The sequence below is a fragment of the Muscardinus avellanarius genome, assembly GCF_963383645.1.
Source record: "Muscardinus avellanarius genome assembly, chromosome: 6".
Classification (NCBI taxonomy): domain Eukaryota; kingdom Metazoa; phylum Chordata; class Mammalia; order Rodentia; family Gliridae; genus Muscardinus; species Muscardinus avellanarius.
In genome coordinates, this window is record NC_137791.1 from 13014880 (window position 1) to 13086714 (window position 71835).

The window sequence follows — 71835 nt, forward strand, 5'->3', positions numbered from 1 at the left end:
AGAATATTGGCTGTACTGTAAGCATACTAAACGTTATCGCTATTGTTTGACCAGAAATATATATATATATTTTTTGGTGGTACTGGGGTTCCTGGAAGCCCTTCTACCTCTGGGCTACACTCCCAGACCTATTTTTACATTTTTATTTGGAAACAGGGTCTCCTAAGCCAGCGCGCGCGGCTGGCTTCGAACCTGCGTGATCCTCCTGTCTCTGCCTCCCAAGCGCGGGGATTACAAGCGTGCGCCACCACGCCCGGCCAACCAGAAATTTAAGAAAGGCAATCTCAGGCTGACCCACCTGGCTGGTTTCTTAGGGTCACATCTGGAAGCCTTCAAACCTTGGAAAATCTTCCTTGGCGTGATCCTCTCCCCACTCTTTAAAGGCGCCAAAGCAGCCAGGTGTGGTGGCACACATTTGTAATCTCAGTACTTGAGAGGCTGAGACGGAGGATCACAGGTTCGCGGCCAGCCTCAGCTACTTAGTGAGGCCCTCCATAATTTAGTGAGACCCTGTTTCAAAATAAAAAAAAATAAAATATAGGGCTGGGGTGTAACTTGGCGGTAGAAGGCCCCTGGGTTCAATCCCAATACAGCAAACAAACAAACAAAAAAACAAAACAAAAACCAAAAACATATATATGTAAAATAAAAAATAAAAGTAAGCCGGGCGTGGTGACACACGCTTGTAATCCCCGTGCTTGGGAGGCTGAGACAGGAGGATCTGTGCACAGGTTCAAAGCCAGCCTTAGTGAGGCTCTCAGCAACTCAGTGAGACCCTGTTTCCAAATAAAGTATAAAATAGTGCTGGGGGTGTAGCCCGGAGGTAGAATGCCTTGGGTTCCATCCCCAGTACTACATAAATAAATAAATAAATAAATAAATAAATAAATAAATAAATAAAAAAAAAAGGTTCTAAAGCTAGACAGTTTTTCAGCACACTCTGAATAGCCCACCTTTGGGACAGACTTATTAACCAAGCTTGTAACAGAAAGACAGACATCTGGAGCCAGCACCCCGGGAACTGGCAGAGGGCAAATCACTTGGATGGAGGAGCTGGGCTGGCATGATCCAGTACTTTCTCCCTGAGGGCAGAGCGATGACCCAAGAACTCTTGGTGAGCGGGGAATCAGCACAGAGGACTTTCACCTCTATCAAGGTAATGTTTAGTTGTATCTGATATATCTAATTCTTAAAGCAATCAGTTGTCAGTGGGGCCCAGGAATTCAGGGAAGGCAATTGTTTGGGCAGAATTAGAACTGGTAATGCTTGCCTTTATGACTCTTGATATACACACACATATACATATACATGTATTTTATATATGTATTTGTGGTACTGAGGATTGAACCTAGGGGCCTTCTACCTCCAAGCTACACCTCCAGCCTCTTTTTATTTATTTTAGCGGTACTGGAAGTGGAACCCAGGGGCATCTCTACCACCAAACGACACCCCCAGCCCTATTTTTTATTCTTTATTTTAAAACAGCGTCTAAGTTACAGAGTGCCTCATTAAATAGCTGAGGCTGTCCGTGAACCGCGATCCTCCTGTCTCAGCCTCCCAAATGCTGGGGTTACAAGCGTGCGCCACCACGCCCAGCTAATTTTTTTTTGAAACAGGGTCTCGCCAGGTTGCTGAGAGTCCTGCTAAGTTGCTGAGGCTGGCCTTGAACCTGCGATCCTCCTGTTTCAGTCTCCTAAGTATTGGGGTTACAGGCATGTGTCACCATTACCCTGCTGACTCATGATTATATATGCATATGGATATAATCACGAGTCAGCATATATATATATATTCATATATATATATATATCATATATTAACCTTGGGGTTTTAAAATTTGTTCCTTAATTTTTTTTATTGTGGAGATTTTAAATCACGTAAAAGCACACAGTTCAAGGTAATAAACTTCCTCATATCCATCCCCCAGCCCCAAACATTCTCCATACAAGTCAGTCTGGTTTTATCTACACCCTAGCCCCAGGCACTTCCTCTACCTCCTGTATTATTCTGAAGAAAATCCCAAACATTCTGATTATTTGTAAAGATAGTTTATCAAGTCCTGCTACTTTGAGTCCTTTCTTCTCTGCTTGAATTTTTTTTTTTCCCCAGTACTGAGGATTGAACCCAAGGACATTCTACTTCCAAGTGCCACCCCCAGCCCTATTTTTTATTCTATCTATCTATCTATCTATCTATCTATCATCTATCTATCTATCTATCTGGTGGCACTGGGGATTGAACCTTTCTCCAGGCTACATTCCCAGACCTATTTTATATTTTTATTAGGAAACAGGGTCTCTTAAGCCTGAGAGGCTGGCTTCAAACCTGCGCAATCCTCTGCCTCCCAAGCGCGGGGATTACAAGCGTGTGCCACCATGCCCGGCTTTATTCTTTATTTTGAACAAGGTCTCACTAAGTTGCACAGGGCCTAAGTAGTTGAGACTGGGAACCCGCGATCCTCCTGTCTCAGCCTCCCAAGTACTGGTATCACAGGCGTGTGCCATTGTGTCCGTCTTGCCCGGATCTCGTTTTGAGTTCTTGCCTGTGTTCTGACATTAATTACCATGAGCTCCTGGCAGAGCTTGCTTTGATCTTTCCCTAATAACTCGAGAAGCTCGTCATGACACTGCACCAGGAGGCCAGGGTTTCTGTGTCTGCGGGTTCCTGGCCAGCTATGGGCTCATCACTGTATTTAACAACTTCCCAGACGGTTCCTCTGCCTGCTTGAGTTCAAGATGCAATGGGCCGGGGACTTTTTCAGAAATTATTCAGGTATAGAGGTTGCAAGCCGAGCTTCTGCAAAACTGGATAGGGGACTTTCAGAAAACCAGCTGCATTCCTGTAGCGTGTCTCCCTCCTCTCACACCTGCTGACTCTCCTGGTCAGAGGCTCTCGTGTGGCACAGTGCCTGTGAACTTTGGAACAGCTGCTAGCTGCTCAGAGGTCACTGGCTCTCAGGAAACCTGGAGCTGCGGGTTCTGTAAGCTGCACATGGGTCAGTAGTGTCCTTGTGCAGACATGTGTTCACATACACACTGTGCACACACGCTCAAATACATATAGAGTAGCTGGGCGTGGTGGCGCCCGCTTGTAATCCCAGTACTTGGGAGGCTGAGACAGGAGGATCGCAGGTTCAAATTCAAAGCCAGCCTCAGCTACTTAGTGAGACTCTGCAACTTAGCGAGACCCTGTTTCAAAATAAAGAATGAAAATCAGGGCTGGGGGTGTAGCTCGGAGGTAAAAATGCCCCTGGGTTCCATCCCCAGTATCGCAAAGATAAAAACAATACACATAGGGTTCTGCTATGTGAACAAATGTTTTTACTATCTCAAAGATAGTAAAAGATCCTTCTGGGGTCTTCTAGGGATCGATTCCAGTCGACAGGGGATGGACGTAGGCCCCCAGCCTACATCCCACTTACAGGGCCAGATGTGATTGAATAGGATGTGATTTTTATTTTAAGCTCCCTCTTAAGGTCCTCGAGACATCTCTGTTAGGGGGAAAGTTTTTCTCTCTGCCCCGAGAGGAGCTAGATGCTAGAGTCAGAATCCTGAGAAAACACTCAGGAAGCTAGACCTGTATTTACACAATTGATGGAATTTCAGACGGCGTGTGCGTATGATTAACTGGAAGGCAGCTTCCTTGAGTGAACCGTGACTCTTTCTCCACTCTGTGATTGACTCATAAAAACAAAACAAAACACCAAAAGTGAGTCGGGGAAGTACAGATTCGGGGAAGTTCAGAGATATTACGTTAAGGCTAATAAACCCATAGCCCACATTTCTGCAGTCAACTGTGCTCTAGTCAGACTGATTTTATTTTATTTATTTTTTGGGGGTCTGGGGATGGAACCAGAGGCATTCAACCTCCGAGCTACACCCCCTGCCCAATTTTTTATTCTTTATTTTGAAACAGGGTCTCACTGAGTTGCAGAGGGTCTCACTAAGTAGCTGAGGCTGTCCGTGAACCGTGATCAGCCTCCTGAATGCTGGGATTATAAGCGTGCGCCACCACGCCCGACTCTAGTCAGACTGATTTTAAAGAACCACATGATCAAAGAATGCTTTTGTTTGTTTTAAAAGATAAACCAAGAGCCGAGCATGGTGGTGCACGCTTGTAATTCCAGCATTTGGGGGGGTGAGACAGGAGGATTGAGGTTTGAGGACAGCCTCAGCTACTTAGGCCCTTTGTAACTCAGTGAGACCCTGTTTCAAAATAAAGACTAAAAAATAGGGCAGGGGGTATAGCTTGGAGGTAGAATGCCCCTGGGTTCCATCCCTAGTACCACACACACACACCAAAAAAAAAAAAAAAAAAAAAAAAGAAGAAAGAAAAAGAAAAAGAAAAAAGGGGCGGGCTAGTAGTGCAAGTTGGAGAGAGAATGCCCCTGGGTTCAATCTCCAGCCCACAGAAACAAAAACAAACAAAACCAGTATAATAAATTCTCACCACAAGAGGGAGCTGGACTGTGAAGAAATTCACAGATCCTTTTGGAAACAAAAACTGGGCGAGTGAGAGTGATTTCTGTTAAGAGGTAGTATCAGCAGGTGTGAGCTCTTTTTTTTTTTTTTTTTTTTTAATTCAGTACTGGGGATGGAACCAGGGGCATTCTACTTCTGAGCTATACCCCCAGCCCTATTTTTTTTATTCTTTATTTTGAAACAGGGTTTCATTGCAGAGGGCCTCACTAAGTAGCTGAGGTTGGCCTCAAACCTGAAATCCTCCCAGTCTGATATTAAAAGCGTGTGTCTCCATGTCTGTTCATCTATTTTTATTAAGTGACTGTCATTTCTTTTAGTTGCTCTGACTGAAAGCCATAGACCGCATCCTTAATTTGTTATTTACTAAGGTTGGAAGCAAGTCTTTATTTCCCTTTATTGCTGGGGAATAAACCCACGACTTGAGCCACATTTCCAGCCCTGAGCCGCGCCTTCCGACTCTGCACCTCTGACCTCCTGCTCCTTGTGGCCTTTGAACAAAAACGGTTTGATGCCAGATGTGGTGGCGCATGCGCATGCTTGTAATCCCAGTACTTGGGAGGATAAGACGGGAGGTTCGCAGCCAGCCTCAGCTACTTAGTGAGGCCCTGTTTCAAAATAAAGAATAAAGCCGGGTGTGGTGGCGCACGTTTGGAATCCCAGTCCTTGGGAGGCTGAGACAGGAGTATCACACAGGTTCGAAGCCAGCCTCAGTTACTTAGTGAGGCTCTCAGCAACTTAGTGAGACCCTGTTTCCAAATAAAATATGAATTAGCCCAGAGGTAGAAAGCCCCTGGGTTCCATCCCAGTACCACAAAATGCTCCTGGGTTCAATCCCCAGTAGCGCGCGCGCGCGCGCACACACACACACACACACACACGGGTTTTGTTTTTTTCAATACTGGGAATGAAACCCAGGGGCATTCTACCTCCGAGCTACATGTACCCCAGCCCTATTTTTATTCTTTATTTTGAAACAAGGTCTTACTGAGTTGCAAAGGGCCTCACTAAGTAGCTGAGGCTGGCTGCGAACCACGATCCTCTTGTCTCAGCCTCCCAAGCACTGGGATTCCAAGTGTGAGCCACCACGCCTGGCTCACAAAAGGTGTTTTTGAAAACAAAGTATTTTTACCGCATTGGTTGGCTTTCCAGCTCACTTGGAGTTCGAGTCTCTAAAATGGTTTTTTGATGCCCAGCGGAACTTGATTTTTCTTGTTCTCCCTCTGAGCGCACCACCCTCGTGGTCCCTCTTCTTGCCAGCCAACCTGGCTGGATGTGGCTCCTCGAACAGTCCACGCACACCCCACACCAGGCCTCAGCTCCTTGCCATCCCCCCACCAGTCTGGGATCTTTCCCCTGGATCCCCAGGGTTTGCTCTCCCTCAGGGTCAGGAAGTGAGGTCTTTCCTGACCCTTCTCCCTCCACCATGTCCCCCTTCCTGAGCGTCCTGTATTTGTTCCATTCCACTTACCCTGGCACACACACCACACGCCCATCTACTGGCTTCCTGCCAGTTCCATTCACTCAGATGTAAGCTCCACAGGGCAGGGACTTTGCTTTTATGCACAGCTGATTTGTTAAAGGCTTAGAAGAGTAACGGCTATATGCCAAAGCTGAAGAACTATGTACTAAAGCAAGATGTGGCGCACGCTTTAATCCCAGTACAGAAAAAAAAAAAAAAAAGAGTTGAAGTTTTATATCTTTAGAGAGTTTCCTTGACATCTATGTATTTATTTATTTATTGGTGGTACTGGGGTTCCTGGAAACCCTTCTGCCTCGGGTTACACTCCCAGACCTATTTTTTATACTTTTTTATTTGGAAACAGGGTCTCTAAAGCCAGCACGGCTGGCTTCGAACCTGCGCGATCCTCCTGTCTCTGCCTCCCAAGCGCGGGGATTACAAGCGTGCGCCACAACGCCTGGCAACATCTATGTATTTCAGCTGGACACTATGGGTTGATGTGGCTAATGGTACATGTGGAGTTATGTCAGATAGCCTGTAATACAAGTACCTGGGAACCTGAGACAGGAGGATCACAGGTTCAAGATTAGCCTTATCAAGTTAGTGAGATTCTCAGCAATCTATGAGGCCACTTCAAAACAAAAAGTAAAAAGGACTGAGAGTATAGCTTGGGGTTAGAATGCCCCAGGTCCAATCCCCAGTACTACACACACACACACACACACACACACACACACACACACACACACAGAGAAAAAATTATATATATAAAATCTCAAGCTCCTCACTTCTTAGCTCTGGATGAAATGCCCTGAAATTGATAACTGGCCAATGATCATGTTAAACAACTTACAACGTGAAGTTTGCCCAGTGATTTAGACGCACAGGTAGGCATGTCATGAAAGTACTGCTTTTGCACAACCCAAGAAAGACAACGTCAGATGATTGTATATTTTGTTTAATACTTGCATTGTTTCTATAGCGCAATTATAGCAATCTTTAAATTTTCTTTTCGTTACAAATATTTGTCAAGTTTTGTTTCAGAAACATTTTTCCTACTCTCTTGCACATGCACCCAGACACACTACAAAAAAATTCATTCATAACACAGTAAGGGCAAACATTACTCATGTAAACATCTTCCATTAATTTCCCATAATTTAAAAAAATCATAGAATTATAGGTATTGAATAAGGCTCATAGATTTAGTTCAAAGACCAAAGATGCTCGTTAACTGTGATGGGGTTAACTTTTGGTTGCAATGAATGCTGAAAGCAGACCCCTGGCTTCCACTCCTTTAAACACACCCCACAACCTAATAAATGCATTTCAGGATAAAAAAGAGAACACAAGAAAACCCAGGTGGAAGAACTTTTGAAGTCGGGAGCTCAGAATCATGGACATAACTCTCTTCTGGGATTAGCAGGCGCTCGGTAGAACCTGTCATTCATTTCTCCGTATGCGAATCAAGATTGATGATAGTAACCCGAAATGTAACCCAGCAGGCAGGTTAGGGTGTATTGGCATGTGTGTTCATATTGCTAGCATACACAGTGAAAACTTGGCTTCACATTTAGCCTATCGTTATATCCAGGACCCAGGTGAAAAACACCAAAAAAACAAAAACAACCACCCACTCCAGTTGAACAGCATGATGGAGTCCCCCTCCCTACTCCGGAACTCAAGAATCGGGGAGGAGGGAGGTGTGCCCAGGGGGTGTGAATGGACGTGATGGCAAAATGACTCCCCACAGCTGTGTTTCCCACAGACAGAGGAAGCGAGGGTTCTCCTGACGAGGATGTCTCTCTCTCTGGGCGGAAGTTGGGTGCTTAGGTGCACAGTCTCCCAGAGCTGAGACGAGAGCTGGACTGTGCTGAGAAGTGGGCCCCTTGCCAGCGGCCACCTTCTCCTCCCTCTCTGCGAGGTGGAGGTTGCTGGCAAAACCGTGAAGTCCCACCCTGGGGTCTGAACCCCTACTCCACTGAGGGCAGCCCCCCCCATTGTGACTAGGCAGTTAAGCATGGCGGTTGACGGGGGCCAGGAGACCCAGCGCTGAGGTTCACGTGGCCAAATCTGGCTTCTAATTCTGCTGCCCTGCAAAGAAATTGTGCTCCGGATAACCGCACCGGTGTCTGTAAAGCCTCTGATCCACTCCCGGGACCCTTCGAGGCCCGGAGCGAGATCACTAAAAGGTGAGCACACCTCCATTAGCACCGAACTTACCACCAGAAAGCAGCTGAGGCACTGGGCCAGCCTACGAGCTCTCTCCAACGCGGTGTTGCCAGGAGACAGAGTCGTACGTAGGCTGTAATTTTTTAAAAGTCAAAATTGATCTGCATCATATCTCAATAGACTCAGATAATTCTCACCAAAAATTTTTTTGTAATGCATTTAAATAGCACTGGAATAATTCAACTTCATTTAAATATAGTCATTCTACCATGAAAATATTTCATACAAACATCTATTTACATACAAACACATTAAAATTTGTGAAAAGGATTTCCACCCCTGTGGTTGTATGGCTTGAAATAGTTTCATTGCTTTGAATATGTATGCACACATTTGGCAACAGAAAACTTTGAAAATTTAGTATTAAAAAAAAAAAAAAAAAAGAACCCTGACTCCAAGTTTCCAAACTCCTGAAGGGAAAAAATAAAAGAAAAAAGCCAATCTATCAAGGAACCCCAATGTAAATTTGATCAGTTTTTGTGAACCTTTGATCTGTGGCAAAAAAAAACATCAAGATCATCCATCTTGCAACATGGGTTTGCTTGTTTTTCTAAAACAAAAGATGTCTGGAATCTAAATCACTACTTTAATGACAGAACTGGAGGCAACTGTTTGAAAACAGAACAGAACTCTTATCTTCTTGGAAGATTTTTAAAAAATGCATTTTGCAGTGCACGATTTAAATCTTTTATACATTAAATGAAAGTTACTAAAAGTGCCACGTACTGTCTCACTAAGACAACCTTTTAACTCGCTGTTTACAATTAGTGCAATTTTGTTTTATTTTTGGCCCTGCCGGGGATGGAACCCAGGGCCTAGTGCGTCCTGGGAAGGTGGCTGTACTAGTGGGCTGCATCCCCAGCCCAAGGGAATTTTAATTATTATAATTAAATATTGTTGTTATGCTTGTTCTTCTTTTCTTTTTTTTTTTCTTCTATTCTTTTTGTTGTTTTCAGGTTGTTGATGATAAGGAAATAGTTTTTCAAGTGGAATGAACCCCAGAGGGAGGAGGTTTAACTCTGGTACCAGACAGGTTCAAAGAGGTCTTGAAAAACACATTTCCTTCTTAGTTGCTTAGAAAGACCAGGGACGTAGCAGGTTAAAATAAAAATAAGTACTACAAACTCAAGCCCTCCTCTTCTGTGCCTTTTAATGACATCGTTCCTTTGTGTCGGAAACTCAGTCCTTACGGCTGTTTTTGATACAAATGCTCACCTGGGGACATGCTCGTGCAGGTTAGTTCCTAGTCCTAACTCTAACACGAGATAATATTTCATCATAGAAAAGATGCTAAGGAAAGACCCAGTAATGCAGGGGTTGGGCTGAGATGGCTCTGAGTGAACTTCCCCGGAGACCCGTGGCGGGGGCTCGCACAGGCTCCACCTGGTCTTTGGGGACCATAAAGTTCCGTCTCCCTTTGCCACCACATGGAATTTCCCACAGTTCCATTGTGACTGTGGTGCCGATGAAGGGAGCACAGACATGGCTGCTTCCCAGCTCTTTCCTCCTCCTGTAGCGAATGGGGAGTAGGGGGAAAAATACATTCTGAGGCTTTTCCATGTTAGTTCAAACAAGGAGCCAACCCTGACTTCCTCGACAGTCAATTCTGCAAAAGACCTCCGCCCGCCCACTTCTCTACCTCCCTACCACATAGCATCCGACACGTTTGGGAGTGTGTGTGTGTGTGTGTGTGTGTGTGAGAGAGAGAGAGAGAGAGAGAGAGAGAGAGAGAGAGAGAGAGAGAGAAAGAGAGACAGACAGAGACAGAGAGAAAGGGAAGCAGGAGGAGAGAGGGAGGAGGAGAGGAAGGGGGTACTCAGGAGAGTTGGGGGTCAGGGCTGTAGTTTCCTGCAGACCTCCAGGCATTCTGACGTGTGATGAGGGCAGAGGAAAGAGACATAGAAGATAAAGACGAGGTAGAAGACCCAGGAAGTGTGTGGAGGGTCGGGGAGAAAGGGTGTTTCTGGGTCCCCCTGACTTTGTCTGAAGGTCACAGACACACTGATGGGTTTTAACCCAGTGTTATCATTCAGTATCTAATGTGAAGGCCTGAGTAGCTGCATAATCACCACTTACAACTCTTCCATTCCTTTGATAAATAAAAAAAAATTGAATTCCATTCGAATGGGATTAGAGTAGCCCTTTAACACGGAAATGATACCCCTGCAGCCAAGGGCCAGGGATATCCTTGAGCGGCATAAAACCACGTGAGCCTGGTTCCACAGCCCCGCGGCTGGGGCTGGCGAAAGCCTTCGCGCTCCCAAGACAGTCAGTTACTTTGGGACTCGCCCTAAATGAAAGCACCTATCACAATACAAGTCCAGAGACTACCCCCGACGGTCACAGTTTTACCAAAAGGTCTCTTTCTACAGAATAGAAGCGATCCTATCCCGGTGCCTTTTAATCTTAAAATCCCTCTCCAGTTCCTTTTGCGGGAGATCTTTCTGGAAGCCTTGACAACTTCCTCTCCGGGGAACCATCTGCTAAAGCTTACAAACAGATATCCGGCTGGCTCTTCCAGAAGCCACCGCCACCTAGCTGCGGAGAATGCAGCCGGCTGCTCCAGGAAGCCTTGTCTTGTACAGAAAAGCAGAGCGACCCTGTCCTTGTCTGGAGGACTTGTCCTGCTCCCTGGGGCTGTTGGAGCTGAACAGATCAAGCCTGAGATTAAAGCGCTCTCTTCAAAGGCTTTGTGGAAGCAACCTGTAACTGACTGCAAAATGGAAGCTTCCCTTGGCTGTCTTCCTCCTTCCCCGTCCCCATCCCCATCCCCAGCAAGTTTCTCTTACTGACCAGAGCTCTCTATCTGCTACAGCTTGGAGGGTTTTAGCTCTCAAGACCAGACTGACGCAAGGGGCGGGTGGCACTGTTGACCGCCCGCTGCAGACCAGAACCTCAGACCTGGTGGTTGTCTTGCCCGTCCAGGCGGCTAAAAAAGATGGAGCTGCGGCTCATGGCAAGGGGACTGATAAAAAGATGAAAACTCTCGGAATTCAGTCAGAGCAATCCCAGTTACATTACAGCTCTACTATGCTAAACTAAAAAACGGGGTCTTTCTCCTTATTTCTGTAGTCCTGAGTCTACATGGCTTGCGAGACGGCTGAAATGCTATAGATGTTGTTGCTTTGAACTATACAGGTGTGAACTCCTAGCTGACAAGGCCTCGAAGCAGGAAATTGCTTTGCAATTACAAAGAGGAAGTGTTTTAGCATTAAGGTGTGGTTTGTACTTAGTGATCAGTATGTCTGCCTTCGTAGTATTGATTTAAAAGAAATGTCTGAATTCTGCATTAGAATTCAAGTTTGCTATCTGACTTCTGAATTCGACACGCTGTGTGCACAAGCTAGAATGTGCAAGGTTATGTACATTTAATGTGTAGCCAAGGAGAAAAAATTACTAGCACTATTGAAGATACTGCAAAATTGCCACAGTTACTGCTTAGAAATGCTAATTCTCCTCTCTTCTTTCTTAAGGTATATATTACAACTCTTCCATAACTTAATGCAAACAAAGTAAATTCATTTCTTCTCACATCTGAAAGCAAAGATATCTTTGTTTACATGCGAGAATAATAATTCTATAATAACATCCTGGCCCTAGGAGCCAGTAGTTTACATTAGGACATAAGAATGAAATTATGATTTAGGAAGAACCAGAGAGACCTACACCTTGCCACTGATACAAAACCCATCTGGAAGTTCTCTCTTGGCAAGGATAGCTAAGACGGGATGAGGGACTTCAAAAAGGGGGCTTCTGTTCACTAGGGGGGAAAAACCAACAAACAAAAACAAAGCCATTCTATTGCAAGATACAGATCAAAGGTTAAAAGGCAAATTATACTACACCTAGAGAAAGAAGATGGCATAGTTCCCTACTCGGTACGGCACACCCGCAACTGTGATAGCACAGATTGCCCCCGCCGCAGGAAAAAAAACATCATGGAAAAGCTACCCACGTAAAAACGACTGAAAAAAACACCCATTTCCCTTTTTTCAGTCTAATCATTTGGCATCTCGGAATGTGGTACAGATTTAGACCTGCACCACCAAAGAACATCACGCTGTGTTTTGTCAAGTGCTCGACAATGCCTCTCCGTAGGATGCTGTTGCGAGGTTAGCTAATTTTAAATCTGGTATGAGTAATACGGTCAAACCTAGTTAGTATGCGAGAGAGTCTCTGCTAAGTGAGGGGGGGAGAGGATGAGACGTCACAGCATGAACAGTCCCTGGTTGCCCCATGGTCAGAGAAACATAGTGCATAGATCCAAGTTTCTATTCCGGGTCTCTGGACCCCGGAGCCGCCAGCCCTTCACTTTTGCTGTGTGGCTTGGAAGGCCTTCAGCTCCACCTGGTACCACTCGGGGGCTTCGGGCCCGCTCTTTCCAGGGGGGCTGTGGTCGTAGCCGTAGGCAACCGTGAGCTCCTCGTCTGCCGCCACGGCCTGCAGGGTGCGGATGCACTTGATGGACCCGAAGCGGGGGTGGACAAACCTATAAATCAAGATGGCCATGGTCACTCGGGGCCAGACCGGCGGGTGAGAGGTGGAGGCTCACTAGCGCTGGCGCCCCCTGCCCTTGCCTGGGCACCATCGGCCCGCGCAGTGTCAGCCAGTGCAGCTCCACCCGGGTGCTTGTAAGATGCAGAGCCTCTCGGTTCTCTATCGGCCTGCTGGCAGGAGGTCTGCATTCAACAGCCCCGGTACCTTCACGTTTGAACAGTGCAGCTCTGCACTTCCTCCTCCCTTCTGAGCCCATTGGTGGTACTCTGTATTTACAAACCAACCATCAGGGCCAGGCGTGGTGGCGCACACTTGTCATCCCAGCGCTTGGGAGGCTGAGACAGGAGGATCACGTAGGTTCGAAGCCAGCCTCAGCTACTGAGTGAAGCTCTCAGCAACTTAGCGAGACCCTGTTTTCCAAATAAAGTATAAAATAGGTTTGGGAGTATAGCCTGGAGGTAGAAAAGCCCCTGGTTCCACTCCCAGTACAACCAAAAAAAAAAAAAAAAAAAAAAAAATAGGGCCGGAGAGAGAATGCCCCTGGGTTCCATCCCCAGTACTGCAAAAAGTTAGCCGTCACTGCATTAAAACATCCTCCTGAGCGGCTGCAGCTTGGAGCGCCGCCTGGGCCTTGTTCACTGTCCGCGGCCGTGCCTGCTGCCCTTTACAGAGCAGGTGCAGCTCCGTGCTTGCCACTGGCTGCCAACGAGAGCGGTCACTGCCAGAATGACCTAAGCCACCTTAAGGAGGCAAGGAGGGACATTCCCAGGAACTCTCAGATCCTGGTGCTTTTCCTGCAGAGCAAGTGCAGGCAACCTGACCTTGCTTCTGCTAACCACCTGGGCGACTTGAGGGACCGCGCTCTAACAGGGCAGGAAAGAGTGTGCCGAGCCCATGGGGTCCCAGGAACAGTGGCGTGCTGGGGCCGAGCTGAGAAGGGTTGTGGTTGTGGACAAAGAAACCATCTGTCTCCTCCAGAGAAGAGCCGGAGACGCTTGGCTTCTGGAACAGGATGCCCCAGGGCATGTGGAAGCTACTAATATATCTGTGGTGCCACCGAGTACAGGAGAGATTGGCAGAGCGCAGGAGAGAAAGGGAGACAACTAGAGGACTTGCAGTCCTCAGAAACCCAGAGCAAATCTCATGATGTCTCTTTCAAATGCCCTTGTGGATAATGGGGCGCCCCCCACAGTGGAGGCTCCAGAGAAAATAATCAGTGATAGAAAGGGGCCCTCAAACCCCAAGAGATGGAAGGCCTATTTAACTTTTTTTTGGTAAATTATAGCTTTGTTTGGATATAATTCACACACCAAAAAAGAAAAAAAATCTACCCTTTTTATAAAGCAGATAATTCGGTGGTTTTGAATATGTCCACCAAGTTGCAACACCATCGACACCGTCTAATTTTAGACCGTTTTAATCACCCCACATGAAACCCCACACCCCTCATGTCCCTTCCCTGGTGCAACTACTCTACTTCCTGTCTCTACAGATCTCCTGGTTTGGAGATTTCTTATAAATAGAATCACACAGCAGGTGGTCTTCTGCGCCGGGTTCTTTCACTTAGCATAACGGTTTCAGTTCTCATCTAGGCAGCAGCATGCACCATAATTTGTTCCTTTTTATTATCAAATAATGGGGACTCTGATTTTATTTTTTATTTTTTTCAGTACTCGGGGTGGAACCAGGGGCATTCTACCACTGAGCTACACCTCCACCCCTATCTTTTATTCTTTATTTTGAAAAGGGTCTCATTAAGTTGCACAGGGCCTCACTAAGTAGCTGAGGCTACCCATGAACCATGGTCCTCCTGTTTCAGCCTCCCAAATGCTGGGATTATAAGCGTGCGCCATCACGCCTGGCATAAAGATACTCTGATTTTAGTGGTCTCTTCTACCACTGAGACCTCATGTTCTTGGCTTAGGATTTTATTTATTTATTTGTGGTACTGGGGATTGAGCCCAGGGATACCCCTAGCCTTATTATTTACTCTTTACTTTATTTATTTATTTATTTATTTATTTATTTATTTATTTATTTTTGCAGTACTGGGGAACCTAGGGGCATTGTACCTCCAAGCTACACCCCAACCTTATTTTTCAGTCTTTTTATTTTTTGAAACAGGTCTCAGTCATAAAGGGCCTTGTTAAAGAGCTGAGGCTGTCCACAAACCGTGATCCTCCGGTCTCTGCCTCCCGAATGCAGGGATTACAAGCATGTGCTACCACACCCAGCTTTTACTCTTTATTTTTTGAAGCGGGGTTTCACTAAGTTGCAGAGGGCCTCACTAAGTAGCCGAGGCTGGCCAAGAACCTACAATCCTCCTGTCTCAGCCTCCCAAGTACTGGGATTACAAGTGTGTGCCACGATGTCTGACTACAATTTTATATTTATATTTTTCTCTTCTTTCACATCATAAAAGGATTTCCTAACCTTCTCCACTGTGCAAAGTAATTTCAAGTAACACTAACTTCTCCTCCTCCTTTTTCATGGTTCTGGGGATGGAACCTAGGTCCTCATGTGTACTAAGCAGGTGCTCTATTACTTAGCTACCTTCCCAACCTAATACTATTTGTGTGTATGTGTGTGTGTGTGTGTGTGTGTGTGTGTGTGTGTGTGTGTTACTGGGGATGGGATCTAGGGGCATTTTACCTCTGATCTGTACCCTGGCACTTTTTTATTTTGGAACAGGGCCTCATTAAATTGCTGAAGCTGGTCTTGAGCCTACAATCTTCCTGTCTCAATCTCCCAAGGACTAGAATTACAGATGTGTGAACCAGGCCTGGCCCAATACTTACTTGCTTATTTATTTATCTCTATGTGGTACTTGGGATTGAATCCAGGGGTATTCTACCTCAGAGCAATATCCCGCCTCAGCCTTATTTCTTATTCTTTATTTTTTTGTGGTACTGGGGAGGGGCATTCTACTTCCGAGCTCAACCACAAGCCCTGTTTTATTTATATTTTGAAACAGGATCTTGGTAGATTGATGAGAGTCTCACTACTTGCTGAGGCTGTTCGCAAACGTGTGATCCTCCTGTCTCAGCCTCCCAAGTACTGGGATTACAAGCGTGAGCCACCTTGCCTGGCTTATTCTTTATTTTGAATCAGGGTTTCATTAAGTTGCAGAGAGTCTCACTAAGTAGCTGAGACTGGCCTTGAACCTGTGATCCTCCTGTCTCAGCCTCTCAAGTACTGAGATTCCAAGTGTATGCCCCTATACCTGGCTCCAATACATTGTTTTTGTGTGTGTGTGTGTGCTACTGGGTATTGAACCCGGGGCATTCTACCTGTGAGATATACCTGCAGTCCTATTTTACTTTATTTTGAAACAGGGTCTTGCTAGGTCGACGAGAGTCTCACTCATTGCTGAGGCTGTCCTTGCACCTGCCATCCTCCTGTCTCAGTCTGGGATTACAAGCGTGTGCCCTCACGCCTGGTTCTAACATGACTTTAAATGAGAAATGTAAGCCAGGTGTGGTGCATGCCCATCATCCCAGTCCTTGGGAGGCTGAGAGGAGAGGATCTGAGTTTCAAGGATGGCCTCAGCAAGTAGTGAGACTCTCATCAACCTAGGGAGACCCTATCTCAAAATAAAGAATAAAAAATAGGGTTGGGGGTGTAGGTGGGAGGTAGAATGCCCCTGGGCTCCATCCCCAGTACCTACCACTACCTACCTAACTAAATGAATGAATGAGCGAGCGGAGGGACAAAAAAGTAGCCATAAAACGGCAACAAGGAGTCTACTGTGGGTTGCATGTCTCCCCTCTGAAGCACTTTCATGGCTCTTAGCCTGCAAAGCCCGGAGGCTGGGGATTAATTAATTAATTAATTAATATATTTATTGTACTGGGGATGGAACCCAGAGGGCATTCTACCTCCAAGCTACATCCCCAGCCCTATTCTTCTTTCTTTCTTCCTTCCTATTATTCCTTCTCTCTTTCTTTCTTTTCTTTTCTTTCTTTCTTTTTGGTGGTACTGGGGGTGGAACCCAGAGGCTTTCTACCTCCGGGCTATACTCCCAGACCCATTTTTTTATATTTTATTTGGAAACAGGGTCTCACTAAGTTGCTGAGAGCCTCACTAAGTAGCTGAGGCTGGCTTTGAACCTGCGCGATCCTCCTGTCTCAGCCTCCCAAGCGCAGGGATTACAAGCGTGCGCCACCACGCCCGGCTTTATTCTTTATTTTGAAGCAGTGTCACACTGACTTGCAAAAGGCCTAAGTAGCTGAGGCTGTCCTCGAACCCCCATCCTCCTGTCTCAGCCTCCCAAAGGCTGGGATTACAAGCGTGCGCCACCACGCCCGGCTGAAGGATACCTTTCGCAGGCCCTCCCCATCCCAGGTGGAGGCACGGGCAGGCACGGCCACTCAAGTCTCCTACTTACATGTCATAGATGCAGTTCGGAGTGAAGGAGTGATTTGCCTTGTGTCCCAGCGAGGCACAGTACTTGGATACATGGTTGTAGGGCTCAGGCACATCAATGACGGTTTCCTCATCAAGGGACAGGGTGTTCCCATTGAGGGCCCAGTCCCTGCTGTCCACCTGCAGGGAACAAGAATTTGAGCATCGTTTGGAGAGGCCCCTTGTCCCCAGCGCTCCGAGGATGCCAGAGGTGAACCCACTTAGACTTCCTGGTGTGAAAGCTACAGATCGCAAACCCCAAGACACACAGGGAGGGTGCAGCCAGACAGCTCAGCTGGCTACTTATTCATTTTTTCATTCTTATTTTATATAGAAAAAAGGTGATTTTGATATTTTATAAAGACACACAAGATAACCAGATAATGTGAACTAAAAGTAGATGAAGATGAGGTCACACCAAAATCTAGTAAGACACAAAAAGGAACTAGAATTGTAAGTGACGTGATGGTGTATTTCAGGGCCGGGGTGCGGTTCAGTGGTCGGGCGCTTGCTCTGGGCTCTCCTTGTACATTTGATAGTCTACAACATCTTATATAATATCCATATATAACATCAATTCTCTCTCATTCTACATATGATATCCTATAATATCATAGGATATTCTATAATAATATTCTATAATATTCCCAAATCCCTTCCCCCTAAAAAAAAAAAAATCCCCAACTTCTAACATTTCTGGTCCTAAATATTTCAGATAAGGGTCCTCAACCTGTATTACATCATCTTTTATTTTGAAACAGTGTCTCACTAAGTTGTGGAGGCCTAAATTGCTGGGGCTGGCTACAAACCTGAGATCCTCCTATCTCCACCTCCCAAGTACTGGGATTATAGGTGTGCACCACCATATCAAGCTCTCTAACTTTTTATTGTTAATATTTTTTTGGCACTAGAATTCTTCTTAACAAAAGAGGGGCTATTGGATTTGCACTAGCAGAAGGAGGGGGCATTCCTATTAAGCATTTTGTCAAGGTTGTTATTATTATTATTATTATTATTATTAGTAGTAGTAGTAGTAGTAGTAGTAGTACTGAGGATGAAACCCAGGGGCATTCTACCTCCAAGCTACACCACCAGCCCTATTTTTTTTTTTTTTTTTTTTGGTGGTACTGGGGTTAATGGAAGCCCTTCTACTTCCAGGCTACACTCGCAGACCTATTTTATACTTTTTATTTGGAAACAGGGTCTCTTAAACCAGCGCGGCTGGCTTCGAACCTATGCGATCCTCCTGTCTCTGCCTCCCAAGTGCTGGGATTACAAGCGTGCGCCACCACGACCGGCCCTATTTTTTATTCTATTTTGAAACAGGGTCTCACTGAGTTGCACAGGGCCTCACTAAGTAGCTGAGGCTGTCCGCAAATGTGGATCCTCCTGTCTCAGCCTTCCAAATGCTGGGATTACAAGCGTGCACCACTATGCCCGGCTTACCAAGGTTACTCATCATTTATTTTTATTTTTATTTTTTTTGCGGGTCTGGGGATGGAACCCAGGGGCATTCAACCTCCGAGCTACACCCCCTGCCCTATTTTTTATTCTTTACTTTGAAACCGGGTCTCACTGAGTTGCAGAGGGCCTCACTAAGTAGCTGAGGCTGTCCGCGAGCCGCGATCATCCGGTCTCAGCCTCCCGAATGCTGGGATTACAAGTGTGTGCCACCACGCCCGGCTCATCATCATCATTATTTTTTTTTGTGGTTATGGGGATTGAACCCAAGGGCATTCTACCTTCTAGCTCCACCCCCAGCCCTATATTTTTATTCTTTATTTTGAAACGGGGTCTCACTAAGTTGTAGAGGGCCTCACTAAGTAGCTGAGGCTGGCTGCAAATCTGTGATCCTCCTGTCTCAGCCTCCCAAGCACTGGGATTACAAGTGTGCGCCGCCACACGGGCTTATTCATTAATTAGTGACAGAGTCTGATTGTACCTCAGCCTTTCAGATACGGGGAGCAGTGCAAAGTGGTCACTGTCTCGTTGACAGCACTATCCTCGTTCCTATGACATAGCTGTAGGACTTTAAAGGAACCCTATGTGAAGCGAAGGCCTTTAACCCATCAGGTTGGCTTTTCTTTCCACCGCACTCACCTCTTGGTGTGTAATTCGAACTCCATTGTAAAAAGACATAACAGTATTAGGTCCCGCAGCTACCTTGGAAAATAGCCCTTCCCCAGCGCTGGAAATGAGAGACTCAGCGACATAGACCCTGTGGGGGGAAAGGCAGATAATGACTTTTAAGTGTGACATGTCATTCTTTGTATCACCACCAAAATATCATTATGGCTCTAAATCCAAGATGTCAGCTCTTAACAATATAAGAAGGAAGGAAGGAAGGAAGGAAGGAAATAAACCACAATATTTTAGCATTGGGAATGCTCCCTCCCTTGGGAGGCCGAGGTAGGAGGATTATAGGTTCAAGAAAATGGGAAAATGGTAGTTTTGCCAATTTTAACAGTGGTACTCAAGATTTATTCTCTAATGAGGAGTTGATTATTACATATTCATAAAGCTATTCTGCACTTTTTTTGGCAGAAGTCTATTTTATAGTTTATGACAATTTTTGGTCTTACTGTACGAATAAAACATCTTTCAAGGTTAATTAAACCTATATCCAAGTTTGTCAATGCCACATAGAAGGGGGAAGACTGTTTTAGTTAAACCCTGAAAAGAATTTTACATATTAGGCTAATAAGCCGGGTGTGGTGGCACACGCTAGTAATCCCAGCATTTGGGAGGCTGAGGCAGGAGAATCACGGTTTGCGGACAGCCTCAGCTACTTAATGAGGCCCTTTGCAACTCAGTGAGACCCTGTTTCAAAATAAAGAATAGAAAATAGGGCTGGGGATGTATCTGGGAGGTACAATGCCCCTGAGTTCCATCCCCAGTACAAAAATAAAATGAAATAAAATGCTAACAGTTAATAGGGTATATTCAGTAAGCACTTCCCAGCAAAAAGGTTTATGGTCAAGAGTGGCTGCAAACCCTGGTTTATAAGAAAACAGCACTGTAATAATGGAATTGATTTTTTTTTTTGTTTTTTTTTTTGCAGTACTAGGGGTGGAACCCAGGGGCTTTTCTACCTCCGGGCTATACTTCCAGACCTATTTTATACTCTATTTGGAAACAGGGTCTCACTAAGTAGCTGAGGCTGGCTTCGAACCTGTGCGATCCTCCTGTCTCAGCCTCCCAAGCGCTGGGATTACAAGCGTGTGCCACCACGCCCGGCGAATAATGGAAGTGATTTAATAACAGAGTAGATGTTCCATCAACAGCTTTCAGTTTTCTGGACACCACGATGGAGCGAAGCCACAGCAACGGTTCCCTTGTCACTTTTGTCTTTTTAGGGGTCTTTTTTGTTTGTTCGTGTTTTGGAACTGGGGATCAAACCCAGGGCACAAGACTTGCAAAGCAAGCGCTCTGTCACTGAGCTACAGCCCAGCCCCCACCTGCCATTTTTGTGATATGGGATTTATGCTTATTTCATGGACCGGAAGACTGAAACTCTGCTTGCCTCTGCTCCTTCGCTGACATTTGCCATGTGACCTGTGGGGTCTCCCTCAGAGTGGACAAATCCGCCCAGCTAGCAGGCTCACGGCCGGCCTGCTATGGTGCAGGTGTTAAGGGCCGCAGTGCAGTTCCCCAGCCTCCTGCAGCGTCTCTGTGACCCGAGTGAGCCCGGGGCTTTCTCCCTCGGCCCACGCCTTGGAACAGACCCAAGCCCAACCTGCAGCTGGAGTCCAGCCTAGTTCATCTGCACCTGCTTGACCCCACCCAAAGGGGCTGAAGCTCAGCCAACCCACAGAGCCCTGCGTGTAAATAAGATGCGTTTGCTTTTGTAAACGCTGACTGTCTTGAGGCTACCGCTATGAAGCATCGTTCCAGCAATAGTAACGGGTAAAACCAATACGTATAATCATGGCATTGTTGTGCTCTGGGGCTAACAGAAAGATCCAACCATCCATCCCCTTTGTATCTGAGCCAGAGCCTCCTGTCAGAAAAGAGGCCGTTCATCCCTGTGACACCGTGGGCCAGCCCTGCCAGCTAATTCAGGGAAGATGGGGGTAGAGATGGAATAGGAGGATGCTGTGATCGCAAGAGGAAAAACGAGCTCAGATAGCATCCTTGCCCAGAAACACACTGGGTGCTCAGGAATGATAATCCCAGGCGGGTACCAACCAAAGCCATGCCTAGACCAGAGGCCCACAGAGCAGCCATCTTCCAAGATAAGACGGAAAGTGAACAGGGCGGGCGCTCGGGAGTGAGCGTGCAGAACCAGAGCCTTGTTGACAATGTGGAATGTGTTTAAGCTGCTTATACGTTTTCTGTGTCCATCCTCTCGTTTCTTTGTGTGGTACTAAGGGTTGAACCCCGAGGTATTCTACCTCTTAGCTGCACCCCCCAGCCCTTTTTATTTTTTTATGTTGCTTGTTTATTTATTTTTGCGGTTCTGGGAACCCAGGGGCAGTCTACCTCTAAGCTACACCCCCAGCCCTATTTTTTATTCTTTATTTTATTTCATTTTATGTTTTGCGGGTCTGAGGATGGAACCCAGGGGCATTTGACCTCTGAGCTACACCCCCAGCCCTATTTTTGTGTGTGTGTGTGTGTGTGTGTGTGTGTGTGTGTGTTACTAAGGATGGAACCCAGGGGCTTTCTACCTCTGGGCTACACTCCCAGACCTATTTTATATTTTATTTGGAAACAGAGTCTCACTAAGTTGCTGAGAGGCTCACTAAGTAGCTGAGGCTGGCTTCCAACTTGTGCGATCCTCCTGTCTCAGCCTCCCAAGTACTGGGATTACAAGCGTGAGCCACCACACCAGGCTTTTTTTTATTCTTTATTTTGAAACAGGGTCTCACTAAGTTAGAGAGAGCCTCACTAAGTAGCTGAAGCTGTCCGTGAACCACGATCCTCAGGTCTCAGCCTCCCAAATGCTGGGATTACAAACATATGCTACCACGCCCGGCTCTTTATTCTTTATTTTGAACAGGGTCTCGCTGAGTTGCGAAGGGCCTCATGAAATAGTAAGCCGAGGCTGTCTGTGAACCGAAATCCTCCTGTCTCAGCCTCCCAAATGCTGGGATTGCAAGCATGCGCCACCACACCCGGCTTTATTTATTTTTTTATTTTGAAACAGGGTTATCACTAAGTTGTCTAGGCTAGCCTTGAACCTGTGATCTTCCTTTCTCAGTCACTTTCCTTAGTGTGTAAAGAAATTGTCTCTGTGGGGCATAATGGCACAGTTCTCTAGTCCCAGTACTTGGGAGGCTGAGACTGGAGGATTACAGGTTTGAGGACAGCTTTGGCAACTTAGTGAAACCTTGTTTCAAAATAAAAAATAAAATGTGGGTGTAGTTCAGAGGTAGAAAACCCCTGGATTCAATCTCCAGATATCCCCCCAATGGCCTCTTGTTATAGACCCCATCATCAGGACTAAGAAAAAAGGGACGCCTTCTAGAGTGTGCGCTAGAGGCTTATAGAGTGGGAAATGTTCCCCTGAATGACAGGGTGCAAGTCCAGCACAAACATCAGGACCCTGAGATGGGGGCGCCGGGGGTGCCCTACCCATCACTCCGTGTGTGTGGTACTGGGGATCGAACTCAGAGACATTGTACTTCCGAGCTCTACCCTAGCCCTATTTATTTACTTATTATATTTAATTAATTATTTATTTTTGTGGTGCTGGGGATGAAATCCAGGGGCCTTCTATCTCTGTGCTATACTCCCAGACCTTTTTTTTTTTTTTGTGGTACTGGGGATGAAACCCAGGGGCATTCTACCTCCAAGCTGCATCTCAGCCCTATTTTTTTTTTTTTTAATTCTTTATTTTGAAACCAGGTCTTACTGAGTTGCAAAGGGCCTCATTAAGTAGCCGAGACTCTCCTCGAACTGCAATCCTCCGGTCTCAGCCTCATGGATGCTGGGATTACAAGCGTGCGCCACCACGCCCAGCAAGACCTATTTCCTATTTTATTTGGAAACAGGGTCTCACTAAGTTGCTGAGAGCCTCACTAAGTATCTGAGGCTGGCTTTGAGCCTGAACTATCCTCCTGTCTCAGCCACCCAAGTACTTGGATTACAAGCATGTGTCACCATGTCTGGCTTTTAATTTTTATTTTTAAAAACAGCGCCTCTCTGTGTTGTTGAGGCTGTCCTTGAACCCGCGATCCTCCTGTCTCAGCCTCCCAAGTACTGGGATTAGTGGTGTGCACCACCACCGGGCTGGAAAAGGGCACTTTGAGGAGAGGCTTGGACGGGGCAGGAGTCCTGCTGAGCAGAGCGCCACAGAGGTGCCTCAGTCCCCACCACCAGGGTTTCTAACCTCATGCAATTAAAATCACAAGAAAAAAGTTACCTCTCCGACTCGTAAGGGTCCGGGAGGAGAGCGCTGGTGGAGATGCACGATGAAGTTGACTTGTCGAAGTGGTAGACTGAGCCTAGGAAGCGAACGGAAACGTGGGCGGAGGGAGTCAGGGAGGCGCATGTGCGCTTCTTCCTACCGGGGGGCCAAGGTGGGCCAAGTACCACGGCGTGATCCTGGCCGCGATCCTGGCCGCGCCAACGCCAATGCTGTTTCTTCCGTCTAAGTCAACGGCTAGAGCCAGGCGTGGTGGCGAACGCCTGCAATCCTAGTACATGGGAGGCTGAGGCCGGAGGATTGCAGGTTCGAGGAGAGCTTCAAAAAATAAGTAGTGAGATTCTCGTCTAACAAGCAAGACCTTGCTTCAAAATAAAATTTAATAAAAGGGCTGGGAGGGAGTGTAGCTTAGAGGTAGAATGCCCCTGAGTTAAATCCCCAGTGACACATTCTTAATTCTTATTTTGAAACAAGGCCTCACTAAGTTATGGGGGGGCTTCACTAAGTAGCTGAGGCTGGCCTTGACCCTGCGATCCTCCTGTCTCAGCCTCCCAAGTACTGGGATTATAAGCGCGTACCAGCACACCCGGCTTCTGTTTTCTGTTTTCTTTTTCTATTTGTACAACCCAAACCTGAATTAATGCCTCAAACTAAAAGTTAGAAAACAAATCAGTCCATGACTAACTAGGGAACAGACCATCTGAGTATTTCAAAGAGAGAATTGAATTCAGGGAACTGGCTATACTGGAGATGGAAAAGCAGAGAAGCCAAGTGGGGAGCCGCGAGGAACCCAGAGATTGGCAAGAAGAGGAAGCACCACTGTGAGCCAGGAGCCGAGGAGCGCTGGGTGCTTGGGGCTCGAGAGCTGGGGCCGGAGCTAAGGTGGACTTCCCTGGGGAGGGGATCAGAGGCTCTGGCCAGGCCCCCGCTCTCCTCTCCCTCCCGCTCTCTGTGTCCGTAGCCAATGGCCAAACCCCACACAGAAGCCACGGGAGCCCGGGAAATGTAGAAGCCCCTTTCCACAAAAGCAGGCAAGAAAGGATGGGGAATAAATCTAAGAGCAAATCGGTAACGGACCAGCAGATAATCCATGAAAAGAAATGTAGTTCAAGAAAGGAAAACTAAATCTCTTTCCTTAGACCATAGTTATTTACTTATGTATTTATTTTGTGTGTTGAACCCAGGGCCTCATGCATGCTCAGCAAACACTCGACCACGGAACTATATCCCCAGTCCTAAACCAAACTTTTGTATGGAAATTCCCCTATGAACGTCTGTCTCCTTACTACCTTGGACTAAAACTTTGGTCACATGTACACGGAGTGGCAGGGACCTGTAAGGCACCACCATGGGGACTGCAGATGTGAACGGGGGCTCCCTCTGCTCCTGCACCCCAGCAGCGCCGAGCACCTTTTCCAGGGTGTGCTGGTCCTTCCTTCCTCTCTCAGCCGCCCTCCCCGCGTCTCCTTTCCTCTCTGGTCTGTACTGTGGCCTGAGCTCAGGATGCATCTACTCCCTCAACCGACACTGATGATCGTAAGAGGGCAGCCATGCCTTAACAGAGTAGGAATTGGCAGGGAAAGGACTGGGTGTGGTGGGGAGAAAAGAGGTGAAAGAAAGATGGGGAGGGCACAGATGAAAAGACCAGCATGAGGTGGAACATCAGAAGTGGAAGAGGAAGGGGTGGGTGGAGAGGGATGGGGGAATGGCAGGCTGGGAAGCCCCACTGTGAGCTATTTATGTCCGCTCTCCTCCTCTCCCAACCATTGGACCAGCTGGTCACGTGACCCTGGAACACCTTACTCATTGGTTAGTCAGCATGTCGACAGAAAGGAGTAGGGGAGAGTCACAAAAGTTGCTGAACCCTTATCTTTTTTTTTTTTTGTGGTACTGGGGATGGAACCCCGGGGCCGTCTATCTCTGAGCTACACCCCAGCCCTATTTTTTTTTTCCCCCCGCGAGTCTGGGGATGGAACCCAGGGCCATTTTACCTCCAAGCTACATCCCCTGCCCTATTTTTTTATTCTTTATTTTGAAACAGGGTGTCACTGAGTTGCAAAGGGCCTCACTAAGTAGCTGAGGCTGTCTGTGAACCATGATCCTCCTGCCCCCGCTTCCCAAATGCTAGGATTACAAGCGTGCGCCACCGCCCAGTTCGCTGAACCTGTAGATCTTTGGGGTTTCTGGCCCTTTTGAGTCCCAAATACCAGAGGATTGCCAATACTCATGCCCCTGTCCTTTTTCCCTTAATGAGTTCAAGGAGCGTGTCTGCCAGTTGCAACTAGGAGTTATAAGAAAAGGAAGTCATCCCCTTGAGAATGAGCTCTCAAGATCTGTTTCTTACTTAACACCAAGGAGAATGTAGTAAACAGCAATCCCTTTCACTGTGATGATCATGGTAGCAGCTAACAGCCGTACAGCATCAGGAGGAAACAGGCTCTAAAAGACAAACAACTCGCCAGAGACCACAATCGGCGTGAGACACCAATGACTCCTGACTGCTGGTCCTTCAGAGCCACCAGCGGTGCTGGAGCCTGGATGCTGGAGCTTGGCATCACGGGGGATAGGGACGGAGCTCGGCGGTACAGCTACCTCCCTAGCCCCAGTGATGCGAGGCCCTGGGTTTGATCCCCAGCACCACAAAAAAATAAAGCTAAAAAAAGTAAATTAAAAAAAAAAATCACGCCGGGCGTGGTGGCGCACGCTTGTAATCCCCGCGCTTGGGAGGCTGAGACAGGAGGATCGCACAGGTTCGAAGCCAGCCTCAGCTACTCAGTGAGGCTCTCAGCGACTTAGTGAGACCCTGTTTCCAAATAAAATACAAAATGGGTCTGGGAGTGTAGCCCGGAGGTAGAAAGCCCCTGGGTTCCACCCCCAGTACCACCAAAAAAAAAAAAACCACACAAAAAAATCACATCATAAATTTGGACCCTTCTCTGCTGCAGGTGTCCTCATTTCTAAGAATTATAATGCTGTCCCCTTCAGAACACATGTCAAAATCACAAATAAGAGAGTTTGCCGTTTAAAGACGATTGCTTTTTTTTAAATTTCATTTTGTAATATAGAAAAAAGTTGCAAAGATAGCACAGACGGTTCTGTTTCTCCTAATGTCAGCTTCTTACAGTACATGGTACATTTGTCCAAATTAGGAAACCAACATGGATATATTACCAGGAACACAAAACTCTAGATTTTATTCAGTTTCCACCAGTTTTTTCCACAAATGTCCTCTCTCTATTCTAGGATCCAATCCAGAACCTTGCATTGAATTTGGACTACTTCAATTTTTCACTTAAAAAAAAAGCATTTAAAGGAACTCAAGTTGGACCTAAATGTAAATGTAAGATTTCCCATTTTTGGACAACCTTCCTTGGGAGAGTTCCTTTCACATCACAAGTATCTAAGTATTGCTTAGGCTTATTACTATTACTATTATTATTTTTATTTTATTTTATTTTTTGGTGGTGGTACTGGGTGGAACCCAGGGGCTTTTCTACCTCCAGGTTATACTCCCAGACCTATTTATACTTTACTTGGAAACAGGGTCTCACTAAGTTGCTGAGAGCCTCACTAAGTAGCTGCGGCTGGCTTCGAACCCGTGCGATCCTCCTGTCTCAGCCTCCCAAGCGCGGGGATTAGAAGCATGCGCCGCCAGGACCGGCTGCTTAGGTTTATTGATCCCTAGACACATTACCTTTTCTATTTTTTTCTCCTTACAACTGAACCTGGACCAGAAATATATGCATCTATGGTTTTCAAGGGTGCAGACTAATTCAAACAAGCTCTCTTATATATAGTGTGCCCCTTAAAACCCAAGGTGTTGCCGGGCGTGGTGGCACACGCTTGTAATCCCCGCGCTTGGGAGGCTGAGACAGGAGGATCGCGCTGGTTCGGAGCCAGCCTTGCTGGCTTAAGTGACCCTGTTTCCAAATTAAAAAAAAAAAAAAAATAGGTCTGGGAGTGTAGCTCAGAGGTAGAAGGGCTTCCAGGAACCCCAGTACCACCAAAAAAAAAAACCAAAAAAAAAAAAACAACCCAAGGTGTTGATCTTTGGCTTTCTATGTTTTCCCGATTTTCTACAAAAATGTTTTAGTGTGTTACGCTGCATTTCTAAAAGTAAATAAGTTTTTTTTTTTTTTTCACGTCACTTGGTTTTTCTTTTTTAATGTGGTACTGGAGATTAAATACAGGGGCATTCTACCTCTGAGCTACACACTCAGCCCTTTTTATTTTATTTTACTTTTATTTGGAAACAAGGTCTCACTAAGTTACTCACTAAATTACTGAGGCTGGCCTTGAACCTGAGATCCTCCTATCTCAGACTCCCAACTACTGGGATTAGGAGTGTGCACCGCCATGCCCGGCCTGATGTCATTTCTTAACTCCTGCACTGTATTAGAATTAATTTCTCTCTGCCTTTTGTTGGGTGAACTTTTGGCATCCCTAGCTGAAGTGTCTGACAAAATTTGTCTCGATCCAATTTGGCTTGGCCATGTGACCTCCTCCGCTCAGTGAAAGGGGTTAAGAGCGACACTCTCAGTTCCAAAGTGAAGCTGTAAGGGACATCCCAGGTATCTGCTCGTGCTATGATACACATCTATGATCTACTGTGAGAAAACAGTGCCAAAGTCACCACCGTCCCTCCAGACTGGGCCCCATCATTAAGACACAGAGAGCAGATCAAACCTGACCAGAAGCCTGGAGTCCAGCCAGCCCTGCCCAGCCTGGAGAAGCTGGGGACAGCTGATCAGCCGACCTGCCTTTGCTGCTGTAGAGTACTGGGGGCGCTGAGGTGTTTGTTATGCAGCAGAACCTGACTCATACATCATCCAGGTGTGACCTGTCTCAACCTGCTTCCAGTTGCAGCAGACCCAACTTACTTCCGGATGTCAGTTCAAAGTGAGGCCTTCCTTCCTCGGTGGACAGAAGGGTGGCTAGTTTCCCTTCGATCATCTCTCCGTCAATGAATTTCCCGTGAAGCGCAGTCCGTTCGTCAGGATACACATAGGCTATCTTCTCTCCAGTCATCTCCCCATCTTCGTTGACTTCTCCTACAAGACTGCCACCGTCCTGATGGGAGAAACCAAAACCCAGAAAATATTATATATAGTATTTATCTATGGGGCACACATTCTCAAAATTCTCTCCTGCGCTCCCACTACTAGTAACACCAATATGGATAAGAACAGTTTAAGAACCCAGAGCTTTGGATAAAAGTGAGCACATAAGATATAACGATATATCTTCTCATAAACCGGGTGTGGTGGCACACGCTTGTAATCCCAGAATTTGGGAAGCTGAGACAGGAGGATCCAGGTTCTCAGACAGCTACTTAGTGAGGCCCTTTACAACTCAATGAGACCCTGTTTCAAAATAGAGAATAAAAAATAGGGCTGGGGGTATAGCTTGGAGGTAGAAGGCCCCTGGGTTCCATTCCCAGTACCAGGAAAAAAAATGTGTGTGTGTGTGTGTGTGTGTGTGTGTGTGTGTGTGTGTGTGTGTGTATAAATATATGCTCTCATATCTAAGCCCCACAGGCATGTAACCTTCTAACCCCATATAAATACATAACATAGCTGGACTGTTATGTGCTTAGGGGCCAAAAGCCTGAGTTAGGGAGAGGGATGCTGGGCTGCACTTTGGACCGGTAACTGATGCTCTATGCTGGTTTGGTGGGGTTTGCTACGTAAGAAGCAGACAGCTCACACCTGGAGCGTTAGTTACATACAATAAAGGAAAATGCGCTTCATCACTTCCGGCCCGTGTCCAGGATGATGAAGATTTGCAGCCAGGCAATCGTACCCTATTCACCGCCTCTCACTTCTCAGTGAAAAGTTTGGATTTCTAGTCTAGGAAAATCTCTAGATTAAATAGGCTTGGGAATTAATTTGGTGTATATGAGTAAAGATGGACTTATCTGCATCTGTGTGTGTGTGTGTGTGTGTGTGTGTGTGTGTTTGTGTGTGTGTGTAAGTAACTGGGGACAGAACCCAGGGGCTTTCTACCTCCGGGCTATACTCCCAAACCTATTTTATACTTTAGTTGGAAACAGGGTCTCACTAGGTTGCTGTGAGCCTCACTAAGCTGCTGAGGCTGGCCTTGAATCTGCACAATCCTCCTTTCTCAGCCTCCCAAGTACTGGGATTACAAGCGTGCGCCACCACGCCCAGCTGCATTTTCTAAGAGAAACAAAAGGGCTTCCAGATACTGCCTGCCTGAGAATCCTTAAATTTTTTTTTACCTTTTGGGGGTTAGAAGGGAAAGTGAACACAGATGTCCTAAACCTCATTCCCTTCCTCCTTGCACTCCCTCCAGGAAGGAGCCGGGTTCGGTTCATTCTCAGACCAATGACGATCTGAAGCCAGAGGCCATCAGATAATTCTGAGTCCAGGTTCATGCCAGGAACACAGTAGGTGATCCATGAACACTTTGTGTATGTGTGTGGAGGGGGGATTGAACCCAGGGACGCTCTACCTCTAAGCTGCACTCCCAACCCTTTTTATTTGGAGGCATGGTCTGGCTAAGTTGCCTAGAATGGCCTTCGACTTGTGATCCTCTTGCCTCAGCCTCCCAAGTACTGGGATTACAGGTGTGCTGCCACACCCTGCTTTGGATAGGCTTTTTTTTTTTTTTTTTTTTTTTTTTTTTTTTTACTAGGGATTGAACCCAGGGACATTCTACCAATGAGCTATACCCCCAGCTCTAATTTTTAGCCTTTTTATTTTCGAAACAGGGTCTCACTGAGTTGCAAAGGGCCTCGCTAAGTAGCTGAGGCTGTCCGTGAACCACGATCCTCCTGTCTCAGCCTCCCAAATGCAGGGATTACAAGCGTGCAACACCATGCCCGGCTTCCTTTTGATGTTGAAACAGGATCTTGGTATCACCGAGGCTGGCCTTCAATCTGCAATCCTCCTGTCTCATCATCCCAAGTACTGGGATGATGGGCTTATTAATACTTTTTAATCATAAGAAGATAGATTTCAGAGTAAGAAGAAATGTATTTTGACACAATCAAATGTTGAATAAAACATTTCTGGACACAATAAAATATTAAACATTTCCTAAGGTCTATTTTCTGAAACATTTTCTGGAAAACTCACTAACGACAGATGGGATGTTTGAAATGCAAGCAAAAACTGGAGCATTAATTCTCAACCACGAGTTCTAGCATCCCTACTTGCTCTGATAAATCCCAGAAATAGCCCTGTGATCAAAGCCTTGAAGACAGGTTAAGTCAACTTAATTCGAGCAATGTAAACTGCAACGTACCTTCAAAAGTAATGAGACTGTAAAATCAAAGATGGTATAGTAACTCTAAGAAGATTGGAAATGGCTGCATTCAGTAGTCTTAGATATGATCACCAGAGAATAAGACTGATATCATCAATGAAACACCCCCAGCACCTCTTTCTATAGGCAAAAGGCATTAAAAGCAATATTATTTTGTGGTTCTGGGGTTTGAACCCAGGGATATTCTACCTTCATGCTATATCCCCAGCCCTTTTTATTTATTTTTTATTTTTTGTTTTGAAATAGGGTTTCGCTTAGTTGGTGAGACTGGTCTCAAACCTGAGATCCTTCTGTCTCAGCCTCCCAAGTACTGGGATTACAAGCGTGCACCACCACGCCCGACTCCCAGCACTTTGTATTTTATTTCAAGACAGGTTCTCCCCGAATTGCTCAGGCTGGTCTCCTGCTTGAGCAAGGACCGCCGATCTCACGTTAAGAGTGAAGAGCAGTTAGGCATGGTGGCGCACGCTCATAATCCCAGCATTCGGGAGGCTGACACAGGAGGATCACAGTCGAGGACAGCCTCAGCCACTTAGTAAGGGCCTTGGCAACTCAGTGAGACCCTGTTTCAAAATAAAGAATAAAAAATAGGACTGGGGGTGTAGCTCAGAGTAGATGCCCCTGGGTTCTATCCCCATTATCAAAAAAAAAAAAAAAAATAGAGCCAGGTATGGTGGCGCACGCTTGTAATCCCAGTACTTGGGAGGCGGAGACAGGAGGATCGCACAAGTTCGAAGCCAGCCTCAGCTATTTAACGAGTCTCTCAGCAACTTAGACCCTGTTTCCAAATAAAATATAAAATTGGTTGGGGGTGTAGCCCGGAGGTAGAAGGCCCCTCGGTTCCATCCCCAGTACCAAAAAACGAAAAACAAAACCAAACCAAAAAAAAAACAGCTGTAGCTTAAAAAAAAAAAAGCGAATAACAGAGAGGGTGTGCCTCACACACGCTAGGCTCCAGCTATTGCCAGGCTTCCCAGGTTTGAGCCTACATTTGAGAACAAGTCTGACTCTTTTTGATGCGGACTCAAAGCACTGTCTTCAAACATGTCACTTTCCCGCAGAGCGCGCCGTCGCAGGCTTACTGGGTAGTAGATCCAGCACACGCCGTGCCGAATGTTATCTTTATACTGTCCCTTGAAGATCAGCCGTCCGTCCGTGTCGTACTCCTGTGCCGGACCGTTCAGTTCTCCATCTACGTACGTGCCCTGGAGAACGCCTCCATCCTCGTAGGTGTAAACGCCCTGGCCCTGCAGGGCGTCGTCCACGTAGTAGCCCTCCAGGGTGCTGTAAGGAGAACCGGGAGGAAGGTCAGGCCTGACCCAGCCTCTGCAAGGGAACACCGGGTCTACGCGGGCCGTGCAGCCCCAGGTGCGTTCGGTATGACCTCCTGGATCTTCATAGCCAAATGGCTGGGAAAACACAGTAAACCAAGGCCGTGCCAGGGAGGCTTGCCTGGGTGGAACTGAGGGCAAGTCTCACCAAAATATGTTTCCCAGGCTCGATTATAGGCTATACTGGGCAAGAGATCCGGCTGTCACCCTTTCCACGGACAAGCCAGTCGCATTCAGTCTTCCTCGGGAGTGGCCCAGAGGCCACTGCTAGTTCTCAGGGCTTCTGATAACACTGATGTACTTTAGCACGCATTTTGTGTGTTTTCTAAGAGTGTGTAAATGTGTACAAACACGTGTTTGTAAGCCAGGCGTGGTGGCGCATGCTTGTAATCCTAGCATTGGGGAGGCTGAGATGAGAGGAACTCGGTGAGACCGTTTCAAAATAAAAGAATCAGAGTGTATTCATTTCGAGTCATCCCTCCATGCTAATCTGGTATGGAGCTGTATTTCTATTTTCTGTATTTCTTTCTTTTTTTTTTTTTTGGTGGTACTGGGGTTCCTGGAAGCCCTTCTTCCTCCAGGCTACACTCCCAGTCCTATTTTATATTTTTGAAACAGGGTCTCTTACGCCAGCACGGCTGGCTTCGAACCTGCGCGATCCTCCTGTCTCCGCCTCCCGAGCGCGGGGATTACAAGCGTGCGCCACCACGCCCGGCTATTTTCTGTATTTCTATCTTTCTAATAAACTTCTTTAAATCTTCAAAAAAAAAAAAAGAAAAGAAAAGAATAAAAAGTAGGGCAGGGGGTGTAGCTCGGAGGTAGAATTCCCTTGGGTCCCATCCCAGTGCCAAAAAGCAAAACAAAAACAAAAATAAACACGTGTTTGTACATACACTGCATATATGTAGTCTGTACATATACTACATACACAAACATATCTACACACACCAGCTTCAAGTCACTGGTGACTTACCTACTGCTCAGAGCCATGATCAGCATCCACTCCAGTAAGCGCCCTCTCTCTCTCGGGAAGTTATACGGGGGCTTTTTAAGTGTATATATGTGTGCACGTGTGTTTGTGTGATGCAGTTGTGCACTACTGAACAGCAGGGACAGCCTTAGAGACGCGCTGTAAGACAACTTTTGCCACTGTGTAATCAGTACCAGTGTGTCTACACAAACCCGGATGGGGCCGCTCATGGTGTACCTGGGCTACGTTATCATTTTATGGGATTCAGCATCTTACCTGCTGCCTCACTGTGACACAGGACGTTGACTGGCCCTACAACACACACACACACACACACACACACACACACACACACACACACCATCACTGCAGTGACTGGACCAGCAGCCCCTAACTCTCCCCTCACAAAAACACACGGGGAAGTTCAGAAACATTTATCCGTGTTCATTCAAGGGCCCTTATTACTCAACAAAAGATACTGTACCCAAAATTCCCTGTGTGCACGGAAAGCTGGGACAATGAGAGGAGCAGTTAAAATGATTTTTAAAAATTTCAAAGCCAGACAGGGTGGCAGACGCCTATAATCCCAGGACTTGGGAGACTGAGACAGGAGGATTGCAGGTTTGTGGCCAGCCTCTGAAACTTAGTGATAGTGAGGCCCCTGCAATGTAAAATAAAAAATAGCCAGGCTTGGTGGCGCACGCTTGTAATCCCCACGCTTGGGAGGCTAAGACAGAGGATCTTACAGGTTCAAAGCCAGCCTCAGCTACTTAGTGAGCCTCTCAGCAACTTAGTAAGACCCTGTTTCTAAATAAAATATAAAAAAATAGGTCTGGGAGTATAGCCCGGAGATAGAAAGCCCTGGGTTCCACCCCCAGTACCACCAAAAAAAAAAAAAAAAAAGAATAAATAAATAATAAAATAAAATAAATAAAAAATAAAATAAAAATGAAATGCCAGTCATGGTGGCCCACGCTTGCAACTCCAGCATTTGAGGGGGTTGAGACCAGAGGATCCTGGTTTTTGGACAGTCTCAGCTACTCAGTGAGGCCCTTTGCAACTCAGTGAGGCCCTGTTTCAAAATAAAGAGTAAAAAATAGGGCTGGGGGTATTGCTCAGAGGTAGAATGCCCCTGGGTTCCATCCCCAATACCGAAAAAAAAAAAAAAAAAAAAAGAAATTTAGGAACTAAGATGGCGTGACCATTTTGACACACACAGCAGTCATCATTCATTCATTCATTCATTCACTAACTAGCCATCATTTACGGCATGCCTTCTAAGGAGCAAGCATTCTGTGAAGGTCTGGAGGGCACGATGAACAAAGCAAACCAACTGAACAGGAGACCGGGCAGTGCCACCTGTGCGGTCGGCCGGGTCAAGCGTGCGCCTGGACCTCGGGTGGGACCAGTGGGCCCCATGTGCTGAGGAGGCAAAGGCCTGAGGTGGCCGTCCCGCCCCGCCTTGTAAGGTCTTGTCTCTTATCTCGTGTTAGTGAACGACTGAGAGCGATCTATAATTATCAAATGAAAAGTGCGGCCTAAAGGACCATGGCCTCCAATTCCTGCAATTACACTGTCTGTGGTCGCCCATTCCAGCTTTGTTGGCACTACCAATGACCAATGGGCTTACTAAATTCATGAAGAGAATAAAATGCCCTATAGCAGAGCCCTGGTGTAAATCATCAAAATTCCAAGTCAGTCAGGCCTGCCTGGATGAGTGAGATTCACCCGTCACTTAACCCCCACAATTAAAAAAAAAACAAAACACCTTGGTGAAGGATTGCGGATCCACGGACATAATGATGTAGCACACAACACAAAACAGTTTAATCTTTTATATCCGTTTTTTAGATTGCCAGGTAAAAGATGCCCACCTAAGTTTGAATTTCAGATAAACCACCAAGCCGGCCATGGTGATACATGCTTGTAATCTCAGGACTTGGAAGGCTGAGACAGGAGAATCGCAGGTTCGAGGCCAGCCTCAGCTTTCTAGTGAGGCCCTCCACAACTTAGTGAGACCCTGTTTCAAAATAAAGAATAAAAAATAGAGCTGGGGTTATAGCTCGGAAGTAGAATGCCCCCTAGGTTGGACCCCAGGGGCCACACACACATACACACAAAAAAGATAAACATCAAATAATTTTGTAGTATAGATTTTTTTTCCTTTTGCAGTACTGGGGATGGAACCCAGGGGCATTCTACCTCTGAGCTACACCTTCAGCCCTATTTTTTATTCTTTATTTTGAAACAGGGTCTCACTGAGTAGCAGAGCCTAAGTAGCTGAGGCTGGCCACGAACCATGATCGAACTGAGGCTGGCCACGAACCACGATCCTCCCGTCTCAGCCTCCCAAATCTGGGATTACAAGCGTGCGCCACCACACTTTGCTTTTTTTTTTTTTTTTTTTGGTGGTACTGGGGTTCCTGGAAGCCCTTCTCCCTCCGGGCTACACTCCCAGACCTATTTTATATTTTATTTGGAAACAGGGTCTCCTAAGCCAGCGCGCGCGGCTGGCTTCGAACCTGCGCGATCCTCCTGTCTCCGCCTCCCAAGCGCGGGGATGACAGGCGTGCGCCACCACGCCCGGCTTGTTTGTTTTTTCAAGACAAAGTTTTGCAATGTTGCCCAGGTTGGTCTCGAATTCCTGGGCTCAAGACATCCTTCCCTGGCATCCCAGTCGGCTCCGATTCCAAGTATGTGCCGCCGTTCCCAGCCCGAATATTGAATGGTACCTATGTATATTTGTTTATCTGAAATTCCAATTTAACCGAGTGTCCTGAATTTTTATTTGCTAACCTAGGCGGCCCTATTGACTGTGGCGTCTCAGCAGCATTCAAAATGTTTCTGTGCCTATGTGGATGCAATTATCCCTGACGGAGTAGTCTACTAATATTTCTCAGGTTTAAGATCAAATCTACAGCCAGGCGTGGTGGCGCACGCTCGTCATCCCGGCATTCGGGAGGCTGAGACGGGAGGGTCGCGGTTCGCGGACAGCCTCAGCTACTCAGTGAGGCCCTCTGCAACTCAGTGAGACCCGGTTTCAAAATAAAGAATAAGAAATAGGGCAGGGGGTGTAGCTCGGAGGTTAAATGCCCCTGGGTTCCATTTCCAGACCCGCAAAAAAAAAAAAAAGAAAAAGAAAAAAATCAAATTTACAATGCAGAGGTCTTACAAATCCTCTAAAACGTAACATGGTTTTGCACAGTTCTCCCCAACCATATTGTGGGGCTCTCCTCCTTGAGAAGGGGCCCATCAGGCGCTGAAGATTAGATCTCACTGCTTGATTTTTTTTAGCATCTGCCTGAGAACACAGCGTAAGCTCCTTGGTGACTTTTATGGTAACTTGAGTAGAATCTAATGATGAATAGGGCCTGTCACACCCTTGATCTGGGTTCTCCAAGGAGATAAAAATATTAAGTGTTTGAAACCCTCTGTCAGTGAGAAAATGAAAGAAAAGCTCCTTGGACCAGCATTCACAGCCAGGATACCTTTCTTTTTACTTTTTCTTTCAGAGAAGGCTGGCAAATTGTGGCCTGCTGCTTGTTTTTTTTTTTTTTTACAAATAAAGTTTTATTAGAACACGGCCATGGACACCCCTTCTATAACTTTTCTGGCTTCTTTCATGCTATGCTGGAAGAGTTGAAGGGTTGCCACAGAAGCTGTACAGGGCGCAGGAAGCCCAGTTGTCTGTTACACCGGACACAAAACATTTGATGCCTCCCGCTCAGGTGTCTTACATCTGTTAACTCACTAAATATCTAAGCTTCCATGCTATGTTTTTACTTTCTTTCTTCCTTAAAACATATGTGAACTAACATTTATTTATTTATTCTTGGTGGTGCTGGGGATCAAGCCCAGGGATATTCTCCCTCTGAGCTACATCCCCAGCCCTATTTTATTTTTATACTGAACCAGAGTCTGGCTAGGTTGATGCGAGTCTCACCACTTACGGAGCCTGTCCTCAAACCTGCAATCCTCCTGTCTCAGCCTCCCAAATCATAGGGATTACAAACATGCGCTACCACGCCTGGTGGTGAGCTTTGTGTGTGTGTGTTTGTGTGTGGTGCTGGTGATTGAATCCAGGTTCGTTCTACCTCTTAGTTAAATCCCCAGCCCTATTTTATATTTCTTTTGAAACAGGTTCTCACAAGGTGGCTGAGAGTCCTGCTACTTGCTGAGGTTGTCCTTGACCAGGAGGACCGCCTGGTCAAGGACAACCTCAGCATCCCAAGTACTAGTACCACAGGCATGCGCCGCCACACTGGGCTGCGAGTTTACTTTATTTTTTGGTACTAAGGATTAAACCCAGGGGCATTCTATCTCTGAGTTACACCCGCAGTTAAATGTTATTCTTTTATTTATTTTTTGGGAGGAGTACTGGATATTGAACCCAGAGACAGTCTACCTCCAAGCTATTACCCCAGTCCGACTTTATTTCTTATTTGGGAACAGGGTCTTATTAGGTTCCTGGGAACCAGGCTGGCTTTGAACCTGTGATCTTCCCATCTCAGCCTCCTAAGTACTAGGATTGCAAGCATGTGCCACCATGCCTGGTTTATTCTTTTAATTTCAACAGGGTCTTACTAAGTGGCTGAGGACCTCACTAAGTAGTTAAGGCTGGTCTTGAAACTGTGATCCTCCTGCCTCTGCCTCCCAAGTACTGGGATTACAAGCCTGTGCCACCATGCCAGGAATGCCTAAACTCTGTGTGTGTGTGTGTGTGTGTGTGTGTGTGTGTGTGTGTGTGTGTTTGTGTGGTGCTGGGGATGGAACCCAGGGGCATTCTACCTCCGAGCTACAGCCCCAGCCTAATGTTTTATTCTTTATTTTGAAACAAGGTCTCACTAAGTTATAGGGGCTTCACTAAGGAGCTGAGGCTGGCTTCGAACCTGGATCCTCCTGTCTCAGCCCACCAAGTACATGTGTTACAATCGTGTGTCATCACACCCGACTTTCTTAAATTCTTAACTTGTTATTTTCTTCAAGTCTCTTTCAACATCTTGGCAGAGTCTTTTGTATGTTAAGGAATTGCAAACATGGTATTTCAATTGTTTGATTTTTCTGGCATCACAATCCGAATTAAACAACTGGAAAATTTAGAGGAAATTAAAATATCAATTTTAATTAAATTTCTTGCTCTGCACATACACAGAACATTTTTTCTACCTCTTTTATCAAAGCTCAAGTTTCCAGGAATAAATTAAATTAGAAAATCTAACTTACAAAAAGAATAAAGGAGAAATCTTACAGAAGTTTACCTAGACAGACATGCATTTGATTTAAAAATCACCTTAGAGGTGGGTGTGGAGGCACAGGTCTATCATCTCAGTAATGGGAGGCCGAGAAGGGAGGATTGCAAATTCAAGGACAGTCTTTAGTAATGAGCCGCTCAGCAACCCAGCAACACCATGTTTCAAAACAAAAAACAAAATCTAAAAATGTGGGGGTGGTGATGGCGGGGTAGCTCAGAGGTAACATGTCCCTTAGTTCAATCTCTCATATCCCTGCCCGCACAGACAAAAAGAAAAGAAAAGAAAAGAAATTAACCTTTAGTGTCTTAATACACTAAATTATTGGAGAACTTAACAATGTTGGCTTTCTTCATGGTTTGGGGATCTGAAAGATTCTGTACTTTCAACCCCATGGGGCCAAGATTCTGCCCCCTTTCCTCAGTGCGTCCCTGTCGTCTTTTTGTCAGCTCTAGTAATTTAAGGACCAAGAGGAAAATTTAAAAATGAGTCTTCGCCAGGCGCGGTGGCGCACGCTTGTAATCCCAGTACTTGGGAGGCTGAGGCAGGAGGATCGCAGGTTTGCGGCTAGCCTCAGCTATTTAGTAAAGCCCGCTGCAACTTAGTGAGACCTTTTTTCAAAATAAAGAATAAAAAATTAGGGCTGGGGGTGTAGCTTGGAGACACAATGCCCCTGAGTTCCACCTACAGTACCGCAAAAAATATATATATTAATATGGTGGTGCATACTTGTAATCTCAGTACTTGGGAGGCTGAAACAGGAGGATTGCAGGTTCACGGGCAGCCTCAGCTACTTAGGCCCTCTGTAACTTAGTGAGACCCTGTTTCAAAAAAAAAAAAAAAAATACAGGCTAGGAGTATAGTTTGGAGGTAGAATGCCCCGGGTTCCACCCTCAGCAACCCCCACCAAAAAAAAAAAAAAAAGCCATTAATGACCTGCTTTCTTTCTCTGCTCCTCTCCCTGCAAGGCAGCCATCAGTAAGGCAGGAGGCAGCCCTCCCCAGACACTGATGTGCCAGCACCTTGACCTTGAAATTCCCAGCTCTCAAAACTGTGAGAAAATGAACGTTTGTTTAAAACACGCAGATGGAGCTTGTTACAGCAGCCCAAGCCAACTAAGACACTGTGATGCATGATGTGTTTATATTTTGGGTTTCAACCACGGTTCCTGACTCAGGAGTCCTTCTCCAAGGCAAGCCAGAGAAACTGAAACGGCCTTTTGGCCAAGGAGGTCATAGAAACGCTCCTCTTCCCTGCCTTTCAGGCTCCGAGATGGCTGAAATGGAACTCTCTGATCTACCCTTGCTTGAAAGTAGGTGGTCGTTAAGACCCTCCTCGTTGCAGAGGGTCTCAGAGGCGGAGAAGGCCCTGAACACACAGTCTGCGCTAGTGTCCCCTGCCTGCGCGTCAGCAGCCTACATAGTGTGGAGACCCAGAAGGGCAGGAGCTTCCCCGGAGCTGAGCTCGGAGGGTGGCACCTCCCGAGGGGCCCTGCTCCCAGCCCTCACCGGGCTTCTCCGTCTGTATCCTTTGCAATACCCGGTAAAATAAACCATAAATTTATTATAGCCGGGCGTGGTGGCGCACGCTTGTAATCCCAGTACTTGGGAGGCCGAGACAGGAGGATCGCAGCTTTGCAGCCAGCCTCAGCTACTTAGTGAGGCCCTCTGCAACTTAGCGAGACCCTGTTTCAAAATAAAGAATAAAAAATAGGGCTGGGGGTGGAACTCGGAGGTAGAATGTCCCTGGGTTCAATCCCTGGTGCCGCAAAAAAAAAAAAAAAAAGTTTGTTATAGATATAAGTATGTGTCTCCTGGAGTTTTATACACTGCCCAAGCAAACTAATTGAGCCCAAAAAGGAGGTCGTAGGAAGCCCAATTTATAGCTGGTTTATCTGATATAAAATTTGCAGCACGTGTGTGTGCTGGGGAGATCCAGGGGACAGAGACCTCAGCCTGTGGGGTTGGTCGTCTCTGGGTCGACTGTAGATAGTGACAGAACCAACTAGGATTGGAGGATGCTGGTTTCTACTGCGGCCTTGCTTGCTTGCAGATAGAGAGTAATCCCTTTTGAGGTCACAGAAAGCCAGCTGTGAAGACGGGTCACTGTGGTGTGTATGTAAAAGACAGGAGGTAAGACACTCTGCTCTTCCTCACAAAAAAATTCTTCCAGCCATTGTTATCAACCAATAGTAACAACAATCATGATACATCTTCTTTCCCCCTAAGCAGCTATGAGGTGCCCTACACTTTATAGGGTCTTTAAAAGTCTTTTTCATTATCAAATGTAAGCATCTTTACCCCCATTTTACAAATCAGAAACCAGTCGAGCATGGCAGTGCATGCGTGTAATCCCAGCGCTTGGGAGGCAGAGAGACAGGAGAATCACAGGTTTGAGGCCAGCCTCAGCAACTCAGCAAAAGCCTCAGCAACTTGGCAGGATCCTGATTCAAAAGAAAAAGTAGCCGGGCGTGGTGACGCAGACCCTGTTTCCAAATAAAATATAAAATCGGTCTGGGAGTATAGCCCAGAGGTAGAAAGCCCCTGGGTTCCACCCACAGTACCACCAAAAAAAAAAAAAAAAAAAAAAAGGAGCTGGGTATGGTGGCGCACGCTTGTAATGTAATCCCAACACTTGGGAGGCTGAGACAGGAGGATGGCGCAGGTTCAAAGCCAGCCTCAGCTACTTAGTGAGACCCTGTTTCCAAATAAAATATAAAATAGGTTTGGGAGTATAGCCCACGGGTATAAAGTCCCTGGGTTCCATCCCCCGTCACACACACACACACACACACACACACACACACACACGCACGCCACGTAGAGCTGGGTGTGGTGGTGCATGCCTGTAATCCCAGGACTTGGGAGTCTGAGACAAGGACCGCAGGTTCACAAACAGCTTCAGCAAGTAGTGAGATTCTCACCAAACTAGCAAGATCTTGTTTCCACATAAGAAAGAAAATTGGGGGTACAGCTCGAAGACAGAATGTCTCTGGGCTCAATCCTCAGTACAACAAATAAAAACATAAAATAGGGCTAGGATAATTAATCACAGGTAGGATGCCCTGAGTTCAGTCCCTAGTACCAATAAATAAATAAAGATAAATTTTAAAAAGAGCTGGAGGGCCGGGCGTGGTGGCGCACACTTGTAATCCCCGCACTTGTGAGGCGGAGACAGGAGGATCGCGCAGGTTCGAAGCCAGCCGCGCTGGCGTAAGAGACCCTGTTTCAAAAATATAAAATAGGTCTGGGAGTGTAGCCCGGAGGAAGAAGGGCTTCCAGGAACCCCAGTACCACCAAAAAAAAAAAAAAAAAAAGAGCTGGAGGTACGGCTCAGAGGTGGGTTCAGTCCTCAGTACCAAAACAAAACAAAACAAAAACAAAAACTTACCAAAAGTCAAAATAAAAACCCCATACCAAACAAAGAAAACAAAAATGTTAGAAGCCAGAAGTTTGGGGAGGCCAACAGGTAGAACAGGACTCTTCTGAATGGTTTTTCAGGAAAACCTTCCATCAACCCACCCAGCTCCCACCAAGCGGTTCCCGTTCCTGCAGGAGAGGAACTGGGTCCACCCCAGGGATCGTTTGAACTTTTCACAATTGCAGCTAACGAGTGACCTCCAGCAAAATTATAGCTGGAGAAAAGGCAGCTATTTTCCTCTTTCTAGTTGGAAGAGAGTAGCGGATGTAGTGAAAATGGGCTCCAAAATTAAGTTCACCTTGGCTCGAATCTCAGCTCCAGCTTTTTTCTTTCTTTTTTTTTCTTTTTTCTGTGGGTCTGGGGATGGAACCTAGGGGCATTCTACTTCCGAACTACACCCTCTGCTTATTTTTTCTTCTTTATTGTGAAACAGGGTCTCACTGAGTTGCAGAGGGCCTATCTAAGTAGTAGCCGAGGCTGTCCGCGAACAGCGATCCTCCAGTTTCAGCCTCCCAAATGCTGGGATTACAAGCGTGCGCCACCACGCCCGGCTCAGCTCCAGCTCTTTCTAACCAGGTGGCCTCTGGCGTGTTAGTCAGCCTTGGTTTCTGCAGGAGTAAAATTAGTTTACGAAATGTACTTTGTGGATTCTATGGGGAAGGTGTTGCACCGTTAGATGGATGGCGATATTCCACGTTACCGACTTTTGGTCTGATCCTTTTCTTTGTGCAGCTTACAAAATCTTTTGCCTCAATTAGAACTGTTCTTTAGCATACAAAGGAACATATTTGCTGAGCCTGGTTCCAACGAGAGCCAGAGGGCTGTCGGGAACAAAGAAGGAATTTTGCCCTGCGTGGGACGAGGATACATGGCTTCAGACGTTCATTCCAGCTTTCTCTAGAATATGACCAAGTGCTTTCCAAAAGCCCAGCACAAGAAATCCTGCCTAGACTCATCACCTGGACAGTGTCAGCCGTCCTCTGCCTCATGAGACGGTGCTCTGGTCAGGTTATTTGGGCCAGCGATACACTCTAAAGAGTCCTTTCAGCTGGACACATTGGTGTAATAAATTAAATGTGTGTGTGTGTGGCTCAAACTCATGAGCATTCAGCCTCTGAGCTACACTCCTATCCCTTTTGAAACTTGTTTGAATCAGTCTTGCTACGTTGCTGAAGCTGTCCTCCAATCGGAGATCCTCCTGTGTCAGCCTCCCAAGTACTGGAATTACAGGTGTTCATCACCATGCCTGCTGTATTAATAAATGCTCTGAAATCTAATCGGCATATCAAGGGTCTCACTAAGTTGCTGAGAGCCTCACTAAGTAGCTGAGGCTGACTTTGAACCTGTGCGGTCCTCCTGTCTCAGCCTCCTAAGCGCTGGATTACAAGCGTGCGCCACCACGCCTGGCCAAAGTGGAGATTATGAAGTCCCAACTACTTGATCTTAGAAAAAAAAACAGGGGGATCACTGGGGCAAGGCCAGCCTCAGCAACTCAGTGAGACCCTGTCTCAAAATTAAAAATTAAAAAAGGGCAGGGGGTATAGCTCAGCTACAAGTTTTGAACCCAAATGCCAAGGATGGATCTCATGTTAGCACCAAGAGACTGACCCTTGAGCCTCACAGGTGGCAGAGTGGGGCCTGAGACTTCCGAAAGCCTCCCTTCCTCTGTGAGGCCAGTCACGAGGGGCCCCAGGCAGCTTCGTTCACAGACCCCTAGTGCCCTACAAGTGCAGTGCTATGTGTGTGTGTGTGTGTGTGTGTGTGTGTGTGTGTGTACGCACACACACGTGCGCGCATGTTGACGAGAAAAAACTGAAGTCAACATTAGGTCAAAGCACCAGCCCAATAAGCATTTAGAGGCTAGAAATAAACTCACTAATTTCCTTTGTCCTGTCACTAATGATTATTAATTTAGTAGTAGGAGAAGGGCAAGTGCTATCAAGCAGAGAAAACATTGAGGGACACAGATTCTGCCCGTAAGGAAACTTCTGTTCTTGAGCGCACACCAGAAACAAGGAACCCACATAAATATTTATTGCTGAGTGACTAAAAGAGTAATTATAGCACAAGGTAAGAAGCGACACCTTCCAACAAGAGAGCTATAAGTAAGCTGCCAGGGGATGGGGCAGGAGGCCCGCCCTCTGGACAGGTTATAGGGAGCACAGGAGGGGAAGTGACTGGTACCTGCATCCAGCCAGGGAAACGGGATGCCACTCACAGCAGGAGCAAAGCAAAGTCAGTACCTGACCAACCTAACATTTACAGTTCATAAGCAAAGGTCTGCTAAAAAAGGAAACGTGGGATGAAGGGTTGGGGCGATGAGAAAGAAAAGGTTGGGACCAATTAAAAGAAGACATTTATTTATTTAATTTTTTTAAAATTTTTAGTGGTACTGGGGTTCTTGGAAACCCTTCTACCCCCGGGCTACACTCCCAGACCTATTTTATATTTTTTATTTGGAAACAGGGTCTCTTAAGCCAGAGAGGCTGGCTTCGAACCTGCGTGATCCTCCTGTCTCCGGCTTCCAAGTACAGGGATTACAAGCGTGCGCCACCATGCCCAGCAAGAAGACATTTATTTATCTATTTATTTATGTATTTATTCATTTATTTTTGTGGTGCTGAGAGTTGAACCAGGGGCATTCTACCTCTGAGCTACAATCCCAAGCCCATTTGTTTTTTTTGCAGTACTGGGGATTGAACACAGGGGGCATTCTATCTCCTAGCTAAACCCCCAGCCCTATTTTTTATTTTGAAACATGGTCTCACTGAGTTGCAAAGGGCCTCACTAAGTAGCTGAGGCTGTCTATGAACTGCGATCTTCCTGTCTCAGCCTCCTATGTACTGGGATTACAAGTGTGCACCACCACGCCTGGCTCCTATTCTATTATTATTATTTTTTATGTTGAAACAGGGTCTTACTAAGTTGCTGAGGGCCTCACTAAGTTGCTGAGGCTGGGCTTGAACCCATGATCCTCCTATCTCACCCTTCCAATATTGGGATTACAGGTAATATAAACCCAGAATTGCGTTTAGCCTTTGTATAAATTGTACAAAGGCCAGCTGTGATGGCGCACACTTGTAATCCCAGCATTTGGGAGGCTGACACAGGAGGATCACAGTTTGCAGACAGCCTCCGGTACTTAGGCCCTCCGCAACTCAGTGAGACCCTGTTTCAAAAAAAAGAATAAAGCTGGGCGTGGTGGCGCACACTTATAATCCCAGCGCTTGGGAGGCTGAGACATGAGGATTGCAAAGGTTTGAAGCCAGCCTCAGCTACTTAGTGAGGCTCTCCGCAACTTAGTGAGACGAGACCCTGTTTCCAAATAAAATATGAAAATAGGTCTGGGAGTATAGCCTGGATGTAAAAAGCCTCTGGGTTCCACCCCCAGTACCACCAAAAAAAAAAAAGGAATAAAACTAGGGCATGGAGTATATCACAGAGGTAAAATGTCTTTGGGTTCATTCTCCAGTACTGAAAAAAAAAAAAAGGTGTAGCTGGGAGGTAGAATGTCCCTGGATTACATCTTCAGTGCCACAAAATAAATAAATAAATAAATAAATAAATAAATAAATAAATAATAAACAGCACAAAATTTCCTCTTGAATTCTTTCATCTATATTATTTCCTCATAGAAAATAGGCTGGCACCCCCACAGAGACCAGAACCAAACCGCGAGCGAGCGTTACCTGCCATCAAAGAAGAAGAACTTCCCGCGGCCGTTCTTTTCTCCGTGAACAAAGTTGCCCTCGAATCTGTCGGAGGAGGAGTAGGTGACGGTGCAGAGGCCGTGCGGCAGCCCGTCGTCGTCCAGGTCACCTGCGAGGAGCACAGGCCGGCCTCAGCCAGGCGTCCCCACCCACCCTGTCCGGGTGCTGTCCGCGCGCCCCCTCCAGGCTCCAGGCCCCCAAACGTGGCCACACTGCGAATCTCAACCTTCAGTAGGCCTGCACCTTACCTGGAGCTCAGAGCTTTTACCAACAACATCACCTGCAGCTCCCGTTACAATTTACCAGAGCCTCCTCACACAGGACTTTTTATTTTGATGTTTTGCGGTACTGGGGATTGAACTCAGGGGCATTCTACCTTCGAGCTACATCCCCTGCCCCATTTTTAAATTCTTTTTTATTTGAAACAGGGTCTCCCTAAGTTGCGGAGGGCCTCACTAAGTAGCTGAGGCTGTCCATGAACCTGTGTTCCTCCTGTTTCAGCCTCCCAAATGCTGGGACGACAAGTGTGCGCTACCATGCCCAGCTCATGGTACTTTTTATATTGGGAACAAATGTCCCCGTCTTTCATGCTTAACTGAAACTGGTTCAAAGTGCACTGTTACTGTGCGGTTGCCAGATACATGATCATTGCATTAAGTTATCAAATTAAGACAAATTATGTAAATTATTTTGCAACTATGCAATATGATTGATATGTCATATTGTATGACATGCATACAATATATGCATATGTCTATAATACATCTATAGTATGATATGCAGGGCTCCAGCCAGTAAGAGAATCCTAGGGTTAAATGTTACTATCGGCATCCAGCATGGTGGCTTAGTGTGACCCCAAGTCCTTGGGAGACTGAGACAGGAGGATCCGGGCTTGCAGCCAGCCTCAGCTACTTAGTGAGGCCCTCTGCAACTGAGTGAGACCTTGTTTCAAAAATAAAGAGCTGGGTGTGCTATCTAAAAGCTTGTAATCCCAGCATTTGGGAGGCTGAGACTGGAGGATCTCAGTTCAAGGAGCCTCAGCTACTTAGTGAGGGCCTGTGCAATTCAGTGAGACCCTTTTTCAAATTAAAGACAAAAAAGCAGGGCTAGGGGTGTAGCTTGAAGGTAGAATGCCCCTGGGTTCCATCCCCCTACTGCAATAAATAAATAAATAAATAAATAAATAAATAAATATTCGGGCTGGGGCCAGGCATGGTGGTGCACACTTGTAATCCCAGCATTTGGGAGGCTGAGACCGGAGGATTGTGGTCCAAGGACAGCCTCAGCTACTTAGTGAGGCCCTTTGCAACTCAGTGAGACCTTGTTTCAAAATAAAGAATAAAAAATAGGGCTGCAGGGGTAGCTTGGAGGTAGAAGGCCCCTGGGTTCAATACCTAGTACCTAAAAATATAAACAAACAAATAAATGTTACAATCAGACAATGAAGGACAGAGCCACATCTCCAAAACTGCCCTCATATTGAAACATCCCAGACAGAGAGTCCTTCTAAGCTTAACATTAAACTTAACCTTTCCGCTTTACTTACAGTATCATTCAACTTTGAATGTTTAGCGATAACCTTATCACCTACCCCCTACTGTGTGCCAAGGAGTTTATTTAATTTTTGTGGTACTGGGGAACCCAAGGCCATGCAACTTTAGAGCTGGGATGGAACCCAGGATGGAACCCCAGAGTGGGATACATTTTATCTTTTATTTGGAAACAAGGTCTCTAAGTTGCAGAGGGCCTCACTAAGTAGCCAGGAACCTCATCCTCCTGTTTCAGCCTCCCAAGTACTGGGATTACAAGCATGCGCCACCGCCCGGCTCTATTTTTGGTTTTGAAACAGGGTCTTGCTAAAGTGCTGAGGGCCTCGCTAGGTTACTGTGTCCCACTGTGCTTGGCTGGGTTGGTATCGGCAGAGTTGGAAGAGTCTTCAATGCCATTTTAGTGGTGAACCGGACCTCAGCACCTGTCATTCCACCCAGCTCCCCCTGCTGGTTCTTCCTGGGTCACAGACTGGGTATTCTAATAGTGTGTTCACCGGCTGTGTTTAGGTTCTCAATTTTTTTTTTTTTTTGGTACTAGAATGCGTGTGGGTTCCATCCTTAGTACTGGAAAAACAAAAACAAAAAAGAAAACAAAGTAAAGAATTAAAAAATTGAGTTGGGGGTTTAGCTCAGAGGTGGACTGCCCTGGGTCCCATCCGTAGTACCGCGAAAATAAATAAATAAATAAAAATAAATAAGTATAAATAAAATTCTAAGAATATTATCCCTTGGAAGAGATTTGTAACTATTCTTATAAATAATTACAATGCTTTTTATTTGTATTATTGATTCCCCAAACATAAGATAACAGCAAAACAAAAAAGGAATGTCTTCCAGGTACATCTGACTCCATCATGGAGTCAACCTGAAGCGGGCGTGGTGGTGCACACCTGTAATCATAGCATTTGGGAGGCCGAGACAGGAGGATCACGGGTTCGCCGCCAGCCTCAGCTACTTAGTGAGACCGTTTCAAAATTAAGAATGAAAAACAGGGCTTAGTGTGGCTTGGAGGTAGGAATCCCCAGGTTCCATCCCCAGTGTTGAAACAAAACAAAACTAAAGAGGCACCCAGGAACACAGTAAAGTGCGGTGCTGAGAACATCGGGGTCACTACGGTTCCTCTCCTCCCAACACAACCTTTTCCCACAAAGGCCAGAAAATTAATCATCAGGAGGGAGTGAGGCCACAACTGCTCCTTTTCCTACAAAGTCCAATGGTACTCGGAGAAATTCAATGACTTGACCCCATAAAACAACGTGGACAGTTATTTTCTAAATATGATGATACTTCTCTCATTGAAATAGATTAAACTGACTCCCCCCTTTTATAAAAAGCCACTTAGTGTATATCTAAAAGCTCTCTTCTATGTGATGTTGATGAGATCAAATTAAATGGAGCTATTAAGGTTCCGATGGAGTTAGTGTTCCACTTTGAGTTTAGGTATAAATACCAGAATTATCAGGTTAGCCTGCTAGGAGAGTGTTTACTAATTTATTGAAAATGCTTTCCTCAACGAAAACAGTTTCTAAGTGGAGCATGGTGGTGTCTGCTTGTAATCCTAGTACTTGGGAGGCTGAGACAGGAGGATCACAGGTTTGAGGACAGTCTCAGCAAGTAGTGAGATTCTCATCAACCCGGTGGGATCCTGTTTCCAAATAAGAAAGATAATGGGTCTAGGGGTGTAGCTCAAAGGTAGAATGCCTCTGGGTTCAAATTCCAGTACTACAAAAAAGAAAAAAAAGAAAAAACAGTTTCCATATTTGAAACATTGAAGTTAATGTCGGGGGGGGGGGGCACTTGTAATACCAGTACTTGGGAAGCAGAGACAGGAGGATCGCGGGTTTAAAGCCAGCCTCGGCCACATAGTGAGGCTCTCAAAAACCTAGTGAGATCCTGTTTCCAAATAAGGAAAATAAAATCGGGCTGGGGGCATAGCTTGGAGGCAGAATGCCTCTATGTTCAATTTTCAGTACCCAAAAAAAAAAAAAAAAATTGTTAGAGCCAGGCACAGTGGCGCACACCTGTAATCTCAGTATTCAGGAAGCTGAGACAAGAAGATCGCAGGTTCGAAGCCAGCCTCAGCAACTTAGTGAGGCTCTCAGCAACTTAGCGAGACCCTGTTTCCAAATAAAATATAAAATAGGTCTGGGAGTATATAGCCTGGAGGTAGAAAGCCTCTGAGTTCCACCCCCAGTACCACCAAAAAAAAAAAAAAAAAAAAAAAAAAAAGATTTCCACCTTGGAGCCGGGCTTGTAATCCCAGCATTTGGAAGGTTGTGACAGGAGGATCGCGGTTCCAAGACAGACAGCCTCAGCTACTTAGTGAGGCCCTGTGCAACTCAGTGAGACCCTGTTTCAAAATAAATAATAAAAAATTAGGGCTGGGGGTATAGCTTGGAGGTAGAATGCCCCTGGGTTCCATCCCCAGTACCAGAAAAAAAAAAAAAAAATAGTATCACCCAGACCGAGGCCCATCGTAAGGAAAGGAGAAGAAGACTTTGTAGTGATGGTCTCAGAGAACTGTCAAGATTTTCAACAGCACAGCCTGGCTGTAAATTCCTTTCCTCTCCCTGTGTGTCCCACGGGTCCCCCCTGCTCGACCAAAGGCCATTTGTAGAGTGTGCAGAGTCAGCCAACAGCCTTCCAGGCCAGTTCTCACCACACAGAGGGCACGCAGCCGGCCCACGTAACGGGAGAAATTGGCCGGAATGGCGGCTCTGTGCTTCTGATGCCGCCGCAGCCAGTCCCGCGTGCACCTGTCTGCAGCACCATTTTAAATATTATAGGAGTTAGAGAAAGGAAAAAGTAACAACCCACCAGTCTATCTCGTACTTTGTTGGGAAGATCATTATCTGTTGACTGGCTGGAGACTGACATTTTCCCCTGAATTACTTCTGAGTGAGGTTCCCCCTAATCTGATAAGAGCCTGACAAGCAGTCTAGGCTGCAAAAGAAATTCCCTCCAGATCAGAAACCCAGCTTTCTCACAAGAGGTCTGAGAGTGGTGTGTGTGTCTCCCGCAGAACAGAAACCCTTACAAACACTATTGGTTTTGCAGACTAGAACATAGCCAAAAAAAAGTAATAATAAAAAGGCAAGCTTATTCTATTTAATGCAAAGAACATTCCTTCCTGGTGATGATGTATTTGCCCTGGCTGTTAAGAACATAATTTGATTTGTAAGGACAATTATTATTATTATTATTATTATTATTATTATTATTATTTTGTGGTACTGGGAATGGAACCCAGGGCCATTCTACCTCCATTAACCCCTGGTCCTATTTTTTATTCTTTATTTTGAAACAAGCGTCTGCAAAGGGCCTAAGTAGCTGAGGCTGTCTGTAAACCGGGATCCTCCTGTCTCAGCCTCCCAAATGCTGGGATTACAAGCGGGCACCGCCATACCCGGCCATAATTTGACTTTTAAGGATAATTCGTTGCAGGAGCTCAGCCATTAGTTGCAAATGTCATAATTCTACTGTGGGGCCCAGGCAGAAAGGCTGCGACCTATGCACTTAGCATAGGTTTGTCTTAGGGACACAGCCGCGGTGGTGCTGCTAGCGACAGGCAGGAGAGGCCGTGCCGTTCACAGAGATGTCATCATTTTGAGGCAGCTGGGGTGGGGGAACCCTGAGCCGCTTGCTTTCATTCTGGCTCCTTTTTCCGGAAATTCTGGTATTTCCCTTTTTGGGCGATTTCCCTGTGGGTCTCCACGTCCAGGCCTTCCTGTTTCTCTGCCCTCTTGTCTGCGCATCCAGATGCCTGCAAAGATCTGCGGTCGCAGCCCCTGGGCAGCCCGCTCACTACTGCACGTTCCCCTCCACAGTCAGCTCTGACCTGTCAGTCCCAGCTCTACGGGGTCCCCGCAGCCCCTGAGGTGCCCGCAGTCTCTGCCCGCAGCCTGGGGACCCGCCTCCTTCCCAGTTCTTACCCTCCGCCTTCCTAGCCAAAAGGTTATTCTCTGGATACGCCTGCATGGCTGCATGCCTCCGTCTCCTCACAACGCCCTGCTCCAGTCAACTCTAGGCCCCCTCTTTTGGGAAATCTGCTCCCCTTGGCTTCCCCCAGTGCAAGTAATGGTTGCTTCCTCCCAACCACTGCCTGCATCTCTGTAAAGACATCTGTATTTGAACTGTTATCAGGGGCCACCCTTGTGCATCTCTGGAAGGAGGGGAAAAAATAGATAACAGTAGCAGACACTTGTTTCCAAAAGCCCTGCAGAAAAACAATGGAAAATTAAACATCCCTGGACCCTAGAGCAATGAGCTTCAGAATGTTTGTTTGTTTGTTTATTTATTTATTCCCGGTACTAGGGATGGAACCCAGGGGTGTTCTACCTCCGAGCCACACCCCCAGCCCTATTTTTTTATTCTTTGTTAAAAGCCACCTTGGAGGTCCAATGCCCCTGGGTTCATTCCCAGACCCGCAAAACACCTTTACAACTTAGTGAGACCCTGTTTCAAATTTTAAAAGACTAAAAAAAAAACAGGGCTGGGGATGTAGCTCGGGTTCCATCCCCGGTACTGGGGGGGAAAAAGCCATTATGAGAGTGGGCATCTGGGCTCCAGCTAATCTAGAGGCTGAGGCAGGAGGATAGAGCTTTGAGCCTGGGGGCTCTGAGGCCAGCCTGGGCAACACAAAGAGACCCTCATCTCAAAATAAAGAAGAAAAAGCAAGCAAGCAAGCAAGCTGGGCATGGTGGTGCACGCTGTTACTTGGGAGGCTGTGACAGGTTTGAAGACAGCCTCATCAAGTAACAAGCTCTCATCAACCTAGTGAGACCCAGGTTTCAAAATAAGAAAAAATAAAAGAGCTCGAGGCATAGCTTGGAGGTAGAATGCCTCTGAGTTCAATTGCTAGTACCACTAAAAATAAGAAAATAAATAAATAACTGTGAAAGCCTCAGGGAGCACCCAGGTGCAGTTCTTAGGTCCTCTGAGGCCCAGGGCTTGCTGCTTTCCCACAGGAGCACCCTCCTTCCCTAGGGAAGGCGTCCCCGGAGTCCAGAAGTTCACTGGGAGGCCCTGACACAGATGATTCCTTGGGCATTTAAACTCAGGTGCTCAAGAGACTGATTTCTTCCCCAGTATATATTTCTAATGAGGAAAAAAAAAAATGTCTGTTGCAGAGGCTGAAAGCTAAATTCTCTTCTCAGATGTATTTCTTTTTTAAAGACACTCAACTCTATCAGAAACAACCGCTGAAGAGTTCCGCTGATAAGGAGTGATACTGAGATGACACTTAAAGTTGCTTCTTGCCTTGGTCAGCAAGGTTTTCAAATACTTGACTGACTCATCAAAAATAAAGAAATGTAGGCAGACATCGGGGACGGCAGAGGGGATTCTGGAAGCTCAGCCCGGCTCCCCTCCTTGGGAAGTGTCCTTGGATTAGTTCTTCTCTGTCTCTGTTCCCTCCTCTGCAAAATTAGGATCTTGGTGCCTGTCTCATAAGACTGAATGAATAATACCTGCACAACACAAGGCACAGAACCTGCATGTAATAAGAATCAAACAATTAGAGCAATGGTAATAATAGCTATGACAGAGAATTAGGAGGAGACAGCTGTGTTTACGCAGAGGCCGATCGGTGGTACTTCACGGCACCCTAGGATTCAGACTAGTTTCACTTTGGGAAAAGATCAGGAGCGATTTATACCCCACGCTGGTGTTAGATATTAAGCCAAGACCCGAGGAAGCACTAAACCGGCCCACATGACTGAGAAAGGCCCAAGTGTTTTTGTTGTGACTGCTTTACAGTACCAGGGATTGAATCCAGGGATATTCTACTTCCAAGCCACACCACCCCAGACCTATTTTATTCTTTTTTTTTTTTGCGGGTCTGGGGATGGAACCCAGGGGCATTTGACCTCCAAGTTACATCCCCTGCCCCCCCCCCCCTTTAAATTCTTTATTTTTGAAACAGGGTCTCACTAAGTTGCGGAGGGCCTAAGTAGCTGAGGCTGTCTGCAAACCGCGATCCTCCCGTCTCAGCCTCCCAAATGCTGGGATTACAAGCGTACACCATGATGCCCGGCTGTATTGTTTGTTTGTTTGTTTATTTATTTATTTATTTAGTGGTACTGGGGTTCCTGGAAGCCCTTCTACCTCCGAGCTACACTCCCAGACCTATTATTATTATTATTATTATTATTATTATTATTATTAATTATTTTAAACAGGGTCTCTTAAGCCAGCGCGGCTGGCTTCGAACCTACGCGGCTGGCTTTGAACCTGCGTGATCCTCCTGCCACTGCCTCCCAAGCGTGGGGATTACAAGCGTGCGCCACCACGCCCGGCTTTTATTCTTTATTTTAAAACAGGGTCTCACTACATTGTGGAGGGCTTCACTAAGTAGCTGAGGCTGGCCTCGAACTTGCAATCCTCCTGTCTAAGCCTCTCAAGTACTGGAATTACAAGCCCGCGCCACTACACCCTGCTTAGAAAGGCCATGTTCACCATACATTCACATAGGCTCTGTGCAAGTTTGAGCCTGAGACGCCTCTAAATATTTTTTAAGTACTTTTATTGGTACATTGTAGTTAAAGTTTTTTCTTTTTTTTTTTGTTTTTTTTTTTTCCTTGAGATAAGGCCTTGCCACATGTTGCCCAAGCTGGCCTAGAATTCCTAGACTCAAGAAATCCTCCTGCCTCAGCTTCCAGAGAAGCTGGGACAACAGGCATGCCCCATCGCACCTGACTTTTCAAATTTAAAAATTATTCTAGGGCTGGGGATGTAGCTCAGTGGTAGAGTGATTGCCTAACATGTTCCAGGCCCTGGATTCTGGATTCAGCTCCCGGCACTACAAAAATAAATAATAATAATAATAATAATAATAATAATAATAAATAATAATAATGTGAGCCAGGCATGGTGACACATGGTACTTAGGAGCCTGATATAGAAAGATCTCAGATTCAAGGACAACCTCAGCAAGTAGTGAGGTTCTCATCAATCTAGCAAGACTGTTTCAAAAAATAATAATAAATAAAATAAAATAGAGCTGGGGGTGTAGCTGGGAGGTAGAATGCCTCTTGGTTCAATCCCTAGTACCCCCCATATTATAATAAATAATAAAAGTTACTATAATTGTTTAGTGCGAGAAACAGCCATGTAGCTCTGTGTCCCCAGACATTCGTGGTTTAAGTTGTGCCAGCATAATTATTAATAGTGCTCTCTTGCTCTCAAGAGTGTGATTTAGGACAATACTGTATATTATCACCCTATATAACAACCTTTCCAGCTGGGGGTGGTGGCACAAGCCTGTAATCCTAGTACTTGGGAGTCTTAGACAAGAGGATCGCAGGTTCAAGGCTGGCCCCAACAGCAACCTTCCCTGCTTGCATAAGGAAACGTCTCAGTTTTAATTCAGTATACTATCTCAAGAAAACAACAAAACAAACAAACAAACAAACACATGATTACATTTTGAAAGTTCTTGTTCATATTTTGCCAAGGAGTCAGAGGACCAGGGACAACTGGACTTTATGTCAGTGAACATTTTCGCAGGGGAAGGTGGCTTAACCGGGGAGGCCTCCCTGTGATGGAGGGCTAATATTAAATTTTTACAAGTAGAGCTGGGAATGGTGGCACATACCTGTAATCCTAGTACTCGGGAGGCTGAGACAGGAGGATCACAGGTTCAAAACCAGCCTCAGCTACTTAGTGAGGCCCTTCGCAATGTAGTGAGACCCTGTTTCAAAATAGGGCTGGAGTGTCACCCAAAAGCAGAATGACCCTGGGTTCCATCCCCCGGTACCCCCCCCACAAGAAAATTTACAAGTAAAAATAAACTTTGAGGAATGAAAGCAAACCTTAATTTGAGAAGAGCTTTTTTTTTTTTTTCCCCCCCTCTCGTAACACAGTGGCACAAGAAGCCAATAACTTATATTCAAAGTTTTCCTGTGGACTGACTGACCAACCAACCATCTTTAGGTCTTGCCAGGTTCCAATATTTGGTTTGCTCATTAGCGAGAGGTGAGCTCTTTTTGTGAGTTCACAACATTGTGAAAATCTTCTCAAGTTAAAAAAACTTTTTAAAATGACTTTGAAACTAGATTAAAAATAAATTTTAATACTGACATTAGATTGGCTGCTTTTAGAAAACTGAGCAATATTACTCTACTCAATCGCACCCCAAGCCTTCAGGAACACCGCAGTTATGTTTATGAAAACCTAAAAAATTGACTTCCCCTAACGCGGCACTAACAGGACCTGCATTGGTAAAGCGCCGCCGCTTCCTCGTTTGTGAGAACTCGATTACAAATGGGATGGACACCAGATCCCACCAAACAGCTAAAAAATTATTTCCTGAGACGCTCGGCTGAAAATATTCTGGAATAACACCACACCGCACATTGCAAAACATCTCGACGCCCCGCCCGGGGCGGAGGAATCAAATAAATACGCTAAAGAGTATTTTCCAGGACTCGCTATTACAAAACCCCAACAGCTCAGGATACAAACAACGAGATTGTATAACGTGCTCACAGCATTTTTTTTTAAACTACCCCCCTCCTAAAAAAAAAAAAAAAAAAAAAGGTGGAGAAACTGCAAAAACAAGACGAGCCGGGGGAGGGGCTTCTCCTCGGCCGGCGCGAAGGGGCGGAGAAACCCGACACCGCGGCGGTGATCTCACCCGCAGCCGGCCGCTCGGAATCCGCAAGGTTGAGTGTCACCGGCACCGGGCCGCGCGGCCGGCGGAGGGGGAAGGGCCGCCGCGGGCGCCGCGCGTTCGAGCCCCGGGTCGCCGGGCAGCCGCGGTCCTCCGTGGCCCGGTCCGCGATCTTTGGGGCAGCTGGGCCGCGGCCGCCACGTGCCCGGGGGCGCCGCGCTGGGGGCACCGGCCCGGCCGCGGTGGCCCGGGACGCCCAAGGGGAGACCGGGCGGCCGGGGAGGGCCGCGGGGTGGCTGGGGACCGCGGCGCCTCCATCCCTCCGGGGGCGCGCCGCCCCCTCCCCGCCGCGGCGGCCAGCCCGGGGTGCGGGCGGGCGGAGGAGGATGCAGGCCCTGGCCGGGGATGCGGCGCCCGCTCCGGCCCCGGGTCCCCGCCGCGCCCCGGCCCCGCGGACGCGCGTACCTTCCACCGCCTCCTCCACCATCTCGTCGTCGCTGTCCATGGCGGCCGGGGACCCTGCCCAGCGCGGGCTGCCTCCCGTCCCTCCGGCGGCCGCGCGAGCGCTGGGCTGAGCCCGGCGAGTTTGCGGGAGGCGGCGGCGGCGGAGGCGGAGGAAGAGGAGGAGCGGGGCCGGCCGGCGCGCCCCTCCTCCGCCCGCGCCGGGGCTCCCCGCGCCGCAACTTTCTCCCGCGACCCCCCCGGTGCGGGGAGCAGCTGATCCGCTGACATCACCGGCGCCCCGGCTCCCTCGGCGCCGATCGGCAGCCCCCGCCCCTGCCCAGGAGCGAGGTCCCCTAAAATCCCCGAAACCCGGGTGCGGGGCCCGGGGGTCTCCAGCGCCTCCCCTCCACGCGTGCGCGACCCCCTCCCACCTCCAGACCCCTCCCAGGCCCCGGGTCCGCGCCCACCTCCCCGGCTGCTCCCCGAGCCCGACCCCCGGGGGTGGCGTCCAGCCCGGATCCCGCCGGGCATGGGGGGCTCCCATCCCCTCCTTCGGACCGCCAGGACCACGGGTCATTCCGAAACTGCTGGAGTCCGAACCCGAGGAGCGGCTCCGGGCGCCGGGCAGGTGCCTCCCGGGGCGGTGGCCGCGGAAGAGGGGCCGGGGGCGCCGGGCGGCCTGGGGTCTGGCGCCCCCCCCCCTGCGCGCCTGCCGGCCGCCCCCAGCGGGCCCCCGTCCCGCCACGTGCCAACCACTGCCGGGGGCGGGCTCTGGGAGTGGGGAAAACCGCCGGGCACCGAGTCCCCGGCCCGGCCTCTTGTCGACCGTGTCCGGGCGGTGCTGCCCCTTACAGGTGGCGGAAAAGGGCGACCTCAAAGGGCGGGTTAAATGGATGCCAGTGTACGCGGCGCGCCTTCTGGGCTTCTGTCGGGAGCGGCCACCGCGCCGCCCGCCGAGGGGGGCAGAGAAAGTTGTTCTGCTTTTGTTTTCCTGCAGAATGGAGGAGGCTTTGGAGATTTCTTAAGTACTTCCGCCACTCCTGGTTTTTGGCTCTGAGCCTTTAAAAAGTCAGGTTTTTTTTTGCTTTTTTTTTTTTTTTGCTTGTTTTTAAGCAATACTTGCTAGCTTTTATTTTATTTTGATTATTTTTTGTGATAAAAAGACAGTGTTTGGGACAGGAGCCCCATAAACTGGCAGGAACTTCAGTTCTCTCTCTTTTTTTCCTCAGCGCTAAACCCCCCACCCCCTATTGCCTATTTTTTTTTTTTTTTCTGGTACTGGAGAATGAACCCAGGGGCACTCCACCTCCGAGCTACACCCTCAGCCCTATTTTTTATTCTTTATTTTGAAACAGAGTCTGAGTTGCAGAGGGCCTCACTAAGAAGCTGAGGCTGTCTGCAAACCGTGATCCTGTCTCAGCCTCCTGAATGCTGGGATTGCAAGCGCGTACCACCACGCCCAGCTTTCCTAATTTTTATTTTGAGACAGTGTCTCACTTGCCCATGCTGGCCTCAAACTCACCCCAGAGGGTCTGGATTAAGGACCCACCTCCGCCGCCCTGCCCTCCTCTTCTGCCTCTTCTGACTGCTATGGAGAGCAAGGAGAATCCTAGATCAGGAGTCAGGAGACTTTGGGGTCCTGGCCACACACTGCGCCTGCCAACTTGAATCCCTCCTCCTGGACCTTGGAGGCCTAGGCTGTACTGTTTGAAGTGTCCTCTGTTTTAAGCTTTACAACTCAAAGGACCCCATTCTCTTAAAGTCAGAGCATCCTCTGACTCAGGCTAGCTTACCAGGTCCTGCAGCTTGGTTAACCCTCTCTGAGGTCTTTCTGCTTAGCATCGACCGCCTTAAAGTGTCCAAAACCTGGTCAGAGAGGATGTTTCTACAGTGGAAGCCAAAAGAATTTCAGGTCATGTTCAGTGTGAAACCACAGAAATGGGATTTTATTCTGCTTTTTAAAGCCGTCATTACTGAGCATGATCTCCTGACTCCTGATCTAGGATTCTCCTTGCTCTCCATAGCAGTCAGAAGAGGCAGAAGAGGAGGGCAGGGCGGCAGAGGTGGGTCCTTAATCCAGACCCTCTGGGGTAAGTGAGTTTGAGGCCAGCATGGGCAAGTGAGACACTGTCTCAAAATAAAAATTAGGAATATGATTGTTTTTTCTGAACCGGGGATGGAATCTAGGGGCATTCTACCTCCAAGCTTCACTCCCATCCTTATTTTTTATTCTTTATTTGGAAACAGGGTCTCACTAAGTTGCTGAGGGCCTCACTAAGTAGCTGAGGCTGGCTGTGAACCTGCAATTCTCCTGTCTCAGCCTCCCAAGTTCTAAGATTACAGGTGTGTGCCACCACGCCCTCTGGTTATATGACTTTTTTCCTTTTATTTTCTTTTACACAGCACCACTTTCCTTCCATATATATAATTTTATTTTGTTATTATTTTGGTGGTACTATTGAACCCAGGGGCATTCTACCTCTGAGCTACATCCCCAGCCCTATTTTATTTTTTATTTTGAGACAGGGTCACTCTTAAGTTGCAGAGGGGTGTACTAAGTTGCTGAGGCTGGCCACGAACCTGTGATCCTCCTGTCTTAGCCTCCCAAGTCCTGGGATTACAAGCATGTACCACCACACCTGACTTCCATGTTTTATTGATCTACAAAAACACACCAGATACACACCTTCCCCAGTTTACAGTTTATTTTCAGGGGCAAAAAGATGGCGAAGATGGATGCTGTGGTGCACACCTGTAATCCCAGTACTTGGGAGGCTGAGACAGGAGATTACAGGTTTCAGACCAGCCTTAGCAACTAAGCAAGACCTTCAGCAACTTAGCAAGACTTTGTTTAAAAAATTAAAAACAAAGCCGGGCGTGGTGGCGCACACTTGTAATCACAGCATTCGGGAGGCTGAGACCTGGAGGATCGCAGTTCGCGGACAGCCTCAGCTACTTAGTGAGGCCTCTGCAACTCAGTGAGACCCGGTTTCTAAATAAAGAATAAAAAATAGGGCAGCGGGTATAGCTCAGAGGTCAAAAGCCCCTGGGTTCCATCCCCAGACCCACAAAAATAAATAAATTAATTAATAAAAAATAAAAAATTTTTTTTAAAGGGCTGGGGGTATGTGATGTGAATACAACATTGTTAACCTGGGCACTCAGTATCAGGAGGGAGGGAAAAGGGGATGGGGGGGGGGCACCAAGTACTGTGTGGATATGTGCCACTGTCACCATGATCCACATTATGATGTGATCCTAGATAAGAACCACGTTACCTAATAAATAAGTCAAAATATAAAAAATAAAATGAAATGGCCGGGCGTGGTGGCGCACGCTTGTAAATCCCAGCATTTGGGAGGCTGAGATGGGAGAATCATGGTTCTTGGACAGCCTCAGCTAATTAGCGAGGCCGTCTGCAACTCAGTGAGACCCTGTTTCAAAATAAAGAATAAAAAATAGGGCTGGGGGTGTAGTTTGGAGGTAGAATGCCCCTGGGTTCCATCCCCAGTACGGGGAAAAAAAAATACTATCATCTTTACAAGTCAGGTTGTGTACGTTCTCTACCTCCTTCCCTAGATGGACTGACCGGTATTTATATCCCCAGATCCCAACACAGCGGCTGCTGCTGAGTGCAGGTTAGGCATTGCCAGCGATGATTTTGCAGAGAGGAATATTATGTTTTCTTTCTTTCTTTTTTTTTTTTGGTGGTACTGGGGGTGGAACCCAGAGGCTTTCTACCTCCGGGCTATACTTCCAGCCCTATTTTATATTTTATTTGGAAACAGGGTCTCACTAAGTTGCTGAGAGCCTCACTACGCAGCTGAGGCTGGCTTCAGACCCATGAGATCCTCCTGTCTCAGCCTCCCAAGCGCGGGGATTACAAGCGTGCGCCACCTCACCCGGCTTGGAATATTGTATTTTCTATAAACAGCGCTGAGGCGTTCTCACAGACTGCATCCTCTTCCTGGGCTTTGGCAAAGCGCTCGGTGGCCACTCAAGACTGAAGAGCAGTGTGGGTTGCGCTGCCTGGCCACATCTGCTGGCCAGAGTGTGCTCAGTCGTGTCTTCTCCAGAGTTTCCTCACTGAGAATTCCTTTCCCTAAGCCCACCAGTTTCCTCTTTCCTACTCCGTCCCCACCCGTGTGGTTTTGGGCTAGAAAATCCGTAAAGCTCTGAATCACAATGGGCCGGCCAGCTGGTGACTGACGACCCACCCGGTGGCTCAGCTCCTAACTTGCAGGTCCCTAGGACAAGCCCTGCCTGGGAGGGAAGGACTGTATGGGGCACCCAAGGTCCAGGCCCTGGCTGAAACCGGCCCATGTGTTCCCACTATGTGACTTCCCAAGCTGTGGGAAGGGGGGTAGCTTTCATTGTATACAACAATAGGCCCACTTTTTTGTGTGTGTGGTACTGGGGTTCCTGGAAACCCTTCTACCTACCTCCGGGCTACACTCCCAGACCTATTTTATATTTTTATTTGGAAACAGGGTCTCTTAAGCCAGCACAGCTGGCTTCGAACCTGCGCAATCCTCCTGTCTCCACCTCCCAAGCGCGGGGATTACCAGGGTGCGTCACCCCACCCGGCTAAACTGAGTTAATTTTATTTTAGCGACCGCATGTGTCTTCCCAAAGAACTTATTCTTTATTTTTTGAAACAGGGACTCATTAAGTTGCAGAGGTCCTCCCTATGTAGGGAGGCTGGCCATGAACCTGCGATCCTCCTGTCTCAGCCTCCTAAGTACTGGGATTACAAGTGTGCACCACCACGCCCGGCTAAACTGAGTTAATTTTATTTTAGCGCCCGCATGTGTATTCCCAGAGAACTTACAAGACCCATCGACTTATAAGACTGGTGTAACTTTGCAATCCATATGTCTTAACCAGTTTTCTGTATCTTCCACACTTCCTTATATTTAGCGGAAAGGAGTCAGTTCACTGCTGTGCCTGAGACATTGAGAAGCAGTGAACCTGGATTCCCCTGTGTTGGCTGTTGTTGGCTGTTAAGTGTACCCCATTCCGCCCCATGGCAAAGGCGGGGCCAGAGCACGTAGTCTTCCAGGACTCTGTTTTCTGGGAGGCCAGAGCCTCCAGGACTCAGCACCAGGGCGCCCACCCAGGCTTGCCCAGGGGCTCTGGTAAATTGGTGGTTAGTGTTCCCGCTCTGGTTTGCATCACTTATACTTTGGGCAAGGCGAGAGGACATGGAGAAACTCTTCAGTAATCACCCAGGAGCCAGGCGTGGTGGTGCGCGCTTGTAATCCCAGTATTTGGGAGACTGAGACAGGAGGATCGTCATTCGCCGGCTGCCTCAGATACTTAGTGAGGCCCTTTGCAATTTAGTGAGAAGTTCTTTCAAGATAAAAATGAGCTGGGCGTGGTGGCGCACGCTTGTAATCCCCGCGCTTGCGAGGCGGAGACAGGAGGATCGCGCAGGTTCAAAGCCAGCCGCGCTGGCTTAGGAGACCCTGTTTCCAAATAAAATATAAAATAGGTCTGGGAGTGTAACCTGGAGGTAGAACCCCAGTACCACCAAAATTAAATAAATAAATAAATAAAAATAAATAAAAATTAGGGCTGGGAGTGTAGCTCAGAGGTAGAATGACCCTGGGTTCCATCCACAGTGCCTCAAAAGAAAACAATAAAAACCATCCAGGTCCATTTGGGTACTGCTGACTGGGGAACAGAAGATTTTTCCCCACCATTCGGCAGTTGGATTGAATTCTCACTCGTATGTCTTGGTTCTGCCAAGCAACTGGGTGATGAGGCTCTCTGGACTTTGGCTGGGCATTGTGGTGTATACCTGTCACCCCAGGACTCGGGAGGCTGAGGCGGGAGAATCCCAGGTTCTTGGCCAGCCCCAGCAACTTAATGAGACTATGCTTCAAAATAATAATAATAATAACAACAACAACAATAACAACAGCAATAATAATAATAAGCAGCCAGGTATGGTGGCACAACCTTGTAATCCCAGCACTGGGAGGCTGAGACAGGAGAATGGCAAGTTTGAAGCGAGTTTCTCAGCAACTTAGTGAGACCCTGTTTCCGGATAAAATATAAAAATAGGTTTGGAGGTATAGCTTGGAGGTAGAAGGCTCCTGGATTCCATCCCCAGTACCACACACACACTAAAATAAAATAAAAAATAGGACTTGAGGCATAGCTTGGGGGCAGAATGCCCCTGGATTCAATCCCAAGCACCACAAAAATATATACATATAAAGCATAAAAACAAGAAAGAAAAGTGGTGGGGGTGTAGCTTTGAAGGAGGACGGCCCTGGGTTCATTCCCCAGTACCCCTGCCCCCTCAAATATAAAATCTCTGGACCTGCAAATAAGGAGATCAGGCTACATAAATTCCAAGCTCAGACTCTCTGGCCAGCTTTCCTGGGGAAAAGCTAAGTAGAGCATGAAAGTCTAGGGCGGGGCAGGCCACCTGGCAGGTGAGCTTCGGGCCCGGTCCTCTCTTCCCGGGCCAAGGGGCCGGGGCTGGCAAGGGCCCTGTCTCGTGGCACCGGTGTCTCAGGAGAAGCCAGGGTCTTGGCTTCGGGACCACGGAGTCACGATCCGGGCGGCTAACCGTGTTAGTGACCGCAGGCGGCAGGAGCCGAGGGAGGAGGAGGGACCGGAGCACTGCGCAGGCCGTGCGGGAGGATGGAGAGAGGAGGCCGCTGAGAAGCGGGGACATCAAGGGCACCCCATAAAGGTCCAGGGCGCCGGCGAGGGAGGGGGCGGATCTGAGCTGCTGGAAATAGAGCTGGCGGCCGCCGGGAGGGGGCTCGGGCCTGCGGGGTGACCTGATTTGATTCCGGCAACAGGAAGTGCGGGGAGAGGGCAGAGTAACCCGCGGAGGAAGTGAACGGAGTCCGGGGAGCAGACGCCACCGTTGCCATGGCATCCGAAGACCTCGTGGCCCCGGCAGCTTCCTTTTCCTCTTCTGCTGGGGTCCTGCCCCGCAACACGTTCGTGTCATTGCAGAACAGCCAGGAAACTATATTTGGAGCCTCCAGGGGCGCGGGGGAGGGAGGACTTGGCCCAGATCTCTCTGCTCCGGTCAGCTCCGGGCCAGTGTTCGCCCTCCCTGGCGAGTTTGGGGCGGCGGCTCTTTGCTTTATAAGATATGAAAACCCTTGACAGGCTTGGGTCTGGGGAAGCCACCAAGTGACATAATTGGAAAAGGAATGAAAAAAAAAAAATAGGAAAAGAAAGATCAGAAAGTTTGCAGTCATTAGGATGCAGAAATTTGAGCACTAGGTGGGGTCGCCACCAGAAACTAATGCTTCAGGCGGTTGGTGCGCACCCGTAATCCCAGTATTTGGGAGGCTGAGACAGGGGGATCCCACGTTTGAGAGAAGCCACAGCATAGAGAGACCCTGTTTCAAAATAAAAACAAAAGTAGAGCTGGAGGTATAGCTCTGAGGTAGAATGCCCCTGGGTCCAATCCCTAGGAACCCCCACCCCAAACCCCCTAAGCAAGCAAACAAATACACTTTTTTTTTTCTTTTGGCGGTACTGGGGTTCCTGGAAACCCTTCTACCTCCAGGCTACACTTCCCAACCCCAGACCTATTTTTATACTTTTTAATTTGGAAACAGGGTCTCTTAAGCCAGCGAGGCTGGCTTTGAACCTGCGTGATCCTCCTGTCTCCGCCTCCCAAGCGCGGGGATTACAAGTGTGCGCCTCCACGCCAGGCGCCACAAATGTTTTTTTCTCTCTCTTTCTTTTTTCTTTCTTTCTTTTGTGTGGTACTGGGGATTGAACCCAGAGACACTCTACCTCCAAGTTATATCCCCAGCCTGATTTTATTTATTTGGAAACAGTCTTGCTAAGTTGCCAAGGCTGGCTTTGAACCTGTGATCCTCCTGTCTCAGTCTCCCAAGTATTGGGATTACAAGCATGCATCACCATACCCAGCTAATACTTTCTTAGATATTATTTTGCTTTACTGCTTTTTCAAAGTTATGTCAGCAGGCTATAATTATGATGATTGGGTCCTGCGCTCAGTCCTCTGTAATGGGAGGTGGGTATAGTGTATACTCTTGACATGATCATACACAGGATAATAGAAGGATATTTTCACCTGAATTTGTTTACCACAAATGTCACAATATTCATCCAGTGGAATCACATTAACCAGACCTCAGAGACTGAGGTACATAGCTGAATTATGTCCGATAGAGTCAAAAGCTTATGTTGTGGTGATACTATGGTCTCTCTTTGTACATAAATGCACAGGAGAAGACAAATTCCACCCAGAAGTTTGCTTATTTGGCCCAGAGTGAGAGTAAATGAAATTAGTGTGTGGTTCGTAAGAGAAAGGCTCCTGATACAATGTCAAGAATAAGACTAGCCAGGCATGGTGGAGAACGCTTCTTAATTACAGCATTTGGGAGGCTGAGACAGGAGGATGGTGGTTTGAGGCAGCCTCAGCTACTAAGTGAGGCCCTCTGCAACTCAGTGAGACCCTGTTTCAAAATAAAGAATAAAAAATAGGGCTGGGGTGTAGCTTGGAGGCAGAATGCCCCTGGGTTCAACCCCCAGTTCCACAAAAATATTCTCCACATAGCACCCTATACAGCCAACTTGACAGATTTTTCATGTTCACTTTTAAGTATATTTCAGTGGTTCTGGGGTTGGAACCCAAGGCTTCACACATGCTAAGCATTCACTCTACCACTGAGTTATAACCCCAGTCCAGACTTCCACTTGAAAAGTCATAACCAAGCCAGGCATGACGGTGCACGCCCGTAATCCCAGCATTTGGGAGGCTGAGACAGGTGGATCAAAGGTTCAAGGCCAGCCTTGGCAACTTAGCAAGACCTTATTTTAAAACAAAAAGCACAGCCAGGAGTGGTGGCACACGCTTATAATCCCGGCATTTGGGAGGCTGAGACAGGAGGATCGTGGTTTGCTGCCAGCCTCAGCTACTTAGTGAGGCTCTTTGCAACTCCGTGAGACCCTGTTTCAAAAATAAAAAATAAAAAATAGGGCTGGAGGTGTAGCTTGGAGGTAGAATGCCCCTGGGTTCCATCTTCAATACAAAAAATAAAGAAAAGAAAATGGTTGAAGGTTATAGCTCATCGGTAGGATGCCCTTGAGTTCAATCTCCAATAACACACACACACACACACACACACACACACACACACACACACACACACAGCAGGCACAACCATATTCTCTTTCTGTCTTCCTGGTCTTATAGTCCTGTACCTTGAATGGGAACTTGAGATGTCCCCAATTCTTCAGTAACAAATTCCATCAAGAGCCTAGTTTCCTCCAGCTGGTTTCTAGCCAAGTCCATTTCATATGCGGACTCTGCTAGTCTAGCTTTCTGAGGAAACCAGGTGCCCAAGTTCTTGGGGAAGCACCTCATTTTTCTCCATGGATTTTAGATGATGAGTCCGCGTGGCTTGCCCTGTCCGTCGTTTCCTGGGTACCAGCTCAGTGTGAGTGGAGAGGCTGGCTCGGGCAGGGAGATTTCACTGGAGGCTGGAGATACCATCTACTGTAACAGCAGATGGAGGGCTAATGGCTTTCTTACTATCCACAGGGGCTTCTGTGGCTTTGAACTTCATATCCAGAAATGAAAATGTCCACTTGATCTTGAGAACTAAGCTGCAGGTTGAGGAAGTGTTTCTGGGGCTCCTACACTGAAATGGCAACCCTGGCCCATAGGCAGCCCCCACCCAGAGGGATGCGGGCTAAGCCATCCCTTCCCATATCCTTTGATGGGACCTGCCTCGCAGTCTCTTTGAAATGAGAGTGTCTTCTCAGGTCATTTATGGTCCTATTGATCCTTCTCGCTGAGTCCATAGATCAATACCCAGGCAAAGAGGTTGTGGCCAATGATGGAGATTAAGCTTGTATTGATTGCTAATATGAGCTGTATTAATTGCTAATAAGAATAAGCTTTCATACTTAGGAAAAACAATAAAATCATTTTCTCTGCCTCTAAGCTGTCAGCCAAGAACAGCAGCCAATGTTGACCTCGGTCAGCCAAAGGTTAGCTGTTAGCCCAGCAAAACACGGGATGTTAAAACAAAGAAACACTAAATTCTCACAATAGTTTAAAGTTAAAAGATCCTATATTAATTACCAAGTACACAAAACACTTATAGCCCAAAGCCTCCATACTTTAAAGGCTAGTTTTCAACATAATAAATAACTTCTAGCAGATAGAGATAGAAAAAGGCTAAAAACTCCCCAAGGACACAGGTGGATGGTACAGGCCTTCTCCAAAGCGGGCACGTACCCTATAACCCCTGACCTTGTTAACCAAGTAACACATCTTGGTCATAAATCTAACAAGAAAGGCTTGTGCCGCGGAGATAAATGGTGGGCCTGCGCCTGCATTGGGTCAGGGGAGGTCAAAGACTACTGGCTAAGCAGGATGGGAGGAAGGAGATAATGAATCCTTATAAAAAACTGTTCTGTGTTCAAAAACTCCAGTGTCTTACTTTCAAGGCACTCCACTGCGTCCCTCTGACGCAGTACTTATTATTCCCCCCCACCTTTTTTTTTTTTTTTTTTTTTGCAGTACTGAGGATGAAACCCAGGGCCATTCTACCTCTGAGCTACCCCCTGCCCTATTTTTTGATTCTTTATTTTTTGAAACAGGGTCTCACTGAGTTGCGGAGGGCTTCACTAAGTAGCTGAGGCTGTCTGCGAATGATGATCCTCTGATCTCACTCCTGAATGCTGGGATTACAAGCGTGCGCCACCACCCATGGCTTTTCTATCCCTTCTTTCTACCTTGGCAATAATAAAATTTGCTTAAACTCCCAGCAGTATAGTTCTGGCTATTTTTTCTAAACTAGCTCAGAACAAGAACCCACATCGCCATCTTATATCCCTAACGGGTTCAGTCTTTAGTAAGGGGGAGGGATTAAGGTCTTGCCTAGAATTTCACTACTGGAATGCTGCCAGATAGGGTTGAAATGATCCTACTTCTCACCCCAGGCAGCAGGCGAGAGCCTCGGAGAGGGGAGAAGGGGAAGGTGCCTGGAGACAGGCCGCTCTTCACCAGATTTTATTTAATCCTGTGAGTGACCTCATGAGCATTCCCTTCATTTAGAGCTGAGAAAACCTGAGACTCACATGGGGAAATCATAGAAGGCTGGGTACAAGAAAAACATTCTCCAACCAGTGTGGTGGTACAAATCTATAATCCCAGTACCTGAGAGGCTGAGGCAGGAGCATCACAGCTTCGAAGCATTTATCTTAGATGAGCTATTGTTATTATTATTATTTATAATTTTTTATTATTTTAAACTGCTCTGATTTGAAAAGAGATCCCTTTAGCTGAGTTACTGCTGGGCAGGCAGTCTCCACTCTACAAAGAGATCTGTTCCCAAAGTTTCTTTGTGTACATTGTTTGCTTCTAACACAGAATGCATTTTTCACTGGAAACAATGTTCCCAGAAGTAATCCACAAAAGCCTATTTAACTCACAATGCTAAATAGAAGGGGGAAAATGCACGGAAACTCTAGGAAAAGCAACTAGGGAAATGAATAAGAAATGTAATTTAAATGTTTATCTTGAATACCAGGGCTCCAGAAAAAAGCACTTCTAGCTAAGCAGGGGAAGACTGGGAGAGCAAGCTGGCCCTGCCCAGCGGAGCCGCAGTGCCTGGGTGGGGCGGAGGCTCGAGGGCAGGTCTGGTCCTGTTGGAGGAAAATTCCTGAAGCTCCTCAGGCAACCCAGGCGGCTGGGGCGGTGCCAGCAGGATCCCCCATTGAATTCCACCGGCGGGAATCAACACAGAATTCTTCCAGGAAACTGAGACTTCAGAATGTAATATGGGTGGCTCCTGAGTTTGCGCAGGGCATTTCTGCCTGAGTTATCTCAGACATGGTAATACATCTTCAAAAATAATAGGCTCAGTTTGGTTTCATCTTTTACCACTAGGTTAGTTCAGGCATTAAAAAAAAAATTCTGGTTGTGATGGTGCACGCCTATAGTTCCAATATTTGGGAGGCTGAGACAGGAGAATCGCAGGTTTGAGGACAGTCTCAGCGAATCTGTGAGGACCTCAGCACTTTAGCGAGACCCTGTTTCAAAATATAAAATAAAAAGTCACTCAGGGTACAACGCTCCTGGATTCAATCCCCAGTACCAAAAAAAGAATACATATACATATATATATATATGTGTGTGTGTGTATAAAATTAGGTTAATTAATAATGCCTAATAATATATAATTCTCTCTATATAATTTTATATCTGAATTTGTGCTGCTACTTTGAGATAAAAGCAAAGACAGTATTCTAATATAGAAGGTCTTATAAAATTTGTCATTTATTTTTGTAGTCCTGGGGATGAAACCCAGGGCCATTCTACCTCTGAGCTACATGCCCATGAACCCAGATCTTCCTGTCTCAGCTTCCCAAATGCTGGGATTACAAGCATGAGCCACCATGCCCAGCTGTGCTGCCTTTTTTGCAGGTCTGGGGATGGAACCCAGGGGCATTTAACCTCCAACTACACCCCCTCCCCTATTTTTTTTTATTCTTTATTTTGAAACAGGGTCTCACTGAGTTGCAGAGGGCCTCACTAAGTAGCTGAGGCTGTCCGTGAACCGCGATCCTCTAGTCTCAGCCTCCGGAATGCTGGGATTTCAAGTGTGCACCACCACGCTTGGCTCTGTCATGCCATTTTGAATATGGAAGTGTTTCTAATCTGAAATTATTTCAGTGCACTTTTTTGGATTTTTTTTTGGGGGGGTCGTGGTGGTGCTGGGAATCGAACCCAGGTGCATTCTACATCCAGACTACCCCAGAGAGCAATGTCTCTTACTCTTCCTGTTGACGCTGAACAACCCAAAACCCAAGCTCTGTCACCAACAAGCCATTGACTGGCGTCTCTGAGCCTCCCTCTTCTCATCTGCGACTTGAGGTGAGAGTGGTAATTCCTCATGGGCTGGTGGTGAGATCTGGAGCAGCTGTTGCCTGGCAACCAGTCTGCACATGGTAGTGCTGGTTGCATGAAAGAATTAGATTTGGGGCACATGAAGGAAACTTCCTCTGTCGTTTATTAGACCTTCCGCACACATCCTCCCAGGGCAGCAGTGGACCTGTATCCCATGTTAGTAGAGTAAGAGATATGACTTGAATGTGACCCCAGAGCTCAAATATAGCCAATGCTGCTTTCAAAGGAAAGAGGTCTTGTCTTGGTCATCTCCTCCCACCCCATCGGTCCGATCTACCATTGGCGAATCTGAAATAGCATCACTTTGCTTTAAACAAATGAGGTTACGGTAAGAGAAGTGAGTTTCACTAGGGTAGGAAGGTAAATAGAGGGCCTGGTGTGCAAAGCATGCTGGGTCTGGAGAGGACCCTGGTGCCGGGCCAGAGGGTGAGTCCCAGGCTCGGGGTGGCGGGCACCACGGTGAGGAGACAGCTCTGCAAAAGATGCTGGCAAGGAGGAACCAAGGGAAGGCCTACAATGCCCCCTGCACCTCAGAATTCTGCCTTAGCCCAGCCTGCCAGATAGATGTCATTTTAAACTTTTTTAGTATAGTTTTTAAAGATATTGAGCTGGGTGTGGTGGCACACATTGATAATCCCAGTACTTGGGAGGCTGAGACAGGAGGATCCAGGTTCGCAGCCAGCCTCAGCTACTTAGTGAGGCCCTCTGCAACTTAGTAAGAGCCTTTTTCAAAATAAACAATAGGTGTAGCTCAGAGGTCAAATGCCCCTGGGTTCCATCCCAAGACCGGCAAAAAATAAAAAATAAAACAATAAAAAGAATAAAAAAATCGGGCTGAGGGTATAGCTTGGAGGTAGAATGCCCCTGGGTTCAATCCCCAGCACCACAAAAACAAAAAAAAAAGAGAAAGTGATAGGTCGGGTCCCCTCCCCCTCCACTCACAGCACAGGAGACAGAATCCCGGAAGTCGGAAGTGTAGATGTTGTGAGACTCCAGATGTTGGGAGAGGACTGGCATTCCCACATTGCTAGCCCCGCCCCAAGACCTCGGCTACATAAATACCCTCACTTCTTCTCTGCAGCGTGACTCTGCTGACAGTGACTCTGCTGGCCAGTCATGGGTCTCTTTCCCCATAGTCAGGAGACCTCGCCCACAGGTGCCAGTTAATTAAAGAGGCCTGGTCTCACACAATAGCTTGGCTGGTTTTTGCCTCCTACGTGACCCCTGAGTCAATTTCAACATTACAGAAAGAAAGATATTAACCTATTCATAAAATTGTACGTATTTGTGGGGTCCTATATGATGTTTCAGTGCAATGTGAAGCTTTGGGTGCATTCCCTAATTATGTGTGGCCCCCTGGGGCAGGCTTTTCTCTCCAACGGCCAGCCTTTTCATTTCTAAGACCGGCAACACCTGAGGCCTCGCTCATAAATTGATCGGAACAAACTAAGCAACAGACCAAGAGCCGCTCTAACAGTCTTGCCTGGGTTCCGTGACCGACATATGAAGAGACTCTCGTGGGCACATCTCCCCACCCTGGAGCTTTGGGATAGAAACCTGTTTGTTAAAGACTTGTGACCCTAGCTGGGCGTGGTGACCCATGCCTGTCACCCCAGTACTTAGGAGGCTGAGACAGGAGGATCTCAGGTTCAAGGACAGTGTTAGCAAGTTTAGTGAGACTCTCATCAACCGAGGGAGACTGTTTCAAAGTAAAAATAAAACAGGTCTGGGGGTATAGAGGTAGAATAATGCCTCTGGCTTCAATCCCCAGTACAAAGAATAAAAATAAAAGTAAGTAAAAAGACTTGTGACCCTAGAAAGGATTCAGGCTCATCTATGGGAGCCCAAATGCCCAAGCCTTGCTTTCAAAAGCTTTATCTTTTGCTCTCTGGGGTTGCATCTGAATTAGCGGCGTTGTGATTTTGCATGACGGAAGGGAAAGGCCAGATTGCACATGGGCAGGCTTTTCATCCCTCGAAGACAATGCCTAGCTGTTGTTTATATCCCACATCCATTATTTGCTTTTGAATCCTTCCAGCTTCTTTGATATAGCACTTGTCACTCAATAACTCTAATGCATTAGCACTGAATCTTCTAGATCCAGGTCATGTCTTCTCTCTGAGCCATGGTGTATGATGTACAAGAAGGGTGAAGGAGCAGCTGTTGCTCCTGAAGCAATAACACCCTACATCCCCAGCAGCGATGGCCCCAGGCAGTGCGTGGTGGAGATTAATCAGACAGCGTTCTGTCGGCTGTAACTAGCTGATTATGAGCAAAGGTGTGGGGTGGGCTCCCTCTCAAAGGAAGAACTGTTCTGTCCACTAAAGCACATTTTTCACTGAGCAAATGCAGATACATAGAGGAATCAGTGAAGACAAGACTAGGTTTGCAAGGAGGCCCGTGCCAGGAGGCGCGGCGGGGCGGGGGGCACAAGAGAAGGCTGGGTTGCAACCTGTGTCCCCTGACTTCAGAAAGCTTGCCTGGTTTCCCCATAGTTGGCCTTCACTTGTTAAGCTTTGTGACCCTATTTCAGGGTCAGAATTGTGTGTGTGTGTGTGTGTGTGTGTGTGTGTGTGTGTGTGTGAAGTGTGCTGGTATTAGAAAATTGCTCCGGTATTGATTTCCAAAAAAAAATGTGAAAGGTAATCAGAGTGTGTGCAGGCACCCGGGCAAGGAGAGGTGGCGGTTCTGCCTGTTACTCCTAAGAGCTCCTCCTCCCCTCTGCCCTTTGTCCTAATGTTTACCCATAGTTAAAGCCTTTAGCCCTGGATATGCTTAGGATAGCCAGGGGTGGTGGCACAGGCTTGTAATTCCAGCTTTTGAGGGGGTTGAGACCGGAGGATCCTGGTTTTTGGACAGCCTCAGCTACTCAGTGAGGCCCTT

The 71835-nt window shown here is 47.1% G+C and overlaps 1 protein-coding gene across 1 annotated transcript; it reads right to left on the minus strand.

The window, feature by feature from the left end:
* Positions 1-12480: 12480 nt before the first annotated feature.
* On the minus strand, positions 12481-56139 carry SETD7 (SET domain containing 7, histone lysine methyltransferase; the record flags this gene model as incomplete). The annotated part of the gene is made up of 8 exons (XM_080697369.1): positions 56040-56139; positions 45393-45522; positions 31816-32017; positions 28324-28513; positions 23441-23522; positions 19174-19291; positions 17057-17214; positions 12481-12661 (listed from the first exon to the last, which is right to left on the minus strand). Exons 1-8 carry the CDS (start codon positions 56077-56079, stop codon positions 12481-12483), a joined length of 1101 nt encoding a protein of 366 aa, XP_080553495.1. The 5' UTR covers positions 56080-56139.
* Positions 56140-71835: the final 15696 nt, after the last annotated feature.